Source organism: Musca vetustissima, unplaced genomic scaffold (assembly GCF_032173495.1).
Source record: "Musca vetustissima isolate MV318-11 ecotype Yass unplaced genomic scaffold, APGP_CSIRO_Mvet_v1 utg4278, whole genome shotgun sequence".
NCBI lineage: Eukaryota > Metazoa > Arthropoda > Insecta > Diptera > Muscidae > Musca > Musca vetustissima.
The window spans coordinates 269,427-341,515 of NW_026882057.1; the positions used below are offsets into that span (position 1 = coordinate 269,427).

General features: G+C 34.4%; 1 protein-coding gene across 1 annotated transcript; it reads right to left on the minus strand.

Annotated features, from left to right (window-relative positions):
- Window positions 1-21,799: 21,799 nt before the first annotated feature.
- LOC133328211 (uncharacterized) lies at window positions 21,800-24,242 on the minus strand. The gene is given in 5 exon segments (XM_061536761.1): window positions 21,800-21,939; window positions 22,031-22,273; window positions 22,275-22,495; window positions 22,573-22,844; window positions 24,059-24,242. Coding segments are annotated over 5 exon segments (1,038 nt in total). The 3' UTR covers window positions 21,800-21,821.
- Between the last annotated feature and the right edge of the window lie 47,847 nt (window positions 24,243-72,089).

The window sequence follows — 72,089 nt, forward strand, 5'->3', positions numbered from 1 at the left end:
CATTTTTAAAAGAGGAGGAATTTCTGTTGACCGCCAGGCTTTTCGGAAACAGGGTTGGTAGTCGAAAATACGCCTTCAAGCTAATATGAGCAGTTGATTGAACATTTATCTAAACGTCAGCATCTACTCACAGAACTGATGGTAGTTCTAAAAGATTTATCTTTTAAATGCCTTCTAATAAATGACACACCTTGAACATAATTTTCATCATCAAAAAATAGTTCCACTGAGCTTATCATCACATATAATTAGTTTTTCTGAAATATTTTATTAATTTTTTTGTTTGTTTACAATATTTCTAGTTGTAGAAATGTCAAAACAGTATTATCGACAGCAACTGAGAAAAGTTGTTATTCATAATGTTAAGTTTTATTTCAATTGCGTTGCCAGTTGAACTCGCCACTGGAGTTTGGTTGCTTTCCATAATCGACCCATAAAACAAAATAGAACCTTTAGATTATCTGAATTTCAATTACACTGATAGCAGTGATAATTACCAGGCTATGACTATGGTGCCGAATGTGCCCCATCAAATGCTGAAGCTACCCCGGGTAGGGTCATATTCGGCGAATTTAACTTTTTTACAAAAGTGTACAAATTGTTTACTGACACTAATTTTTTATATGTTTTTGGTACAAATTCTTATAAATAAATATTAGAGAATAATAGAGTTTTTATATCTGTTGAATAAGTACTGAGATATAGAGCTCTAAAAAAGTGCCGAATGGTCCCCAGTTTCCCCTACATACCATAGACATAGCATCATTGGAGGGCAATCTGCGCCTTGTCAAAAATGATAAATAAAATCAGCGAAACAAACCTTTTGATTTTAGTGCACCATTTACATAAATCTAAATCTGAACCTATTTCAAAGAAACGCACCTAATTATAGTCTCAGTTTAATACGTTATGAAATATAGGGGTTTTGGCGCATCATGTGAGCTATAGCTAAATCTCAGCCGATTTTCACTAGTGTTCGTTCTTGTGCCAAATAATGCGATATGCCAAGTTCCATCCAAATAAGATATGTTTTGAAGCAAACCGATGTACATACAGTACCAAATACCTAAAGTTTTCCGATTGTGCGGCATAGCGTACCAAATTAAGTTTTGTCCATATCGGCTCATTCTATTTCATGTCCACGGTCCATCAAATATGCTAGCTCTGTCCAATCGATATTTTGGTTATATGTGAACAACAACATACAGCCAATATGTTTCGTTTCCACGACTGAGGGGTCTGCAATTCGAAAGATCCGAGCCATAACCGGCCAACGTCTGTCACCTCAGTCCAATGTGTACAATTCCTTTAGAGATGTTTAAATTGATATGCACATATCTCTCTAATACTAGCTGACCCGGCAAACGTTGGCATGCCTTAATAATTACAGAAGGTATCTCATTTGAGATTTTTGTGATGGCAACTTCAACAACTTTTTAATTTGGAACTCATCTATCATCTATTTTAAAAAATATAAAAAATAAATTCCATAAAATTGTATGTATGACGATTTGCATATTTTCAATATATTAAAGAAAATATATTTTCCAAAGCGGATCGGATTTAACCATGTTTGTTACATCTTATATTTATAAGTTGTAGAGGCAGGGAACATCAAAATATTTATAAATATACATTATTTGGAAATTTTTGCTACTGAACACTTGATATGCTTATATTTCGGAGGAAGATTTTTTTCATTAAAATTTTGAAAGCTGAATACTGTCAAATGCTTAGCACTATTGCTGATGAACAATTTTCGGCATTTTAGATTTGTTTTTATACCTACTTTTATACATCGTATATTAGTTTTTCCGATATATGGGAGGTCTTGTGTTTATAAGTTCAAAGGTATTGACCAACGATTAGGCATATAACCACCATATAACAGTACGTGGCATAGCAACATTTTTCTATTATTCTATTATAAGGAACATTATTCTATTATAAGGGACTTTTCATGTTCATGGACCGAAGAGAATCAAAAATACCAAATTAGAACCAATTCGGTTGAAAATGTCTCGGGCTAACCTGAAGTTTGGTCCGAAATTGTTATTTTGAAGAAGAGAGATTTTTTTACCAAACGAGATTCCAAAATATAAATGTACAACGAATATTTTTACAAAACGTGTCAAAACTCCTCAAAATGTCGAAATTTCGAAGTAACCGTTAAAATTGGTTATTTTGAAGAAGAGAGATTTTTTTACCAAACGAGATTCCAAAATATAAATGTACAACCAATATTTTTACAAAACGTGTCAAAACTCCTCAAAATGTCGAAATTTCGAAGTAACCGTTAAAATTGGTAGAAAGACCTGGTACCGAACCACCCATACAGGTGTAACCCCCATTATTTCTTTGTAATAAGTTTAGTTTTGCAACAGAAAATTTCAATTCTACTAGAATTATCCAAATTTCTACATACACAAGAGGAAAGTAACACAATTTTAGACGAAATCACAATAAAATTGGTGGAGGATATGTCAAAACACATTAAAAGTGTAAAGAAGAGCATAAATTCTGGATAAAATATTAAAAATCGATTAATATTTTGATTTTTTTGTACGTGCAAACGTGTTCGAATTGAGTTGTTTTCCATTTTTAAAAACATATCGACACATTCCACCTATTCGTCGCCCCATTCCACCGACAGCCCTATCCGTTCAGAGGTGGCGTTTGGCATTCCTGCAAAATTATTGCAGCTATGCAAGATAACTTCTATATCGTACGAGGATTCAGACAAGAAGACAGTTTGTAGTGTGACCTGTTTAACATCCTGCTGGAAAAGGTCATACGAGATGCAAATGTAAACAGAAATGGCACTCTGTACACCGACGCACAGTGGGTTAGAGTACCATGTTTTCTTGGACAAAATCAGGGAAGCTAAGTTAGAATAATTTTTCTTTATTTTTCAGTTAATACCATTGAAATAAGTTTAAAAAAATGTTTTCTAAGTATATTTGAGTATAATTTTATTAAGTAATGCCAAATATCAGTGTAGGTATATAGTGCAAGGAGTACAATATGATAACATAAACATTGAATTTTATACATCTTAAAGTTAATCATCCACATCGTCATCATCCGCAGCCAGGGATGGTCCGTATGACGAATTTTCAGGTTTTCGACTGTCAAAAAGATGTAAACGTCGAAAACGTCATATACCTGTATAAAATGTAGTAAACGTCATTTATTTCAATATTATCACCATATACAGTAATTTTTAAGAACATATATTATTTTTACTGTATATTTGGCTATTCTTTACTAGAACTGATAAAAAATTCTGAACTTTTTTAAGAAAAAAAATTTGATATTCTATATGAATTTGAGTAAAGCATACGTTATTTCCAAATCGATAAATGTAAATAGCTATTTTATAAACAACATAATGGTTTTGAGTGGGTTTCCGACGTTTCTGACGTATGTATTATACGTCGGAAATGTATGTCATTTACGTCACTGTTTCTGACAGGCCATCTCTGTCCGCAGCATCACCAACTTCTGATAATTGCTCAATATGTAAAAGGGCATTTGACACAATTTCGGGTCCTTGAATAAAAAACTTGTGCAAAGTGGTAGGCATATTATACCAAGGATACGTTTCAACAAAAAGTCGTCCTGTATTGTGTGCATATATTTGAAATTTTTCATTATTAATCTCATGGCCACTGGATACAGCTATAACCAACACGTGCATTTTTTATTAAATTAACATATATTTTTGTTATTTCGGCAGATTTTTTTTTGGCGTTTTGGTGCGTTTTTTGGTAAAAGTGTCATCTTGTCATTCATTGTTTGAGCGCTCGAATTCATCATAAGCTTCGACGATCATAAAAAACAACGTTCGAACTTGTATCTATAAAAAATGCTAATAAAGAACCCTTTTACCCGACTACTTGAAACTGCACAACACAATCACTATTTGTCAAAACAATGAATATTATTAAAATAAACAAAAACAAAATATTATTGTAACAAAGAATATTATTAAAAGAAACAAAAATAACAACAATAAAATAATAACATGAAAAACAAGAAAACACAACACTCAACAAGGGCACCAGTCACTAGATCAATGTGACTTTTAGCTAATTCGACTGCTGCAACACTTGTATTAAACAATGCATAGCTTCTAAAAGGCACAAAAGGGCAGCGTAAAATTTTGCAATATAACACAGATTTATGTCCTCTTTAATATAAACCAAAAATTATGACACGAATGTGGACGAATAATAACTATTTATCCATTTAAAATATAAAAATATTAATTTTTTTGGCATTTTCAATATAAATAACTAAATCTTAATCACTTCCAAACACAATTTCATACTCAAATGTTAACGAAGTATTTGCAAAATAACCTAAACTTCATGGTTCCATTGAAAAATGTTTAACTTTTACAATACTTTTTAAAATAAATAAAATTTTCAACGGGAACGTTTTCACTTTTTTCAGCCTTTTTTGGCACAAAAATTTCTATGAAGTTTGACTTTGAAGTTTCACTACAAAAACACCAGTCCACTTTTGACATTTATTTCAACTACAAGTGATGTGTGCAAAATTTTTTATCGATACTTAAAATTTTATTTTTTAATTAATCCAAGGAAAAAGGGTATTCTAACCCACTGTGCGACGCCGACGATATCGACATAAAGGGCCGAGCAATTTTTTGAACGAATTGAGAAGGACTTAAAATTGGCAGTAAATTTTTTAATTGAAGAATACATCCAGAAGTCTATTGTTAAAGAAGTGAAAAGTGTTGTATTCTTATCGGTTTTAGCGGATGAAAATATATATTTATAGTGACAAGGTATATAAAGAAGTCAAGCAATGTTTCCTTTGCTACGTGGAATTTCAAGAATAAACAAAAAAAGAATTTTCGACATTCATAATAAACACAGTAATCAGTCTGGATTTGGATAAAAAATGTTTAAGAGGTCAATGATTTGACGACGCGTCTAACATGTCAGGAAATTACAATGGTGTGCAGACCATTATTAAATCAATATTGATTTCTGCACGCAAAAGTAGAGGTCAAATGTAATGAACTCCGAGTATTTTTATAGAACTACATAATTTGTCCCATGTTTGGACAAACTAATTGTAAATATGACAAGCAGATTTCTGGAAAATGAAAAAAATAGTTAAACCATTATCAAGAATTATAATATTTTTATGTAAAGATTTTTAAATTTTTTTTTTGGATCTGTGGATCACTATATAGATTTGTAATTATTTAAGAATATAATTTTCTAAATATTTTTACGAAATTAAAAAGCTGGTTTAAGTATGTAATATTTTTTTTTATTCTGGCCTTGGTCGGTAAACACTTTTTCTAGTGTAGTGTATAAAATTCAAATTGTATCAGTTTCCGTCAACATTTGTTCGAAAAAATCATTTCTTTGTCATCTTTCTTCTGTTTTGTATAAAGGAAAAAATATATATTTATAGTGACAAGGTATCCAAACATAAACATATAGTCTAAGATCACTCAGTCTGAATTTTAGCATCCTTAAATAAACATAGAGTCCTTTATAAACAGTGAGTTCCTCCTTTTCTAGCAAAGACAAATTAACAATAGATATTATCATTGGGGTGTGTATTAGATTTAAACATCTTCACAAAAAATTAGAGGATCTTTAACTACCATTTTCGAATTCAAAGAATGATTAACAAAGATATTACGGTGTGTAGAGTTTTTACAAAATTGGATACTCCGTTCGTATTGTAAGACCATTTGTAATTGAGGTAGCAGAAAAAGTGATATTCGCCATCTTCGAGCTTGATTTAGGCCTTGAAAAATTAAATCGAGAGCTATCGGGCAATCTTTCAGCCAGACAAAAATTTTTGCCTATATTCTGCACGTATAAAAATTGGGTTTATATGTAAAAAGGTTTTCTATGAGTTTTCTGATAATGGATATTATATTAAAATTGAATTGGAACAGTTTTCTTCACCAAAAATCTTATATATTCTGGTTTGAACAAATTGGCTCAATTACGTAAACGTAGGTTTAGGCAGCCTACGTCAAGTTGTTCTGCAGTTTTTGAATTTATACCCAAAATTTAGGTAAATACCCAAAATCGGCGATCGTTATGTGGGAGCTGTCAGAAAACGTGGACGTATGCCGTCAAATTTTTGAATGGATATTTTGAATACATTGAGAACTTTACCACTTTATGGTAGAATGTGGATAATAGATAAAATGACCTTAAATAGGGAGGTACGGTTTTATGGGGCTATATCTAAACATGAATCCCGAGACCATATTTTCACACCAGTAGTTATTTTTATATTTAAAACATGTGACTAAATTTTCGGCAGCCTGCGACGTTTTGTTCAGCAGTTAAATATTTTATACCCAATATTTGGGTAAATACTTAAAATCGACCTACACCGGAAAATTTGCATTGATATTTTGTTCACATTGAGAAATCTTTTTGCCAAATTAAGTCAATTTTATAGTAAAATGGGGATAATAGAAAAAAAATAATCGGGAGGTACTCAATTTTCCACACCAGTTGTTGTTTTGATATAAAAAATATGTGAGCCAAAGTTTTTCTTAAATGTTGCTATATATATTGTAATTTTGAATTTTATCGAAAAAATGTCAGTCGAAATAAAATGGTCAGCATAGGTTGACCAGTATAAGTCTATAGCACACATCATGCCCTTATAAAATGATATTTTCTCACATACTGGAAAATGTACTGGGTTTCCATAGAGTGCAATACACATAAGCGTTTTGAATAAAACGTTAATTAAAAATATTCCAAACGGATCGAGGGTTAATCAAACCCTGTTTCATTTCAGGTGTGTGGTAATTACGTGATCACCACTGTAAATATAAAGAGTTTAGGAATATATTTCTTTTTCTACATAATTATTATATTTAGGTGTAACAACTGAACTAATGATTGTACATTTTGATATTGTTAATGTAACAAAAAAATAAACCTTACGATCTAAAATACGTGGTGGGTTGTTAAACCCTTTAATGAAACGATTTCATTGATATGGGCATATCAGATAGAAATCCGGAATAGGTGTGCAGTCCTTAGGCAGAATAGTGCCAAATTAAATGTCAGTTTTAATAATTTGTTTTGAACAACCTATAATTTCTTTATATGGTTGTCGGCTACCTCCGAAAATAAAGGTGTACAATAATTAATAAATGGCAGGAAAATTGATTTAATAACAAATTAATTTTTTCCTTGTTAACACTTGATTTTCTAATTATTAAAGGGTATTTTAATAAATGGACAATATTGCCATTTCCAAAAATTACCTTTGTATTTTTGTACTACATCAATGATTTTTGGTACATATATAGGGAAAAATGTCCTGACTCCCAATCCGTTCGCTATTAAATTTTTTGTTGGTGTGCTCAAAAGTTATGCAGGACGTAAAAAAGTCAAAAGCGTTGATATATGGCTTCCTTCGTTAAATATGAAATAGTTGAAATATGAAAAATATAATACCAATATATGAGATTGCATCATTTTTTATTATATTAAAGAAATCTTTCCAATTAAAAATTAATATACGAGGGCGGTTTGGAAACTTCTTGACCTAACAATGAAAGAGAATAGTTGGTTAAAAAAAATATTTAAATTTTTCAATGTAATCTCCTGAAACTTTAATGCACTTAGTCCAACGTTTTTCTAGCAATTCTATCCCTTTATTAAAATAGTTTTCCTCAAGGTCTTCAAAATTTCATCTTCATTTGAGGTGAAACGCTTGCCAGCAAGGATTTTTTTAGATTTGGGAACAAGTTAAAGTCACAGGGAGATAAATCAAGAGAATAAGGTGGGTGGTCAAGCAACTCGTACTTTAATTCGTTTTTTTATTGTAAGCCAGGACGTTTATCTCGAATTTGTACATTTAATTGATCCAAAAGGTTGCAATAATACTCTGAATTTATTGTGTTACCCTTTAGCAATAAAATACATTTGCAGAAAGCTTTTTCATCTGTAGTTCTTCATGCTAAATTAAATGGGCCATGACATTAGCATTTTCACGCATTTTTATTCGCCGATCATTTAATACCAATTGTAGCCAAAGTGCATGACTTTGGCTACAATTTCTGTAGTTGTTGCTGTTTTTGGACGTGGTTCATCTTCAATGCATGTACGACCACTTTTAAATTCTGCAAACCCAATTTTTTGCTGTTGCATAACAAGGAGCACTTTTACCTAACACATTCACCATATCATTATGAATTTCTTGTCCAGATAAACCTTTTTTATGTAAATATTTAATGACCAAATGTCTCTTGTGACAATTCGAAGTTCTTACGTTACCAGCGATATAACGAAGTCAGGCGCCAACGAAACGAACTTCTCATTGGGATCGAATCGCTGGTAACGTAAGAACTTCGAATTGTCACAAGAGACATTTGGGTATGCAAGTTTTTTGTAAAGAAGCAATAAATAGCTTCTGGGGAGAATATCCCAACAAAAAACTAAGGGAACTGAAAATGGACATATATAACAATTATTACTTCTTGTATATAAGTCTTAAAATAAAACTATAATATACACTTTAAATTGCATCTAAATCGCGTGATCCTCAAAATCATTTGATGTGCATTCGGTTCCCAGGAAATACTGAAAGTTGTCTTCTAATCCATGTATATTTTGCGAAATTTCATTTGTACACGTTGCATTGATGTGCCCAAAAACTCGTAAAACGCGAATAATTTCCAAAAAGTCCATATGCCTTTGTGCACCCTAACAAAATACATCGATCTAAAACTATTTCAATGCGGTCCATGAAGATAGTGGATGACGTAATTCACACTATTTTTGGTAAGCCGATGGAGATATGTACCCAATCTGAAGTTTTTTAAAGTTGCGTTTTCGCAAAAGTTCAAAATCCGTCTCAGGTCATTTATTGATATGATCCACGGAAAATTCAATTAAATCTGCGATATGTTCAAAAACATTTTTTGCTAAATTTCGTCTTTTTGGCAGGCCTGTTCCCGCAATTCTGGTAGAACGTAAAGTTTGCAAAGTTACAAACCTTAACAAGCACTGGTATTGATTTACCAACCCATTGAAATTCTTGAAAATTTAAAATCGAGAATGGGGCAACGCCTCCCCCTCAAGTTCGAAGATGAAGAATTTCGGGCCACTCCTTCTGGTACCTCCCCCACAAAATGGTTAAAATTGTGCTAAATATTATCATACGAACGGACTATCCGATTCGAACCAAACTTTGTACAACCTTTTATCTTTACTAAGCCTAGATCAAGTCCAAAGTTGGCACCCATAGGTCCACTCCATCTGACTTAATTCGAATCTACACTAATTCAAGAATGTCCCTACAAAATTTCAAGTGAAATCTCAAGCACTCTTGAAGATATACCCGATTTATTGTGTAAGCATCAAGTGACGGCAAGAGCGATTCTCAAACTTTAAACGCATTTTTCTCGAAGGAGTGTTTTTACGAATGGCGGGCACGATAACTCAAAAACTAATAATCCAATCGGTTCCAAATTTTTACATGTTTCTCTGGGTATAGCTGGTGTATAAGGTCCACTCCTTCTGACTTAATTCGAATCTACACTAATTCAAGAATGTCCCTACAAAATTTCAAGTGAAATCTCAAGCACTCTTGAAGATATACCCGATTTATTGTGTAAGCATCAAGTGACGGCAAGAGCGATTCTCAAACTTTAGACGCATTTTTCTCGAAGGAGTGTTTTTACGAATGGCGGGCACGATAACTCAAAAACTAATAATCCAATCGGTTTCAAATTTTGACACGTTTCTCTGGGTATAGCTAGTGTATAACTATCGTATGAACTAGGATAAAGTCAATCGGTGAAAATTTTCTATTTTAGTTTTTAATTTAGTTTGTGTTTTTTCTTTAATCACCAAAAACAACAATAATCAATGTTTTCAAATTATTTGTCTTCTCTTTTAAATCTTCAAGTATATACATATGTGTAAAGTTACAAACCTTAACATTCATTGAAACCTGAAACCCAATGAAAACTTAAAATCGAGAATGGGGGGGGGATCCTTCAAAGAACCAATAAGAATAAGGTAGGTCATAGCAACTTGTAAGTTACCATTTTTTCTTATGTAAATGCGCTATAACCTTTTTGTTTTTAATGGGTTGAATTCAGTTTGAGTTTTTTGCAAAACTATCTGTAATGAATAATGTCGGGTAGGCAGAAAATACTTTCTTGAGTTTTAGGTAACTTGATCGTTTAATGTGTCTTGCCGAATCACAATCGACCTCAGAATACTTAATATATTTGAATAAGAAGTCCGTTTATGATTGAAAATTCGACCCAATATAACGATACATTTTATAGTTTAACTAAACATTATTAATATCGGTTCATGAGAAGGCATATTCAATTAAAAGACATGCAGCATTTTCGGTATGTTCAAATACCAAGCCCAATTTTCAATTTGAGTGTATGTGGTTTTGAAAGCGTGTAGTCATGTGTACGAAAAGTACTACATGGCACTATATTTAGTACAAATTTAATTCGGAGGTACAAATCGAGCTGGAATCATGAAATTTGAAGTTAACATTACTATCGGAGTTTAGGATTGCGATATGTACGTAGTTTTGGAAAATTTTTACTTATATGTACGAAAAGTACTAAATCGTACCATAATTGGTACAATTTGGATTTGGGTGAACCGATAGAGCGGTAACTATTTTATGAGAATTTATTTGACATATATTTCCTTTGCATATATGAATTGAAACCCACTGGGTTAACGAAATCCGCTTAAATGTAAACGTACTATTAGGGTCAGGATTCAGTTGAACACATTTATACTTATGGGTACTAAATTTGGTACAATTTGAATTTTAGGTGAACCAATAGAGCTAGAATCATGAAATTTGGAGTCAGAATCTCTGTTGATGTATAAGATTGGAATATGTAGGAAGTTTTAGAATTTATACTAATGTGTACTAAATTTGATAAAATTTAAATTGTGAATGAAGCGATAGAGTTGAAACCATGAAATTTTGATTTAGGATCACTGTGGAGGTATAGGAAAGTCGTACTACTGTGTACTAAATTTGGTACAATTTGAATTGTGGGTGAACCGATAGAGTTTGAATCCTGAAACTTAGGAGGAAGTTTTGGAAATTCGTACTACTGTGTACTAAATTTGGTACAATTTGAATTGAGGGTCAACCAATAAAGTTGAAATCCTGAAACTTAGATTTAGGATCACCGTGGGGACGTGTGGATTGTTTTTTCTGACATATGCAGTTTTCTGTGAAAACAAAATAATATGGTAATACATGTTTAAATATTTCCTACATTCGATAACGAAGTTGCGGGCATATGCTAGTCTTCTATATATAAAAGAGTTGCGTTATAAGTGACTGACTGATCATCAACGCCCAGACAAAACGGCTAAGGCTAGAAACTTGAAATTTGGCATGTAGGTGTAGGTAAAAAGTACTAAATAATAAAATACAATGGAACTGGTAAAAATAGAAATCTGAAATTTGGTATGTAGCTTACTCTATTAGAAATAGAATGCTATGCCCAATTCCTTTGAAATTAGTACTAAAATGTAATAAATACTGTAGAATGATGGAAACGCGGTATGTAGATTTATCTATTAAAAATCCATTGTAGTACTAATTTTTGAAATTAGTACTAAAATGGTACAAAATATTAAATTATAATGGAAAAGTTAGAGATTGAAATCTGAAAGTTAGTATGTAGCTATTACAAATAGAGCGATATGCTTAAATATTTTTCGAAAATTTTACTAAATATTGTACCACCCTGAATGGTAAAAAATAAAAATGTAAATTTAGAGTCAAAAAAATGTATAATTCTGAACTTCGGTATGTAGCTTTGTATATTGTAAACAAATGGAATACGCCAAAAAGTTAGTAAATTGTACTAACGGTACTAACAAGTACTAAATATTGTGTTTGGTAGCACGGATAAAGATATTTAATATTTATCTGGAACCATAAACATATACAATCGTGGTCACGTAATTAAAACATTTATTGTCCCTCGATTCTTTTGAAGTATTTTTGAATTTTTTAATTTAGAACACTTCGATATACTGCACTTTAGAAATTTAGTGTGAAAATAGAAAATTATTGCATGCAATTTTTCCATAAATAACGGTTTTTATGAAAATACATCGGCTTTGAAGTGGCCACATAATGAGAAAACATTGTGTAATTTTTTGCTTTACTGTATTTTTTTGAAAATGTTTTTAAAAAAAGCTCTTTATTTTAGTTAAATTATGTTTATTAAGTACCGATAAAATCATTTACAGATAAAATTTTTTGAAAAAATCTTTGAAAATCTGTCAAAATTTCCAAAAAATTGTACAGTACACCTAACATTCAGAAAATCACCTTTATTATAGAAAAGAAAGGTCAGAATGCACCAGAAATTGCTAGAATTAGTAGAACACAATAAATAATTCTCAAAATAAATAAATATTTGAAATAAAAACTCAAAAAATGGGAATTAACCTAAAGGAACGGTTCAATTTCGATAGCCTTTATTGAAGAAGGCCAGAATATTTTTCCAGTATGTGAGAAAATATCGATCGATATTGGCATTTATTATATCAAATCGAAAAAATATATCAGTCACAACAGAACAAACAGAGATCGACGCCTATGTTGACGAGTAAAAGATTCTGAGGATTTCTACAATTTTAATGGAAATATTTGCTATAAAGTCAGGTCTCTTAATAATAAATAGTGCGCTGTGCAAAATATTATATAAGAAATTCGTACTATAAGGGTTTACAAGTACTAAAACGAACTACATATTTTACCATTAGTATTAAATTACCGAAAGGAACAAAAAAGTTTGAAAACCCTATTATGGTGCTATTTGCATTGGTCCATCGGGAGGATCGGGAAAATAATACACTTTCAAAAAAATATAAATAAAAGTAAGTTGTACTTTATTAAGTAGAATAGAAGCATTAACTTTTCTGTTAGAATGGAATGGCATTTTCTTTAAAAGGATTAAGCTATAGGACCTATCATTATTCGAAACGTTTTAAATTTATACTAAATCCAAACGTGTATTGTGTAGCTAAATTAATGTTTTAATAATGTTTATAAAAATATCCGCTAACGACGTAGCGGGTCTATGCTAGTATTGCATATAACGATTTTATAGTTACTTTTTCAGGGACCTCTGCTATGCAAAAGTGGACCAACAGCTAAATTGCAACACTTATTACTTAAGCCTTAAGTCAAAAAACGGATTTTCAAGAGATATACCAAATTTTGGTCGCTGTTAATATGACTTCGCGACATAGTGCGTCGTCAACGGCGTGTTAAATTTTGAGTCAACATCACATTACCCGACGTCGACACCAAATTGGTATTCCTTAACGATAATTTGAATTAACCCTACGGTCAATAACCGGGTACATTTGTACCTTTTTTTTTTTTTTGAATAAGAATGCTGTAAAATGTTCAATAATGGAGATATTTGGATCAAATTTTGAGGAATCATTCTTGAAGTATTTTTACACATAATTGGAAAAAAAATTATAAATATTTTTTTTATATATAATTTTTATTTTGTTTTTGCAATTTTTACAAATTTTTAAAGGAAAGGAAAACCAAGGTATTTTCTGGCTTCCACGAGTCGCCCTGATGTCCCCACGTTTTCTAGGGCCACAAAAATTTGCAGAGGGGTTGGGGAACACCTAAATAAGATCCCAATAAAAAATATTGGAAAAGCTTAACCCATTCAAAATATATAACGAATTTACACTGATTGTTTTAGATAGATTATCATTTAAACATGGATTAAAATATATATTCTTTTAATGTATATATAATTTATATATTCTTTTAATGTATATATAATTTAAGTTAATCTAAAATTACTATTTGAATAACTATTAATTAAAATGTCATTTGAAATCTTAATCTATATTGAGCTACAGCAAATTTGGACATATTTATACATATACATTATCTATACATTTCCCACAGACAAGCTAATTATTAGCTTCGTGGGATTTCAAATGAAATGTAAACTTTATAAATGATCTCAAATAAATAATAATAAAAAAAGAAAAAGTTATGATTAAAATTACAAACATTAAATTAATTTATCAGTTCCAATATTTTTTAACCGGATATGTTTGTCAGATACTTAATTTGGCGTACTCTGTGCTATCTCCTGAGGTAGGCAAATTAATGGCATTCATAGTCGTCGTGAATAAGTGTGAATAAGTGCTCTTGAACACTTTGGAACTGAAATTCATGTTATTTTGGGGTATATTGACTTTCGAGAAAGACCATCAGAAAGATAGACTTAAAAAGTACTCTTTTATTAAAAAAGTACTCTTTTGGTACCTTTTCACATTTTTCATTTTCCATCCCTGCCGTAGGGTTAAGTAGAAGACACATTTCTAATATTTGTGTCAGCTGATTTATTTTGTTTACACTTTCCGTTGAAAAAATACAACGAAGAAAATAATCTTAAATATTTTAATTATCGGATGAATAAAATTTGTAAAATCAAATACTGTCAACTCCCGGTATAACCAGATTTTTGAACTTATTTACATTGTATACACGAATTTTCGCTTATTAGAATTTTTATTCTTAAAATGCCTCTGTTATGCCTATGTTTGTATAAACTATTTTCTCAAAATGCATTTTGTCAAGTCTTTACGATTTCTGTGGCTTTGTTCACGGTTTCTATGGCTTTGCATCAATCTTTTGCTAGAGTATTAGTAATTATTACAACAAAACTCACATACTTTTAGGCTTGAAATAATATGATTAGGTAATGTTTAGTAAAATATAAACACATTTGGTCTGTTCCAGAACCTCCAAGGATGTAAAAATTGTAGTTCCATTCTTGCAGGATCTGGAACATACATTTAGTAGATAATTGCAGTTCTGGAACATACCAAGTATATTAGTAAAAGTGTAAAATAACACTGTGCTACAAAATAACAAAAAACAAAATTTTCAGGGGTTCTAATGTACCAATTCTGTTTAGCTGGAATCTCTGGACCACGAAAATACCTTTGGTTTTTCTGGATCACTTCGAAAATTAATTTTATAACGGTAAATATAGAGAAAAACGTGGTTTCATGGATTTTCAATTTGAAACTCGAATAACTTATTTACTTTATAACGGATTTATATTATTCTTTTTTTCGAAGAGTACAATTTTTCCTTTCAAACAAAATATATATTTTGTTAAATCGGTTGAGGATTGGCTGAGTTACAGCGGTTGAAATGTGAAAAAATACGCATAAAATGACAAAATTTATTTTTCTTCGGACTGTACAATGAAATTATGATTTCAAGCCATATATGTTTTATTATATTACGGGGGAAAAACGGTTAAAAAATGTATGACTTATACAGAATAATATAAATCCGTTATAAAGTAAATAAGTTATTCAAGTTTCAAATTCAAAATCCATGAAACCACGTTTTTCTTTATATTTAACGTTATAAAATTAATTTTCGAAGTAACCCAGAAAAACCAAAGGTATTTCGTGGTCCAGGGACTCCAACTAAACAGAATCGGTACATTAGAACCCTTGAAAATTTTTCGTGTCGCACAGTGTAATTGTTGGCAGTTTAGATCTTTATTCTGATATGTTTCGTCAATCATCAGAATCTAACAATTTGCATTAAAAATGTTTATATTTACTTTTGCGAATAAGATGTAAGTTCCAAGCCATTTAATTTTTTGACTTTTACCATCTAAAACTTGAGCATTGAGAACAACGACACAATTTTTAGAATACACTTACCGTTTGGCAATATGCAATTTTTGGTAATTGGAAAATTGTTACGATCAATTCCATTGCATAGACAGTAGTGGTCACCTAATAAGCACACACATCAAGGGAAAAGTGTTTTGATAAACCCTCGATTCGTTTATAATTTTTTTACTATATTTTTTATTCAAAACGGAAGTTTATGAAGCGAATTCTTAGCAAACTATAGTTTCTTGTTAGAAAATTAAGTCTGATAAGCCATTTTTAGAAGTAAAAAAAAACAAGTGAAAATTCGTTAAGTTCGGCAGGGCCGAACTTTGGAAAATATAGAGAACATACCAAAAAAGTGAACATACCAGCAAATACAAATTTCAGCAATTTTTAATGAAAACCCCAAAGCGTGGACTGATACTAATAACGCTTCATATTATATACAATCCTCAAATTTCTGTAATTTAGATTACAAAGTTAGATTACATACTGTAGGAATTAGCGAATATTTGGGGTTAGGTTCGAATTTTTTATCATGATTTCCTTGAAAAGCGGAATGATTACAACCGATGGCTAAATCGTCTTAGAATTCCATAATTTTCAGGGTAAAACTGACTATTTCGAGTAACGTCTATTCCCTATACGAAGATTAATAATTTTTTATAGAAAGATTTGTTACCATATGCGACGACAAAATATATGATACCCTACACAACTACTACGAAAAGCCTGGGCAATATTTCGTGATATTTGCACCCTTTTTACCGATTATAGATCAAGAACTCCTCATTCTATGTCTTGCATATTTTCCAAAATGTTTTTTCTTGAAGTGAATTTTTACGCCATACAATAAAAAATTGGTCACTTTAGGTTTTTGTTGATTTGACACTCGGAAAATTGACCGATCATCATTTAAACAACCGCTCTAAGTATTTGGTCAGATCCCCTTCACCTTGAAAAATATGTGATGTTTATCAAAACAGGCATGCTTATTCTTAGGCCCGATCCCCTTCACCATGTAAAATTTCACGATGTTCGATGTGAAGATCGGTCCATATCTGTGGCCTGTATCGTGTTTACAAATTATAATGGACTGACGGACGGACGGACACACATGTCTAGATCGACTCAGCCAGTCGAGATATGACGATCGGTATACTTAAAGGTGGGTCTAGGACCAATGTAGGGTATAAACACCCCCAAAATACCGTAAATTAGGGAGTATCGTTATATGAGGCTAACAGAAAAAGTGGACCGTTATTAATAATTTGTAGTTGAGACATTTGGTACCCAAATGAACCCAATGAATCAAATTTCAGCAAATTCGTTTGAAAAGCGCGCTCAAGAACCCAAAATATCGAAAATTTGGCGGTACCCTTATATGGGGGCTACCAGATAAAGTGGACCGTTATTTATAATTTTTAGTGGAGAAATTTGGTACCCAATAAGAACTCATTGTAACAGCAAATTCGGTTTAAAACGCGCTTAAACCCCCCCAAAAAAATGGCAGCTAACCGAAAAAATGGACCTATATCTATAATTTTTAGTGGAGACATTTGGTACCCAAAGAGAACTCAATGTATCAAATTTCAGCAAATTCGTTTGAAAAGCGCGCTCAAGAACCCCAAAAAATAGAAAATTTGGAGGTACCCTTAAAAAAGGGCAACTTATAAAATTAATTTATAATTTATGGCGTACATTAAATAATTGTAGCATGATAATAAATAGAGATCAACAAATATTTATAAAAATAAACAAAAAATCGAATTAAAAACTCCAAAGTGGATTCATTTAAAGGACATCTTTAGCTTTGAAAGGCTTCAAGGAACCAGTATACTTTTTGCAAAATATTTCCTCATATTTTGCAAAAATATATCAAAAATATTTTGATTTTTCAATTAAAATAAAAGTACAGTTATCTTACTTTTGTTTTGTAATGATGCGTAAAGGCGCCAAATCCAATTCATCACTTGTCGCTGGCTTAACATAATATAAAAGATCTAAGTCCACTTTTTATTTTGGCGGTACTTAGGGGTATCACAAATTCCTACTTTTTATGGTAAGCCCACCAAGAAACTCATGTATATTATAAGAGCGATCAACGCGATATTTCCGCCCTCTAGTGTGATAATAGTAATACTAAACTATATAATAACACATAGACACCTTTAAATACACTGTGCTACACGAAAAATTTTCAGGGGTTCTAATGTACCAATTCCGTTTAGTTGGAGTCCCTGGACCACGAATATACCTTTGGTTTTTCTGGGTCACTTCGAAAATTAGTTTTATAACGGTAAATGTAGAAAAAACGTGGTCTCATATTTTTCATTTGAAACGGGAATAAGTTATTTACTTTCTAACGAATTTTTTTTTTCTTTCGAAGAGTAGAATTTTTTTCTTTCAAACAAGATATTCATTTTGTAAATCGGTTGAGAATTGGCTGAGTTACAGTGGTTGAAATGTGAAAAAATACGCATAAAATGACAAAATTTATTTTTCTTCGGACTGTACGAAGAAATTATGATATCAATCCGTATAAGTTTTATTATATTACGGGGAAGACAATTAAATAAGCTTTCAAAGATTAGAAAAATCAAAAAAAAAAAAAAGAAAATTGGTTAAAAAATGGAGGACTTATACACATTTTTGTATTGATTTTATGCATATTCTCTAAAGAAACAATTTTTCTCATTTTCGAAAGCTTATTTAATTGTCTTCCCCGTAATATAATAAAACTTATACGGCTTGATATCATAATTTCTTCGTACAGTCCAAAGAAAAATAAATTTTGTAATTTTATGCGTATTTTCCACATTTCAACCACTGTAACTCAGCCAATCCTCAACCTATTTACCAAATATATATCTTGTTTGAAAGAAAACGAAAAAAAGAATAATATAAATCCGTTATAAAGAAAAGAAGTTATACGCGTTTCAAAGTGAAAATCTATGAAACCACGTTTTTCTCTACATTTACCGTTATAAAACTAATTTTCGAAGTGACCCAGAAAAACCAAAGGTATATTCGTGGTCCAGGGACTCCAACTAAACGGAATTGGTACATTAGAACCCCTGAAAAAATTGTTTGTTTTGTTTTGAATCACAGTGATATTTACGTATAACTCCCACATCTAAGTACATACAACAATATAATCTGTCATGGTTTTCATTTACATTGAAAAGATTTCTGTGCAAATCAATATAAATTGATTAGATTTTAATTATTGATTTTATTTGTTTTTTATCTATTTTATTAAAAATAATTATAAAATTAGTTTTAGTATTTTATAAAGAAAAAATAATTTTAATTATAGTTAATAGTATATTTCACGTCGTAATTGTAGCCTATAAGTGGCCAGAAAAACAAACAAAAATAACGTTTTTTGTCCATTTCATTCCCTAAATATTAACCGATCATTACCAAAAATAGGGGTCTTATTTTGCCAGACGGACACACATGTCTAGATCGACTCAGTTAGTCGAGATATGATCGGTATGCTAAAAGGCTGGTCTAGGACCAATATTTCGAGGCGTTACAAACTCTTGGGCCACACAAAGTTATAGCGACATAGTTGTGTAGGATGTAATTATGATAAAATTATTTATAAATATTATTTAAAATTATTTTATTATGTATTGAACAAAATTTAAATTGCATAATAAATTGATATGATTACACAATCAAAAGGGTACAAAGATTGTTCTTAACTAATTCTTTCTCTTTTGGCGGTTTGTCCAGGAATGACTTGCAAAGTCATTATGAGAATCACCAAACCATGGCGCAATAAATATGTAGTCCATATAGAGTAGCTGACGTCTCGATTATCTGTCAAAGTGCGTTATTTCTACTTGAATTCGATGTGCAATGTTGACAACCATGTGAAATATTATATGGAAAAAATTGACAAAAACAAAAGTTGTTGTTTTGATACATCACGTTATTATTACATCAAGAACCAAACGATAACTTATCCATTACCTATGAACACATCTAAAAACGATAACAAAATAGAACGTTTTCACTCTTAAAATAATATGATGTCAATAAAAATTGATGTTAATAAAAATCATAAAATAGAAATTGTCCGTTACAAAATAATACAAATCCAAATAACGAACGTTAATAAATTTAAAGCTCAAAATTAACGAATATGTGCTGTAAGTTTACAATAGCCCGCCGCCCGTGAATCGATCGGGAGATTCACCAGCAACTTCTAGGATTGCTAAATTTTATGCCGGGCGACGTATCTTTCCTACCGATGTCTACACTACCGCCGAACAAACTTGGGAGCATTTTCTGCTTCGATGAGAATACTATTCAAGAGCACGTTTGGACTACTGAATCCACACAATCTCTAATGTTAATTCCATAGCGTTTACGTCACTTTAACCATGTTCACAAATCCAGTGGATTATATTAGGTCTTTCCACTACGTCTACACAATGAAACTGTATATGGGCCTGTATGCATGAATCCTCCGACAAATTGCATGACACGTTCTTCGGAATGTTGACTCATTCTGTTGAGGAGACCTGGGAGCGGTGCTGGGGTTTTTATAAACCTGAAAATTTTTCACTTCTTCCCAGTTGTCTTAAACAAGGCATCCAAAACTTGGATCAAATAGCTGCGGAGATCGATTCTTGATCTTGGTGAATAAAATATTCCTTATACTGTTTGACAATCAATTTTGTAATCAAGTTTTTTTGGCATTATTATTTACTTTCTAGTAGAAGACCCAATGTAGGTTACATTATTATTATGCCGAAACATGGAAATAATTTATATACATGGAATAACTATACAAGGTAGTGTCATGCAGGCATATGTTTCCAATTTTTTCATAAATTTGTTTTTGACAACATTCAGCTTTCACAATTTTAACGAAAATATCTTCCTTCGAAATGTACGCAAATCTTGTGTAAAGTGGCAAACATTTTTTGAATCTTTTATATTTATTAATATTTTTAAGTCCCTGCCTATAAATATAAATTCCAACAATCTTAGTTAAATTTTTAGAAGAATGTGGAGCTTTAGAAAAATATATATATTTTTTTTTAATTTGTTGAAAATTTGCCAATTGCCAATCGTAAAATTTTTTTGAATTTATTTTTTCATTTTATTTGAAATTGATATATGAATTCCATATTAAGAAGGGTTGCCATTATTAATTTTTCAAATGAGATTACCTTGCATAGTTATGCCATGATTTATATATTGTACTCTTTTTGAAATAAAACGACAAAATTTTAAGGTTCGTATTCCTTCAGGAAAATCTTATTCTTGTGCCCGTTTTCACCAATATATTTCGGACTTCTTAATATCCTCGGGTATTAACAACGAGGTTAAGTTTATCGAAAATCTTATTCTTGTGCCCGTTTTCACCAATATATTTCGGACTTCTTAATATCCTCGGGTATTAACAACGAGGTTAAGTTTATCGAAGTTTTGCCTTCAGAAAAATACTGATTTTAAAATTATTAATTAATAAGAATTAAGATGTTATTTTATTGGGATTTATGTCGTGGCTGGCTGCTATGGCTTCCTTCAACCGCACTCCCAAAACAGCAGACTGGAATTCGAGCCTAGGCACCACCTAAAAATGTAATTTCCACCTGTTCTCTACATGTGATTCGCCAATAATAAACAGCAGCTAACACTACTCCCTTTCCAGGAGGATTAACCTATTCACTACCATTGAACACTAGAGTGTAAGCATCTTAATCAAGGCCATCATTAATAAAAATACATAATATTATACTCTTTTCATTTTATTCCCATTTTCAGCGTACTGACTTTGCCATATCGAAGAAAACATATTCAGACTTTTATATATTAGTATTTTTGTTTTATTGTCGGTTTATTTTTCATTTTGTTAATTGATTAATAGCAAACGTTTCAATTTAAAAGCAATAAAATAAAGAAATATCAAAAATTCAATTAATTTGCTTCCGTTGGCTATAACAATGTTATATGTGTTATACGTAGAAAGCAATCGACATTAAACGGATACGGAATCCATATATGGTTGGTTAGTGCCAGTTAGACTTGGCACAGTAAAACTGTTAATGTTACGGTTGTGGCTTACGACCTTGGGGGCTTAATTACTTTTCGCGTCGGTGGAGGTAATTTACAAAAACCAGCCGCATCGAAAACTGGGAGAAGCTCACGAACACGTCCGGGAACACTACCATCCATCATTCTATATTATTTGTGAATAAAAAATCAAATCATTGTGAATGGAAATATATGAATTATATACGTATAGTGACATCATTCGCATTAATACATACCTTCTACGGTTTTCTATTTTGGCGCCCTTTAATGAGATATTAGTCTCAGTCGGGAAGAACGTGGCATCATAGAAGTTGAGACCGTTTTGCACAAGAATATTGTACTCATCCATAGATGCTAGTGTAATGCGTATAACAGCTGGAGGGAATTCTTTCCGTTCTGGACGTTCAGTTTTCTCAGACGTATCTCCCTTAGATGTGGATGACCCACCTGATGAATGACATGAATAAAGAAACTTGTTCTAAATAATTGATGCATTTAAAAAATGGTTATTTGTTGTAACCTTCGGTATTTTTTTCAGATGCTAATGAAGAACTTGATTGGTGATACAAATGCAAGCGAACAACCTCAACGACAGAATCGAATTTGTACAACGAATGTCTTATATCTTCCACTGGCAAATCCTCGGGAACATCCAGAACGTACAGGGTGAAGGTCTTTCGAGGACGACATGGTATAGCTATCTGACGAAAATTACAACAAAAAATTATTTAAAGATACACCAAAAACAATAATATATTTGTTCATGCTTATTAAATACTAGCTATTTTTGATTTAAAATATTTGAATACCAAAAATTCATATACTTGATTTTTTTTTAATTTAGCCTTACTTTGCGATAAAATCGTGCACCGGTGACTTTGTGAAAGCCCTTCTTGTAAACTGCTTGATAATCATCTGGGTGAGAGAATTTGAAGAGAATGCCGCTGGCTGTTTTTGTCAGACTAAAACAGCCTTTAAAGGTAATCTTCTCGCATATTTGAGCAGCACGTTCCATCGATAGTTCATATGAGGGTGTCAAAAGAAAAGCACCTTAAAATATTTAGTGGGAATAGTTAAGTTTTGTGCTAATTTAAGATTTTCTTTACTAGACAATTATAAAATGAAAATCTTTTTCCTACGTTTTTAATTAATGTGCATATGAACGAAAGTCAATGCTAAAAGTAAAGTCCAATGAAGTCCGCTTTATCTAATATGCATACATAGTTATTATTAAGACAAAAAAAATAATTTTTCCCAAAATATACATATGAATATACAGTAAAGTACGGTTATAGTGGATTAGTAGGCTTAACAGAAAAAAATATAAGAATATATATTTTTTCTGCTGCTCCTCTTTTGCACGGTTGATCAACGTGCATTATAGCTGACATTTTTTTGTAAAGGTTGCCGGTGTTAGCGTAAAAAATATTGGGTTTCTTCTAATCATGGCATAATTATACAAGGTTGTCTCATGCAGACATATGTTTCCAACTTGTCATTCAAATTTTAAATGAAAATATCTTCCTTCGAAAAGTACGCAAAAATTGCTAAATATTTTAAACTTATAAATAAAGGATGTAACAACCATGATGTGCGTTGCGCCTCGGAGTAAAAATATTTTAAATGTTGGCTTGCGTTGACAGGAATTAAGCGGAGGTTTTACATTAAAATCTTGTAACTTCCTTCGATCAGTTGTTTACAGTCATTAAACCGTTATTTTCAAATTTCTTATGTTGAGTTTGTTCCTTTTTGCATTCTTCTGATATGTTGGCATACATGACTGTTATAAAATATGATTGTAATATCCGCTTTTTTGACAGATAAAGTTTAGTTTCAGCAGAGAAATATTTTTATTGTTTTCTCGTGTGCTCTTCGATTTGTATTATTCAACATCAATGATCAAATAACCTCGATTAAGTTTTGTGTAAAAAATAACATTAAAAGGAAGGTTACTTTATTCTGGGGGCGAATAAGAAATACTGCCTTAACTGCACGGAAGAATTGAAAAAAAACCTGGGGTAAGTATATGGTATCTTACGGGGATAGTTTTAAACGGGCTTGGAAAAATTAGCGGGGAAAAAGACCCTGTTGAGAATTATTGGTAAATACTTTTTAACAAATTTAATATTAAATGTAAAAACTATAGATTCTTATATATTTTTTTCATTATATTTTTGTACGAGTATACAGTTGTATTATTATAGAAAATTAACCGTTTTACAAATTAATAACTATTTATTTGCGTTCGCGATACAACACTTTACCTTTGGTCAAAAAATTTTCCGAGGTTGATATTTCAGAGTCGGAGTCAGGGCTTCTTTTAGCAGCCCATTTTGGTTCAGAGGATAACTTGTTCGCCTGGGCTTTAGTTACCAAATTCGAAGAACGATTTCGATTGGTATCACTTTTTTCACATTCCAAATCGGACACATTTCCAATGTATGACATTTTAAAATTGGTGGTTAGTGTGTATTTCAATACGCGAACAATCTATAACTAAGCTCTACATCAAGCGGAAACGACTTTTTATACGAAGAAATATGATACGAATGTCAGCAATCATTCGTTCTATAAAAGATGTGCCCACTTTCGCATTTGTCTACAGAACAACACACCTTCAGAATATTGTATTAATTGGCGTAGCATGACGTAACAGTGGCATATAAATGTTTTCTTTTATTGAACTTGGTGGTCTTATTACCCGTTTGAGTGTTTGATTAAGTTTAAAACGGCAGCGTAATGTGAGTAGATTGAATATTTCTTCAATTTAAGTTGAAGATGGGTTTAATCTCCATCAACAAATTCATCAAACCTTGACAATTAACGACACCCACTATTTAGATAAACAATTGCATATATGATATCAAAGTCATTTACTGTAACTCAGTAGAAAACAAGCATTTATTTTTTACTGGCTTAAAACACTGTACTCACGGTTCTAGCAATATTGATTAAAAAACAGCGAGTTTTCAGGAATCACACTTGCTGAAAACATCATTCATTGTATTGCCTTAGACAATTTCTTAATATTATTTTAATAAAAAAATAATAAGTACGTCCGAACATAGTTAAAATCATTTATTATTTTTTTAATAAAATAAAATAATATTAAGAAATAGTCTTAAACTTTCGAAGAATTTTTTAATACTTTCGACCTTGGTTTAAAGCCGTATTTTCCAACCATATTCGCAATAATTGACATTTGAATGTCCGTATACAATTTTCAAATTAGTTTCTTTTTCCTTTGTATAGTCTTTGATACTATTATCGCCCTATTAATCGTTTGTTTTCAGAATTACATAGCATGATTACTATGTATGATACTTTAAAGATATCAATTTTAAGGATTTTTTATATAAAAACAATCAACTGGGATTCCGCCTGACTATTTTGCAAAAACAAAATAAAAATTTTATCCTAAATAAACCGCCAACGCTACAGAAAATATGTATGTATATCTCAACCGCGAATTATAAAATGAAAATCTTTTTTCAACGTTTTTAATTAATGTGCATATGAACGAAAGTCAATGCTAAAAGTAAAGTCCAATGAAGTCCGCTTTATCTAATATGCATACATAGTTATTATTAAGACAAAAAATAATTATGTACAAATAATTTTATAAATCACCATAGAACTTTGATTCAAAGCGTTATAACATCGGAAATATATAAAGATTCTAGCCTTTACAATATGTTTCCCATATGGGACCCTAAATATTCCCAGCCGAAAAAGAAAGATACATATGATCCTAAAAACAAATCTAAATTATATCGCTGTAGTTTTTAATCAAAACATAATATTCCCAGCCGACAATAAGAGAATGCCTCATTTTCCAATCAAACTCAAAAAAATACTGAATTTCAATTCTTAAGTGTTCGAACAAATGTTTTAAAAATTATAATCATTTATAATAGTTTTGTTTTTTAGTTATTTCCCTTTGCGTTGAAGAACCTCTGCAAGCGTTTTGGCATTGATTGAACTAATATGGATGTTTCTTCTTCGGTAATTTTAATCCATTCTTCCATAAAACATTTTAAGCATTTCCACGTTTGCGAAACATACACTCCAATAAACCACACAAAGTGTTCTATAAGGTTCGGTGATTGGGGGAGAATGCAATTGATGGCGAGTGTTATATACTAGCCACAACTTTACATTTCACACCATGTACTTTGGAGTATTCAAAACTTGCTATCGTCTGCTACCGTCTGAAAACTTGCTATTGTTTATGTTGCCAGATATGGTCGGCTTTCTACGAATATTTTATGTTTTGAATATTTTGAGCACGGTATCTTTATGAATGTGTTCACTAATTTTGGATGCCGTAATTCTGGGATTTTCTTTTACAGAAGCAAAAATAGTTCGCTTCTACCCGAAAGTAATGTATACGAATGTGTAATTTTTCGCTGAAAATAATGTGTGAAAACACAGCGCGAGGAAAACATATCGAAAATAATGAAGACAAATATCGAACTTTGACAAATTTGAATTTAATTCGCATATGCAAGTTTCGCATCAGGGCGGAATAAGTACAAGTTATCAACGTACGACCTTTGTAAAGCCACATAGCCTAATATGCCTGATGAGCCGCTTAACCAACGGCGAAACGCGTCGCATAATGGTGGGTACGTAGATTCTTCTCCTGGCTTTCCTTTTCTTTGCAAAACTTAGATCATCAAGCTCGACTCGAAAGAGTATAAATAATCACTTAAAATTACTTTCGAATGATCAAAGGCAAAATTCAAATAACGAAAATAAAGTAAACTATCCGACAAATCGATTAAATTTATAACCAAAGTGGTGTGTTTGTTGTTTTATAAGCACTTCAAAAATGAATATTAAAGTGTTCGAATACTTACCGCCGGTCCGTATGTTGGAATCACGTCATGTTAGATTAAGTTTTTCATTACAGAAAATGTGAATTTCCATATTTCGATTTGGCTATAGTAGGTACTTTGATGTTTCAGAGGATGTAACCTAGTAGCAGAAAATTCTAAATCAAATTTAATATATGGATTGTATTAAATATTCGGCTATTAATAGGTTAATGTGCATTTTCTTATGTTTCCACCAGTTACAACCACTTGTTCCATTGCGTTAAGCGTCTTCAGTTCTAATTGCACCAGATATAAATATGGAATACCAATCCATGTTATCAATGTAACAAGAAAGGGCCTCTTCATCAATTACCATAATATACATGATTATAATCATATGCAGAAAAAAATCAAAATATACTGGAATAATAGCAAAATGGACATGGAATAAAATTGTACATTTTACAATTTTTTTTTTAATTTTTTGAGGTGTCAACTTTTGAAGAATGAGTAAACTTTGGAGAATGTCGATAACTAAGTAAATGAGTAAACTTTGGAAAATGTCGATAACTGTGATCCCCTCGATTTCATTGCACATTTCATGTTGTGTTTAGATGAGGAAATGTGCTTCAGATGAGGAAATGGAGATATTGTAGCTATGTTCGCCACCAACTCTGCTGGAAAGGAATACCTCAGAAGGAAGAAGGGTGAGTTGTTCCACGGAATGGTGAAGAGAGGTGAAGTTATTAACAGAATCCTCACAAACTTGGACGAGTCTGATGTTTGAAACTGAAAAATATCGGAAAAATTCTCCTTTTCGTATCATTGCATAACTTTCTTCTGGATTCCTACTCTTAGAGCAAATCAGAAGACTCGAAATGCGAACTGGGACAAGTTCAAAGACAAAACTTAGTACTGATTGAGACGTTTATAGAAGAAGGAAACCATACGGATGTGTAATTATCATAACTCCGATTTGTCGATTTTACTCGCGAGTGGCAGTACGTGACGAGTGCGAGTTTTATAACTTTTGCTTTATGTGGGAGCCAGTGTTACCGCTGGGAATTAAAAAAATGTTGCAAAAAAGTCATTCACATGAAAAAAGTCGTTCCTGATTTAGATTAGGCGAGTTTACTTGCGGAAATTCTTATTGTTCTCTTTTGAACTTGCTTCATGTTTCTATACAAGGCAATTCGGTTTCAAAAAATATATTTTTTTTACATTTTGTGACAATGTTCTGGATTGGTATTAAATTACTGACACTACAAAAAAATTGCCAGATAATAGCGTGTACGAGCAATTTTTTTTATTGCCCCTCTCTTCTGCAAACATAGACTTGCCGCAAGTAAACTCGCCTAATCTAAATTGGGACTCGTACAGGAAAGTAAATTTGCCAATAAAACTGTGACCATATTTTCTGTCAAAAGTAGTAGTTGTGGTGAAAATATTTTTAAAAAATTAAAAATTTCCATTTATTTATAAATTTTTGAAAGCGCAAGTAATTGATTTTCACCACATTTGTGTATTTTAGGATCATTTTAAACAAATTGAAAATTATATCGATGCATTTGTCAAATCTAAATTGTAGATGTCAGCTGGCTTTACTGGATGACCTATTATATAGACCTTGGCTTTTATAAATAAAAATTGTTTTTAATTTTGATTTTTAATATTTATTGTTTCCAATATTGCGATTAGATTCTCCAATCATCCTCAGGGAACTACAATTACATATACATATATTAAAATATTTTAAACAATAATAATTCGTAAATAAGCTTACAAGAAAGCTTAAATCTAAGGTCTTACAGATTTGTATTTCTTTACTGTGTTTATAGTATATATAGAGCGAAATCTTTTTACAAATTTGTCAATTCCAAAGGAAAAGTAAACATTATTCCCCAACTTTAAAGTATGGAAACACTGAATCATGCGAACATATTCAACTGAAACTTATTCTAACAACATATACCCCTTTGAACTGACCTCTAACCTAACCTATCAATAACATTGTTTGACAGTACAATAGTTTTAAATGGATTGAAACATTTAAAATGATTTTGGATTTGGATAATTAGAATTATAAAGAAATAACATTTAACAGTAAAAATAATTAACAGTTCATTTTTTAAATAAGAGTATTTTTGTATGTACAGAAAATGGATTTAAGAAAAATGGGCGGGCCACGCCCCCTCAATGTTGTGTATTTTGGATGTTGGATACGTTTTTCCACAGAATTGGTTGATATTTGGTATTTTGAGTTCACATTGTATATAAAATCTCCCTACCAAAAATTATCAATATTAGTCTAGTTTCCATGATATTCCCCATATAAGCGTATACCCCATTATTCGAATTTTTGGGTATTATGGAAGTTTTACATCCGAATAGGCTGTAAGTCTTGATTTAGATTAGGCGAGTTTACTTGCGCAAGTCTTTGTTTGTTGGAGAGAGGGGCAAGGGGAATAGAAATGAAAAAAAATTGCTCGTACCGACAATTTTCTGGCAATTCGTTTTGTGTATTTTGTATTTGTTGACATTTTATATAGATTTTTGGAAACCGAATTGCCTTGTATAAACGCATGAAGCAAGTTCAAAAGAGAACGACAAAAATTGCGGCAAGTAAACTCGTCTAATCTAAATCAAGACTAATTTTTTATTTTTTATACCCTTCACCACACAGTGGTACAGGGTATTATGTCTTTGTACATATGTTTGTAACAGGCAAAAATAATCGAGATAGACCCATGGTTCCTTTTGAGAATATGCATAGAATCACTTTCTGAGTCGATTTATGCATGTCCGTCCGCCTGTCCATGTTAAATTGTAAACATAGTACAGGTCGCATTTATGATCCGAATTGGATGAAATTTGGCACAGCTCATTGTTTGGCCCAAGGACGGACCCTATTGAAATTGGGAAAAATCGGTTCAGATTTAGATATAGCTCCCATATATATTTTCGTCCGATTTAAGGTAAATGGTGTACCAAAGTCCCTATATATCTTTCGACTTGCACGAAATTTGGCACAGCGTAGTCAATAAGGTCTAGAATAATGTCTGCAAAGTTTCGTGAAAATCGTTCAGATTTAGATATAGCTCCCATATATAGCTTCGCCCGATTTAAAGTAAATAGTCCACTAAAGTCCCTGGAAATGTTTTGATTTGATCGAATTTTGGCATAGCGTATGGAATTAAGTCTAGAATGATGTATTCAAAGTTTCGTGCCAATCGGTACAGATTTAGATATAGCTCCCATATATATATATATATTCATCCCTGAACATCATTCGATTTGCACGAAATTTGTCATAGCGTACTAAATTAAGTCTAGAATGACGTGTGCTAAGTTTCGTGAAAATCGGTTCAGATTTAGATGTAGCTCCCATATATATTTTCGTCCGATTTTATGTAATTGGTGCACCAAAGTCCCTATATATCTTTCGATTGGCACGAATTTTTGTATAGGGTATAGAATTAATTCTAGAATGATGTTGCAAGGCCGATTGACACAACGTACTGAAGTAATATAAATTAGTCTCTCTACTTTCCTTACTGGTTTTATTTCTAATTGGGTAACAAATCTTCCCATCAAAAACTATCAATGTTGGTAAACTTTTCAAAGTAGTCCCCACGTCAACCAAATTGGCTGAAATTTATATTTTGGAGTAACTGATATGCCAAAAAGGAACGGATCGAAACTATCTAAAGTATTTTCCAAAAATTTTGGGCGGTTAAACCATAAAAATTAGAATCCCCTCCTCAACATCCATTGTACACAATACTAAAGAATAATAAAAAGTTCCGAGCTCTAATACATTAAATTTCGTGTGAAATCTTTCCCTGTTTGTAATTTCCTGAGGGTTTCTGCAAAATATTAACAATTTGCTAGTTAGCAATAGAGTTGTGTCGTTCCGGAACGAACTAGTTCAAAGGAACTATTCCGATCCAGGAACGATCGGAACTAGGTCCAGATCTTTCGTTCACGTAGTTCCTTTTGCTCCAGTCATTCCTTCTTGCTCTCGTTCACCTAGTTTCTTTTGCTCTCATTCACATAGTTCCTTTTGCTCCATCGTTCCTTCGTGCTCTCGTTCACCTAGTTCATTTCGCTCGCTCGTTCCTCTTTGCTCCTACGTTCTTGTTTACTCCCATTATTAATTTCGTTCCACCAACTCATAAATGTCATAAATTTTTGCACCCGTTGTTAATTTCGTTCCACTATATCATATATGACAATCAGTTAATGTTACATTAGCTGTCTGTTTCTTTATTGATGAATGCAATATTCCGTGTAAAATTAAACGTTGTACATCATTTCAAAAAGACAGTTAAAAGAAAAAAAATTAACCAATAACTATTCTTAAAAATGTAGCACAACAGACAACGGTATTTATAAAAAATATGAAAACATAAAACAGAGGCATTCATAACATTCGTTTTATTGTGTGTCATGTTTTTATAGAAGTAGTGTGAAATGGCTTCGAAAAAGACTAGTCAAATCTGGAAGGGAGAGCTAAATGTAAATATTGTAAAGCATCGATTAGTATTACCTCAGGATCCATAGGAAATCTCAACCGACATATGAAAAGGAAGCATCCCCTTACACCAATTACATTAGAAAGACAGCCCCTATCTGAAATTGTGAATGTGGATACTACTGAAAATAACTCATTGGAATTATCCACCGTTGCACCGGCCAGAACAAGTAATGCTGCATCAACAACCATTGTAGCTCATCCAAGTATTTACCAACCAAACATAGCTCAGTTCTTCCATAGACCTCCACCAATCCGCAAAACAGAAAAAATTGACCAGCACGTATTAAAAATGATAGTAAAAGGACATCATGCTTTCAGGATAGTAGATGAACCTGAATTTAAGAAACTCCTGGCTTTGGTATTACAATGTCCAAATTACTGCTTGCCATCAAAGAAAACACTGTCGAATAATATGTTAGACAGCGCATACAGTGATATCCTAGAAACCGTAAAACAACAAGTCCAGGTAGCCTCTGCTGTGTGCCTCACCACAGATGGTTGGACATCAAGAGCTAATTGCTCTTATTTAGCTGTCACAGCACACTACATTTTCAATGACAAAATGATGTCCAACTTATTTTCGTGCTTGGAATTTTCAGATAGACATACAGCCGAAAATATTTCATATGCAATAATCTCTGTAGCTGATAAGTTTGGTTTCCGTCAAAAAATTCTGCTATAGTAACTGACAATGCTGCTAATATTGTCGCAGCAGTTAGACATGCATATTATCGGTGGGTTGGTTGTTTTGCACACACTTCGAATTTAATCGTTAAAAACGCACTAACAAATGTAAATGATATATTGGTCAAAGTGCGCAATATTGTTCCCAACAAACCATTCAGTAATCAAATCTCAATACCACTTGAGAACAAGCTTATAATAATAGTTGTTCTTAAGCTTTTTTTAGTAATATTAAAAAAATGTTGTTAAAATTTGACTTCACAAACAGTTTTCAACTATGCTTGATAAACTATTGTTGTACACAAATGTTTCTCAAGAGTTGTATATTGAGATGACTAACCTTTATACACACTAGTTAAGATAAAATTACATTTGTAAGCTTATTCTACAATTGCAAGAATAAGCTTTTAGTAATATTACACAAGTAATTGTATCATAAGGGTTCCGTTTTGATTTTTCTACAATTATTAATAAACATTTCTCAAGATTATCTCAAGACTTTTTCAAGCTTAATGCTTTTGTGGTAAGCTTAATATAATATTATTCTCAATACTTTTGGTTTGTTGGGTTACCTTTTTCCATAAAATCCCAAATGCTTCGAAAAAGCTGACCGATACACAAAAACAAATGGGAATGACCATTTTGAAGTTGAAACAAGATGTTGACACCCGTTGGAATTCAACGTACGACATGCTTCAGAGAATGCACGAACTAAAAATGCCGTCATTACAACACTATCCATGACACGGCCGGAATTGGTTCTTAATTTCCAAGAGTGCGATACAATCGAAGAAAATTTACCTATCCTAAAGCCATTTTTTGAAATATCTGCAGAAAATTCTATTAACTCTCAAAGGTACTTGTCCTTTCAAATATTTTGCAAAAGTCTATTGCTGATATGTCATCCACGAATAAAAAAATATCAGCAATGTTGCTTTCATTAAAGGACAAAGTTTTATCTCGGTTTGGGGAGTATGAAAAAATTATTTATATTCTGAGAGTGCTATCCTTGACACACGTTTCAAACGAAAAGCATTTAAAAACAATGTTAATTATGAAAATGCAATAAAACATTTAAGGGATAGGATATGTAGCATTAGACATTCAAATCATGATGAAAATACCCCCATATCCGAAGTAGCAGAACCGCGAGATACATCTGAACCGGATTTTTGGAAATTATTTGACGACGACTTCAACAAGACCAGAAAACAATACCGCCTCGGCTATAAGAGAATTGGACAAATACCTCAACGAAGAGTACATTGACCGAAGAATGGATCCCTTAGAATGGTGGAAACAGAGAAAAAGTTTGTATCCTAGGGTATACACTCATATGCAACGACGTTTATCCATAACTGCGACATCTGTTCCATGTGAACGAATTTTTTCTGCCACTGGCCAGATAATTACAGATAGACGGACGCTTTTAAAACCCACTAAAGTCAACAAGATAGTTTTCCTACATAACAATATGTAAGAATTATGAATTATGTTTTTTTTTTAATTTACATTAGTGCTTCACACTTAAAATGATAGTAAAAAAATGTACCTTAGAAATACAAATTTTATTTAAAATTAAAATTAGACTAACTCTATGCTATTAGTTGAAATAAAATGAATGAATGTATATATATACGATTTGTGTATTTTTCACTAAGCCAAATTCCTATCAATAGCACCTATAACCATCCAATTATTGGAACAATAAATCTAATCACCGCCACAGAAACCAACTCCTGAAACTGAATTTAAATTTGAATCGTTTCCCTGTGGTACCTTCATTCAGAAACCCAATGTTGAAGCTCTCTAAATTGAGAAGACCAAAAATTTGTATTTATTATCATAATAACAAAACACTTCTGCATTTAAATATATCAGCTATATTTACATATGTAATGATTTAAATCAATCGTTACACACGTTATTCTAGTGGCAATACAAATTAAGAGTGTATTTCAAGCAAAAAAAAAAAAAAAAGAAAAAGCATGAACGATAGTATGACCGAAGGAACTGTCGTGTACCATTGGACAAGTGAACTAAAAGGAACGACCTAGTTCCTTTTGCAGAGCGGACCGAAAAATATCGATCCGGTCAAGGAACTAGATTGCCCAACTCTAGTTAGCCATCATTTGCAGACAATTTTAGGATAACCTAAAACGAGGAGTTTCTACACACAATTATGTAATCAAACTGCTAGCTACAGTCACTCTTCGAGGTGAAGACCAGTGAGCGTAGCAATGTGGTTGCCTATATACATAGGCAACAGACTTGCAAATAGTAAACAAATTTATATTGGTCTTTATGTTTTATATATTAAAAGAAAAATACTATTGGAAAACAACATGGAAAATATTTCACATTCCTTTAGAATAAAATTTCTGAAAAAAGTAAGTTTACTGAATATTGGTCTGTTCCAGTACTTTTTTAGTAGTAAATCTAGTAAAAGGGAAACATTTCAAAATTGCTTTGAGTACAAAATAATTTGAAAAGTTAGGGAACGCAAATCTAGTAAATATGCCAAAATTAGATGGCAATACTTCAAAATCAACATAAAACGGCATATACATTAGAACCAAGGTATATTTAATAAGGTGTAAGTGACAATCATATGGTTTCAAACTTTTTTCTTTATTGTTTGTAAAGTAAATTGTCAAAAACATTTTCAATATTATTTCAAATCTTTAAATTTAGGCTTTTTTAATAATAAAAATTCAAGAAAACTACATTCATAGAGGGGGACGGAAAGGAAACATAGGCTTAGTTATAACCCCGTTCGCCGATTCGTCCACGTATTTTATGTTATGTGTGGAAATCTGTCCAGAAATCCCAGCTAATCATAAAATCGAGGAGATTATGTTAGCCTATATTGGAATCGGCCCCTTGGTACTTGTCACAATTCTCGGCGGAGGTTAAATACGCCTATGGAAAGATTTTATACGGTCAACACAATTTCCATGATTTAGTCTTTGGCCGGGGATTTATGCCCTTCAATTTTCTTTAAGAAGGCAAGATTTGAAGCCAGTCCATAGAAAAAATAGACTGTAATCCACAATATAAACAACATCACAAGGAGCCATAGCCTAATTGTGGGAAACTTAAAATTAATCGCGACCAGGCCTTAAACTTTATTTTTCACTGACGTAAAACCGCCAATAACACAAGAATATACAACTTCATTAATTATTATTCAAAGAATAATTCTTGACAAAAATAAATTAATAATTGTTTTTGTTTATTTTTGTCAAAAACTTATTGTCAGCATGACAATCTAATTTCTATAACAACAATGTTGTTTTTGTAAAATATTTGTTGTTGTATCTGATGCATACACCTTATTAAATACACCTTGATTAGAACTTTTTACCAAAGGAATTGACAATTGAAACCCACTGGGTTAACGAAATCCGGTTAAATGTAAACGTACTGTAACAGCCAATCAGAAGTAGGCATTCCTGTTTACCATTTTTACTCGGCCAAATTTCTCGAGTAAAAAGTCCCAATTTAGATTGGGCGAGTTTACTTGCGGCAAGTCTTTGTTTGCTGGAGAGAGTGGCAAGGGGAATACAAATGGAAAAAATTGCTCGTACCGGCAATTTTCTGGCAATTCGTTTTTGTGTATTTTGTTGGTAGTGTCAGTAATTTGAAATACCAATCTAGAACATTTTCGAACATAAATACATTTACAAAATGTCAAAAAAAAAAATAGTTTTGAAACCGAATTGCTTGTATAGACGCATGAAGATAGTTCAAAAGAGAACGATAAATTGCCGCAAGTAAACTCGCCTAATCTAAATCAGGACAAAGTTTGTTCACGGAGCGAACATGGTTTTTAAATAATAAAGATAGTGAATGTCTTGCTGTGGGTCTCTTGTGTAAAGGAGAGAGTATTTAGTTAAACAGGGATCTATTTTTGTATACAGTCCACTTAAGATAAGAGCATTTTCTTGTTGAATGTTTGTACACATTAATAAGATAGGAGGTTTTCTATTGCCACATGTGGTATGTTTGGGTGAGATTACGGTGAGTAATCTTCACTACAGACTGATAAGCATGTGTAACGTGCTTGCCACATGTGAGATAAAGAATTGTGTGTGTCCACTCCATGTGTTATGGAGGATGCACTCTCTCTCTCTCTCTCTTTTACACATTAGTCTAAGATAGGTTAAGTCAAATTGTAATACTTAGTTCTTAAGGTTCACATTTTAGTTCAATAAATTAGTGTGTAAATGCACCACAAACAATACAGAAGTGCTTTCACTCCGCGGACAATATCCGCGTAATATAGATCAGATCCCTAGTTTATCATTGGTCCTTCGAGCCGGATCAGTGACCGATAGTAAAGAAAGAAATGCTGAAGAATTTACCTTAACGGTCAAGGAAATTCTGTCAGCTTGGTGAAAATCCACAGAAAGAAAAAAAAAATAAAATGCTGAGTCGTAGCAGAGAAGAAGAAGGAGATGCAGTGGAAGTACGAGGCAGTACACTGCAAGTCTTCAGGATGCCGAGTCAAAAGGAGACTGCGGTGAGGAAAATGGCGGTGACGGCGAGTAGAAAGGTCGGGGAAGCTTCTAATCTGAGCATTGCGGCTGCAGAGAGAAGCGAGGAGGCTATGGAGTCCCTCACCCTAGGCGATGAGCCAAACCTAGACTCGGCACCGACCGAAATTCAAGTAGAGACAAGAGCTCTACTAGAAAATATTGAAGCAATGATGGGGATGATGCATAACATCCATACAATAGAGGATCTGGAGTCCGCAGTTATGTATGTTGGAGACCTGGTGGATATCGCAGAACGGGAAGTGAGGAAAAATCCAGTCGTTACTGCACGATGGTTGCAGGTTTTGCAGAAGAAATCGGAAATAGCGAAAACCATGCAACAAATTCAGCCAATAAATAGAGAAAGGTTGGATCACCCCTACATCATAATGCAAAAAAAGGAGATATTGGAGAAGAAATCCAATATGGCAGGAGGTTTTATGCCAGTCCATGAACAAATGAGCCGCCTTCAAAGAGCATTGGAGGAGAAAAGCCGTGACGTGGCGGAGTTACGGGCAAGGAATAAAGAGCTAGAAGTTGCTCTAAAAATATCGGAAGACGCCAATGGTTGCCTTCAAGAAAGGGCACAGTCAAGATATAAAAAGGCAAGAGATATGTACATTGACTTGTCCTTTCAAGAGATCAAACTTAAAGGTGAATTGGTGGCGGCTGCAGAGAGAGCCAAGGCAGCAGAGAAATCCTGGGAAGAAGAAAAAAGGCATCTTTTGAAAAAACTGAATCTGTTGGAGAAGGCGCGAGAAGCAGCAGAGGCCGAACGTGACCAGTTGGCCATACGAATGGTTGCCAATGACAAAAAGGAGCGGAAAGTAAGTAATATTCCATTTGCTCAAAGTAATATTCTATTTGCGCAGAAATTAGCTCCAGTCGAGTTGGCTATGAAAAAGAGCGATGCGGTGGCTGGTGCGGAGAAACCAGTTATGGAACAATGTCCAGTTGGGAAGTTGAAGCCGGCGAACAAGGAGCAGGTACATAAAGGAAGACTTGCTGTGAACTGTGCGTCGCCAGTGGGTACTTGTTTTGCCGGTAGGAAGATGAAGCCGGCGGAAAATGGCGCTGAACCCACAACAAAATGTAATTGTGGTGATAAGCAGAAACCGCTAGTTACGAATGTTCCGGTCAGGAAGATTATCGATATAAATCGTGGAAATGCGGCCGGGAAGTTGGATCCAGCAGTGACATTCAATACGCAGCCAACGTTAGATGGTGCACCATGTAATAAAGATGACGTTCTGGCGAAGAGGAATGAATTTGGTGCCAAGAAAGATGGTGAAGCAGAAGGGGAAGGTTTTCCCACCAAAACGAAGTCTGCGGTCAGAAGCGGGAACAAGCTGAAAAATGAAGCCGCGGCTATGATGAGGTTGGCAAATGCTACAGCCTTGATAATGGTGCTGCCTGCCAAAGATGCGGACAAGCCACTTGGAAGCCGTATGATCGAGAAGCTGACGAAGACTATGGCCAATGGTTCTGGCTGGAAGATGAAGCCGGCAGACAAAGGTGGAGGTGCCGATATTAGAAGCTGGTTGGAGAGATGGCAGTGGTACCCGGAGGCGATCACCTAGCTGTTTTCTTTTTTGGTTTCTTTATAATTACATTTTTGATATTTTATAATTTTTATATTTTGAAATATTTCATATTTTTATATTCATTTTCTGGCCCGCAAGATGTTCACGGAGCGAACATGGTTTTTAAATAATAAAGATAGTGAATGTCTTGCTGTGGGTCTCTTGTGTAAAGGAGAGAGTATTTAGTTAAACAGGGATCTATTTTTGTATACAGTCCACTTAAGATAAGAGCATTTTCTTGTTGAATGTTTGTACACTAGAATAAGATAGGAGTTTTCTATTGCCACATGTGGTATGTTTGGGTGAGATTACGGGGAGTAATCTTCACTACAGACTGATAAGCATGTGTAGCGTGCTTGCCACATGTGAGATAAAGATTTGTGTGTGTCCACTCCATGTGTTATGGCAGATGCACTCTCTCTCTCTCTTTTACACATTAGTCTAAGATAGGTTAAGTCATATTGTAATAATTAGTTCTTAAGAAACACTTTTTATATTAATAAATTAGTGTGTAAATGCACCACAAACAATACAGAAGTGCTTTCACTCCGCGGACAGTATCCGCGTAAGATCCTTAGTTTTTCATTGGTCCTTCGAGCCGGATCAGTGACCGATTGTGGAGGAAATTGATGCTGAAGAATTTACCTTAACGGTCAAGGAAATTCTGTCAGCTTGTTGAAAAATACACAAACAAAAAAAAATAAAATTTAGATGCATGGAAGTACGAGGCAACACTGCAGAATGCCGAGTCAAAAGGAGACTGCGGTGAGGAAAATGGCGGTGACGGCGAGTAGAAAGGTGAAGCTTCTAATCTAAGCATTGCGGCTGCAGAGAGAAGCGAAGATAGTCCCTCACCCTAGGCGATGAGCCAAACCCTCGGCACCGACCTGGAATTCAAGTAGAGACAAGAGCTCTACTAGAAAATATTGAAGCAGTGATGGGGATGATGCATAACATCCATACAATAGAGGATCTGGAATCCGCAGTTAGGTATGTTGGAGACCTGGTGGATACCGCAGAACGGAAAATAAGAAAAAATGCAGTCGTTACTGCAAGATGGTTACAGGTTTTACAGAAGAAATCGGAAATAGCGAAAACCATGCAACAAATTCAGCCAATAAATAGAGAAAGGGTGGATCCTACCTCATAATGCAAAAAAAGGAGATATTGGAGAAGAAATCCAATATGGCAGGAGGTTTTATGCCAGTCCAAGAACAAATGGGCAGCCTTCAAAGAGCATTGGAGGAGAAAAGCCGTGACGTGGCGGAGTTACGGGCAAGGAATAAAGAGCTAGAAGTTGCTCTAAAAATATCGGAAGACGCCAATGGTTGCCTTCAAGAAAGGGCACAGGCAAGATATAAAAAGGCAAGAGATATGTACATTGACTTGTCCTTTCAAGAGATCAAACTTAAAGGTGAATTGGTGGCGGCTGCAGAGAGAGCCCAGGCTGCAGAAAAATCCTGGGAAGAAGAGAAAAGGAATCTTTTGAAAAAACTGGACTTTCGGAGAAGGCGCGAGAAGCAGCAGAGGCCGAACGTGACCAGTTGGCCATACGAATGGTTGCCAATACCAATAAGCAGCGGCAAGAAATAGCTCCAGACGAGTTGGCCATGGAAAAGAACGATGGAGTGGCTGATGCGGAGAAATTATGGAACAGGGTTCGGATGTGACGATGAATCCTATGAAAAAGCAAAGCAAAGAGGTGGTATATACTAAGAAGAAGAAGCCGCAAGTGGATAATTTTTTTGCCGATATGAAGGTAAAGCCGACGGACAATGACCCGACAGCAACAAATGATTGGGGCTGTGAGCCGTTGGTTATTAATGTTCCGACGAGGAAAATTATAGCTAGAAATGCAGATATGAAGATGATGCAGGCGGACAATTGCAAGGAACCGACAACACAAGATGATTGGAACGGTAAGTGGAAGCCGAAAATTATGAATCTTCCGGCCAGGAAGATTGTCGATATAAATCGTGGAAAGGCGGCCGGGAAGTTGGATCCAGCAGTCACATTCTATACGCAGCCAACGTTATATGGTGCACCACGTAATAAAGACGTTCTGCCGAAGAGGGACGAATTTGGTGCCAAGAAAAATGCTGAAGAAGAAGGGGAAGGTTGTCCCACCAAAATGAAGTCTGCGGTCAGAAGCGGGAACAAGCTGAAGAATGAAGCCGCGGCTATGATAAGGTTGGCAAATGGCGCAGCCTGGAGAATGATGCTGCCGGCCAAAGATGTGGACAAGCCATTTGGAAGCCGTATGACCGAGAAGCTGAGGATGACTATGGCCAATGGTTCTGGATGGAAGATGAAGCCGGCAGACAAAGGTGCCGATATTAGAAGCTGGTTGGAGAGATGGCAGTGGTACCCGGAGGCGATCACCTAGCTGTTTTCTTTTTTGGTTTCTTTATAATTACATTTTTAATTTTTTATAATTTTTATATTTTGAAATATTTCATATTTTTATATTCATTTTCTGGCCCGCAAGATGTTCACGGAGCGAACATGATTTTTAAATAATAAAGATAGTGAATGTCTTGCTGTGGGTCTCTTGTATAAAGGAGAGAGTATTTAGTTAAACAGGGATCTATTTTTGTATACAGTCCACTTAAGATAAGAGCATTTTCGTGTTGAATGTTTGTACACTAGAATAAGATAGGAGTTTTCTATTGCCACATGTGGTATGTTTGGGTGAGATTACGGGGAGTAATCTTCACTACAGACTGATAAGCATGGGTAGCGTGCTTGCCACATGTGAGATAACGAATTGTGTGTGTCCACTCCATGTGTTATGGCAGATGCACTCTCTCTCTCTCTCTCTCTCTCTTTTACACATTAGTCTAAGATAGGTTAAGTCATATTGTAATACTTAGTTCTTAAGGATCACATTTTAGTTCAATAAATTAGTGTGTAAATGCACCACAAACAATACAGAAGTGCTTTCACTCCGCGGACAGTATCCGTAAGATCCCTGGTTAACATCCGCTTTACTGAAACGGAAAAAAACTAGATGTTTGTTTTAGTTATCCGATGTTTTCACTTAAGCTGAGCTCGGTTAACTGAAACTAATTTCACTTATCAGAACTTCTCATAAAAATTTTCCAAATCGTTTAAAAATTTTGACCGAACGAACTTAACGTTCTTCGACGTCAAATTTATATATACTTTACACATACGTTCCATACGTCGGAAAAAAATCATGAATTGCAGAAAAATATCTGTTATGGTGGGCTTTGAAGATGTGTATTCCTCAAGGCAAAATATTCTGTCATTTTCCTTCATTCCCACGATTTTCAATAATACGGAGTGATTTGAAAGGAAATTTCAATATTTCAGTTATGCGAAGTTTCATTTATGCGGTGTAAATTGTAAGTGATTAACCTAAAATGTAATGGTGCAGGAAATCAATTTCACTTATCCGATATTTTACAGTTAAGCGACTTACAGTAAAGTGGAGTCGACTGTATAGCCATGTCCGTTAACTTGTTGAAATATCAGCTCTATATATAAGTTTCCCTCATATATTTGATATTTTAAGCCGGTTTTTCAATTGTATATCCGACCACTTTTTAATATTCCCTCAATTTTCAGTATATTGAGGATTACGAAGTGGTTGTAATATGCCATTCTGGGGCATTGGTGGATAAACAAAGTCTTTCCAGAACATTAGACTTATATTTCTACAGGTTCACTAGCCTTATATTCCAACACAAGTGTCAGCAGTTTGGTATTTCGTTTTCTCCTATCTGCAATTTACCATCTAAATACCCGATATTTCTACTGTAATACTCCTCACAGGTCAAGTTCGAATATTATCTATATCGGTTCACGTTCTGGTAGCCCCCATATAACGGTACCCCCAATTTTCAGTATTTTGGGGTTTTTGAGTGTATTTTTCGTCTGAATTGGCTGTAATTTAGTACTTTGAGCTCTTATTGAGTAGAAAATCTCTCGACAAAAAAATAATATATACGACAATTTTGGGGGGTTGGCCGCCCTAAAGGATACCCCCAATTTTCGATATTTTTGAGTTCTGCACACGTTTTTTAACCGAATTCGTTGTAATTTGGTATTTTGTATTCAAATATGGAAAAAAATTACCTTCCAATTTTTTTTAATATTAGAGGTAGTCACCATACAGCCCCACGTTTTATACCCTTCACCACAGTGTGGTACAGAGTATTATGTCTTTGTGCATATGTTTGTAGCATACAAAATGAAACGCGATAGACCAATAGGTCCTTTTGTGAAATTGCATAAAATCACTTTCTGACTCGATTTATGCATGTCCGTCTGTTAATGTTGAATTGTATGTCCGTCGCATTTATAATACGATTTGAATGAAATTTGGTACAGCTCATTTATTTGGCCTAAGGACAACCCCTATGGAAACTGGTGAAAATTTTGATATAGCTCCCATATACATTTGCGTCCGATTTAATGTAAATGGTGTACCAAAGTCCTTATAGCAAAGTCGATTAGCATGAAAATTGGCATAGCGTAGTAAATTAAGACTAGAATCATGTGTGCGAAATTTCCCTATATAGTATAGAATATATATGGTATAGTATATAATAACCTAGCATGTGGAAAGTTTTGTTTAAATGGGTTCAGAACTCCCATATATATTTTCTTCCAATTTGATTTTAAGTAAATGATACAACAAGAACTCATATCGTATGTGGCCGATATGCACAAAACATACTGAAATTAGTATAACCTAACCTGTGACATATTTCGATGAAATCGGTTAGGATTTCGATATAGCTTTTATATATATTTCGTCCGATTATCAGATATTTATCCAAATAATCTACGGGTGTCCTATTGATACTTGCTTTAATTTGATTTACATAATTTTGTCCCATTGTAAGACGCAACTCTATATCTGACCAAATGAAAAATTTAGTCTAGGTTGCAGAATGACGTGTTTATGGATCCAATTTTATGATAATGGTCCTTCAAAAATGGGACGTATGTTAGGATTCATCTGTTAAATATACCATAAGTGGTGAAGGGTATCATATAGTCGACCCCGTCCGACTTTACTACTTCCCTTACTGGTTTACTCATACTTTTCCTCAGAAGCAAAAAAACATCATGTCCCTTAAACTTAATTTTACATTTTTCCACGAACAATTAATAATAAATATTCATTTGTGGAAAAATTAAAATTCAAATTAACTTCAGTACTGTAGATATATTAACCTCAGATATATTGGATTCGGGAAGCACGTTTTCTGACAGAGCAATCACTGAAAATCGTATTTCGACATAACCTCAGTAAACAAGCCCAGTAATCAATCTATATATGTAACAAAATAAGAATTTATCGAAACCAATTAAAGCAAAACAATATCTTTGGCAACCTGATCCTAATATTCATCAAAACATGTCATTGTACACCCACCATTAAAGACAACATCTATTAACAAACGATTTGTAGTAATTGTTGGACCAATGAAATTCCACGCAGTCATTTACAATAACTATAACCATTGAAAACATCATCCCGAGGGGAGTTAACTTAATGCATGATTGGGAAGAAGAGCGCTTCGGTATTTTGAAGTACTTAACTAGAAGACTGTGACAAATTTTGCAACATTTCGAAGAGCACACATACACATCAACATTTTCCTGGAGTAGGAGTCAATGGATGTTTCAGTCAAATGGTGTATGTGAATGTTTGTTATCACCAGTATAACCACCTTCATTAGGTATCTTAAAGGCATGTGGTCGGTTGCACGTTGCGATACCCATACACCAACCTATCCTCCCACCCATCCAAAAACATGTTGTGTAAAGAGACGACATTAGAAACGTCCATTATGGCTTAAACATACATTCCCGCTAAAAGGTAAATGTTGTGAAATTTGATGAGCATACCAAGTGTGGAAGAAGCCAAACAGACGATTTAAGTGGAATACTTGGGAGTAAAGATGGTAGGGATGATGATGATGATGTTGATGACGGTGACGCTACATGGGTTTTCATAATGACAACCAAAACGTTTTGGCGACAATGTGCCTTAGATGAGCGGCAATTTGTTGGTTGGTTGGATGGATGGAAGGAGATGATGACAGCAGTGGCGATTCTTTTGATGATATTTATGCGAATTGTGATGGGTAGTGGTGATGGTATTGGGATTACTTTAAATACCGCCTTTGGAGTTGTTTACTTTAATGTCGATGACTGAACATAGTTTTAGTCGTTTATTGCAATTCCTTGTTATGTAGCAAATTCTACATACATACGAACAGGAATATAAACAGTTGCAACATGCTACATAGGGTGGATAGTTTGGAAATAAATATTAAAAGACGTTTGCGAATTTTTATACCCTTCACCACACTGTGGTACAGGGTATTATGTCTTTGTGCATATGTTTGTAACAGGCAAAAGGAATCGAGATAGACCCATAGTTACTTTTGAGAATATGCATAGAATCACTTTCTGAGTCGATTTACGCATGTCCGTCTGTCCGTCCGTCCATGTATTTTTGTGAAGAAAGTACAGGTCGCATTTATGATCCGATTTAGATGAAATTTGACACAGTTCACCTATTTGGCCCAGGGACGAACCCTATTGAAATTGAGAAAAATCTGTTCAGATTTAGATATAGCTCCCATATATATTTTCGTCCGATTTAAGGTAAACGGTGCACCAAAGTCCCTATATATCGTTCGATTTGCACGAAATTTGGCACAGCGTAATGAATCAAGCCTAGAATGATGTCTGCCAAGTTTCCTGAAAATCGGTCCAGATTAAGATATAGATCCCATATATATTTTCGTCCAATTTTATGTAAATGGTGCACCAAAGTCCCTATATATCTTTCGATTTGCAAGAAATTTGGCAAAACGTACTGAATTGAGCTTAGAGTGATGTCTGCCAAGTTTCGTGAAAATCGGTCCAGATTTAGATATAGCTCCCATATATAGTTTCGTCCGATTTTATGTAAGTGATGCACCAAAGTCCCTATATATATTTCGATTTGCACGAAATTTGGCATAACGTACTTAATAGAGCCTAGAGTGCTTTATGCCAAGTTTCCTGGAATGATGTGTGCTGAGTTTCGTGAAAATCGGTTCAGATTAAGATATATATATATATATATATATCCGTCAGATTTAATGTAAATAATGTACCAAAGTTCTAATATTGCATAGATCGATTGATTTCAAGTAATTGACACACCATGGAACCAATATATGATTGAAAGAACAAAACGTACTGAAATTAGTATAACCCAACCTGTGAAAAGTTTCGTTGAAATCGGTTCAAATTTGGATATAGATTCCACATATATTTTCATCTAAGGTAATTGGTGCTTTTAAGACCCTATATATCTTTGCACGAAATTTGGCATAGCGTGCTGAATTGCGTCTATAATAATATGTGCCAAATTTCATGAAAATCGGTTCAGATGTATATAAAGCTCCCATATATATATATATATATATATAGTCGCCCGATTTTAGGTAAATGGTGCACCAAAGTCTTTGAAAATCATTCCATTTGCACGAAATTTGTCATAGCGTACTGAATTAAGTTTAGAATGACGTGAGCTAAATTTCGTGAAAATCGGTTCAGATTTAAATGTAGCTCCCATATATATTTTCGTCCGGTTTTATGTAATTGGTGCATCGATATGATACATCTTAAGATACATCTGTTGAATATACCCAAAGTGGTGAAGGGTATCATATAGTCGGCCCAGTCCGACTTTACCACTTTCCTTACTGGTTTGTAATGTCTCTGGTGTTTTAGAGGATTCACTTTAACTTTTTAATATATTTTTAATATAGGCATACTTTTAGCATTACTCACACATAACTACACAGCCAATATTAAAGAAAATTGTGGGAATTGGAATTTTAAGTTTTTTGGTATAGCTATCATATAACCCCTTAATTTTTTTGAGGGTTTTGGATGCATTTTCAGTCGAATTTCCAATTATGGAAAGGTTTTAAAACCAAGTAGGGTGTAATTCGAAATTGTGCTTCTTTTTTATAAATATTTGTCCACGAATAAATATTTACCATGTGTTGTTGTCAAACTTCAAACTTCGGGGAACACAGCTAATATATTGCACTCTAATTTTGTATATCGAGATTAAAGTTTTGACATAGGCCTCATATAAAGGTCCTGCCCAATTTTCAGTATTTTGAGGATAATTTGACATTTCGGGAAGGCTGTAGTTGTTCATGGTAAAGAAATAACTTTTCCAAGAAAATATTCAATATTTGTTAAATTTTGTGAGTGTTAAAGTTCTTAGCCTAGTTTTCCAACCTAAGAATTTAAATAAACAACCTAAAAACAATTTACAATGCCCTTGTTTTCATACAAAGATCCCAACTTAAAAAGATTTGGTGTACATGGAATAGAAGTTTTGATAGTTCAAATTATCAATATTGGTCTGTGGTTAAGATAGCGTCAATATATAACCCGAAATTTCATCCACATTTTACAACATCATTGCCGTATACTTATATGTGCCAATGGGGAATCGCATTGCATTTAGGAATCTATTAGAGGCTTGGTGGGAGAAACTTAACCCCTTCAACGTCTTGAATAGTTTCTACCGTTAAGAATGTCAATTATAGCAATCTCCATTTGTATTGTATCTTAGGCCCTTTAAACTGTTCAATATTTCAAAGTTCTATATCTGATTTTTTAGAAAAGTGTATCGTTACTTCAACAAATAGACGGGCGTGGTAAAAACCATATCCTGATTCGACGCATAAAACGCATACACATATCACTCTGAAATCTATGTCAATGTGTCATGTCAATTGGGGAGACTTGGATTCTTTGGTGTACCATTTGATTTGAAACCGAGCAGAATTATGTATATGTGTGAATTTGTAACCATGGCATATGTCATTTGGTCTGCTGCACAGTCCGCTGTCCCCAATTTTATCTCGTCGGTGAACCATTTATATAAAATCTAACGAAACTAAATATGGCTGATATTTCTAAATCTATACCAATTTGCTTACACTCATTGTAAGATCACCTCTTCCAAATTAATTGCCAATCGATCAAAACATAGGTTCATCGGTACACCATTCACATAAAATCGATCGAGCTATATCTAAATATGAACCGATTTCAACAAATCTTGGCATACATAAGTATGGGCCTAATTCAGTGCGCTGTGCAAAATTTTGTCTTAATCGGACAAATATTGGGAGTTTGGTGCATCATTCACATAAAGTCGGACTAAACTATATATGGGAGCTATATCTACATTTTATCCGATATCCAATTTCAATAGAGTTCGCCCTTGGGCCAAATAAGTGACCTGTGCCGAATTATATCCAATTCGAATCATAAATGCGACTTGGATTTTGTTTACAAGTTAACATGGACAGACGGACGGACATGCATAAATCGACTCAGAAATGCATGCATGCATATTCTCAAAAGTAACCATGGGTCTATCTCGGTTCCTTTTGCATGTTACAAACATATGCCCAAAGACATAATACCCTGTACCACAGTGTGGTGAAGGGTATAATTATGGGTTATGGGAAGGTTACAATAATGCTCAAAGTCCCGACATTTACTATGACGCATATATAACAGTTCATTTAAAAATTTAATTAAACATATTTAGAACAATGTCGATTTCAAATACTTGGGGGCTAGTACGATTTCCCCATATACATATTGGTCCATTCAAACATAACACCAAATATACTCCTTATATTATATTTTTTCCAACCATCTTCCCCACTCTTGCACACCCTTTTCAATAAGAAATTTATCACCATCATCAGGATATTGGCATGGCAAAACGTGATGCATTGCTTACATAATATTTCCCCCTCCATTGACTATATAGTCTTAGCATCTTGTGTGACAGTCGATGTCATTTGTTGTGTTCCCGTTTTGACATAAGCCAGACAAGGACATACGCCAGCCACCACCACCATCGTCATCATTACCACACTACTGAATCGTATTTTACAACTTCCAGAAAAATAATCTTCTCTACCACCCACCTCTAGAAACACCACCCACTTTCGAACTGCAATACAACCGTAGACAAATGGTGTTGTTGTTTTATGTTGTTATGTCGATTTTATCCAAACTCCCCAATGTGATGTGATAATGTATTCGTATTATCCAGAGATTTTTATGATTTTCACAACGAAAAGTAGAAAAAAACAAAAACAAGTACCTTAAGGACTCATAACTGCTGCATATCAAGGTATTGCAAATGTTAGATGCAGGGTGGGATGTGCGCAAAAGGGGAGGAATTACATGAGGAATATATGGTGTCATACGCCTGCATATGTTACCTTAAAGGGGGTGCATGCACACACTTCCGTACACACACTTCAATGTTAATGGGAAGGCAACTGTTTCATTTACCTTGTGGGCGTTTAAGGATAATGCTTATGGGGATTGGTGTAACGATTTACAGATTTAACATTACCACGTTTATCGTTTTATTTCATTTATTACCGTTTCGTCAGTGTTGTTCGATTCTTAAAGGATATCCGTTGCTTGTCTCATTACTTATTTTGTTGTCACTTTTTTTGGCAGGGATGTGATATTCGGTCATTTATTTCAAATTCTCTAAACTCGTGAGTTGTGTGCATGTGTCTTCCCACCCACCCACTTGCCATCCATCCATCTAACCATCCATAATCCCCATTTGAAACACACATCGTTATATCTTGTTACTTTTTTGCGTTATTTCCTTCCTTCATTAGTTAATGTCATCGTTCTTACTCGCCTTTCCTCTGAATTTATTTAAGTTTAAGATTATGCCTTAAATTTATGATCCTTTTTCATTTCATTTCGTTTCCTTTGTCACTGTTGTGACTAGTTAAGGGTTTGAGCTGTAGCATCATATGTTTGTCGTCGTAGTCATCATTTTTTCTCGTTGCTCTTTTTTAATGAATTACTCAGGTTATTTTTATCTGGTTTGCGGAGATTTATTATGTCTTCAAAGAAATGAAAAGGACACACATGAATTATTGAGAAAAAAACTGAAGGAAGTATGGATTTCAAAGAATAATTTATCAAATAATTATTTAAGGGATTTTTATTTAAAGCTTGCAATTTAATTTGTAAATTGTAATTTTGTTTGGAATTATCTATTAAATGTGACAAGAACACGTGTTTTGGTTAAGGGGAAATACACTGGAAAAAAATATGATAAGGGGAAAGAATACCTCTTTTTACGTTCTATGAAATAGTAAAGGTCTGATTTTGAATAGCATGGTATTGAAAACTAGAGCTTAACTGTTCATTTTAAATATTTTCAAGACTTTGGGAGACTGATCAAAGAAAGGTTAAGGCAACAGAACTATGACAGCCTAAACACTGATATCATATATAAGAATGTCAACAAAACTAGCGGAAACAATAGTGAAACCCTTCGAAGAAAGTATTCCTATTGGAAAGCAAAAATACCTTGTCAAAATAATAATAATAATTAAACCAGTAAGGAAAGTTCAAATGTCAGACGGGACCGGCTCTATTCCCTACAAATGGTACTATGAAGTCGAGCAAAATTATACATGGGTGCTATATGTATATTTGGACATATTAGCCACCGTGATATGTTGCAGCTCAGTGTACTGCATGAAATATAGGCGAAAATATAGAGCGGTTATGCCTACATTGTAAGGATATGATATGGAAATTGTCACAACATATGATCACATGCATTTAAAAGTTAATAAGATAAATGCTGTACGATAAAATAGTGACGAAAAGTTCCACAAAAAAAACATAGAACCAAAAATCCGTGCCAAGAAGGTAAAATAACTATTTATTAGTGGGGAAAATGACATTGTCCACCAAGGTGCAAGGCAGTACTCTTCAGCACACTGTGGTACAGTAGTATGGCTTTGTGTATATGTTTGTAAAAGGCAAAAGGAATCGAGATAGACATATTATTCCTTTTGAGAATATGCATAGAATCAGTTTCTAAGTCGATTTATCCATGTCCGTCCATATATTTTTGTGAAAAAAGTACAGTTCGCATTTATGATCTGATTTGGAGGAAATTTGGTACAAGTCACTTATTTGATCCAAATTGGAGAAAATCGGTTAAGATTTAGATATAGCTCACATATATATTTTCCTCCGATTGTATGTAAATGGAGCACCATACTAACAATATTTGTCTGATTGAAACAAAATTTTACACAGAGTATTGAATTAGGTCCTGATTGATGTATGCCAAGTTTTGTTGGAATCGGTTCAGATTTAGATATATCTCCCATATATACTATCGTCCGATTTTATGTACATGGAGCTTCATACTGCCAATATTTGTCCGATTGAGACAAGGGTTTCCACAGAATATTGAATTAGGTCCTGATTAATGTATGCGAAGTTTTGTTGGAATCGGTTAAGATTTAGATATAGCTCCAATATATTATCAATATTTGTCTGATTGAGACAACATTTTACATAGCGTATTGAAATTACTACAAGTCGACGTCCGCCACGTTTTGTTGAAATAAGTTCAGATTTAGATATAGCTCCCATATATTATTTCGTCCGATATTATGTAAATGGTGCACCGAGGAGGCTATATTTGTTCTTTATTCACAAAATTTAGCTACGGGTGTGGAATGTAGTCTAGAATGGTTTTCATTACGTAGATCCATTTTATATAAATGGTGTACCCTAGATTCTATTTGCACGGTATTTCGTTGTTGAAATCGGTTCAGATATATATTTTTGTCCGATTTTATGCAAATGGAGGAGCCTATGTATGTTCGCTTTACATAAAATATTGCGTAGCGTTTTAGATTAAAGTCGTTTCAGATTTAGATATAGCTTCCATAGTCACCTTTGAACAAATTGAAAAGGAGTCTGCCAAAGTGGGTCTGACAGTAAATGGCGAGAAGACCAAGCTGATGGTATCAACGCGCAAGACGTCCAGTAGACTCTGACCAACTGTGGAACTTGAGAACTACAGCTTCGAGGTAGTTAAAGACTTTATATACATTGGTACCGTCATAAATAAAACGAATGACTCAGTTTTGAAATTCGGAGAAGGATTGTGATGGTCAACAGATGCTACTATGGTCTAAGTAAGCAGTTTAGAAACAAGGGCACCTCCCGCCAGACCAAACTTACACTTTACAAGACGCTGATACTACCCGTGCTATTATATGGATCAGAAGCATGAGTACTTGCGCAAGCAGATGAGACAGCTCTTGGGGTGTTTGAGAGAAAAATTCTCCGAAAGATCTACGGGCCGATCTGCGTCGACGGTGAATATCGGCGTCGAATGAACCACGAGTTTTACAATTTATACGCGGACATCGATATAGTCAGTCGTATTGAGCTGCAGCGACTACGGTGGCTAGGCCATGTTGTGCGGATGAATGAAAATGCCCCAGCTCAAAAGGCATATAAAAATGAGCCTACTGATGGTTCCCGGGAAGGGAAGGCCACGAATTAGATTGAAAGACCAAGTAGAAAACAATGTCTTTGTCTTCCAAATTGGTGGACTTGCTCACAAGACCGACGCGCTTGGAAATCTTTTTTAAGCTCGGCTTATGGAACAACCGTTCTGTAACATGCCAGGTAAGTAAGTAAATTCTATAGTGCACAACCTACCAAATGGAACCTTCAATAACGTGCATTGGATTTTGTGTCGAGAAAGCGCACTTTGTTGCTGCATACCAAATGGTGGATTCAACGATTGCTCAAATACGTACATTTATATATAGCTCCCATAGATATTTTGTCGATTTCATTTCAGGATGCTCTTTGTATGGATTGTTTTAATTTAGTTATCTATGTACTTCACGCAGTTAATTTCGTCCGATTCCATTTTAATGGTCCTCCAAGGATGATATATATATTCCATCTACAAGATATCTTGTATGTACCCAATGTGGTAAAGGGTATCATATTGTCGGCCCCGTCCGATTTTTGAACATTCCTTACTTTTACATTAAAGTAGACACAGAATCCACCTAAATAAACTTTGGAGGTCAATATCATAAAATGTTTACAACCACAAATCAATAAATCTAAAACTATTCAATTTTTCTTATGTTTATATCCTTCACCACACTGTTGTACAGGGTATTACGTCTTTGTGCATATGTTTGTAACAGGCAAAAGGAAACGAGATAGACACATGGTTCCTTTTGAGAATATGCATAGAATCACTTTCTGAGTCGATTTATGCATGTCCGTCTGTAGATGTTAAATTGTAAACAAAGTACAGGTCGCATTTATGATCCGATTTGCATGAAACAGCTTAATGAATAGGGTCTAGAATGATGTGTGTTAAGTTTCCTGAAAATCGGTTCAGATTTAGATATAGCTCCCATATATATCTTCGTCCGATTTAAGGTAAATGGTGTACCAAAGTCCCTATATATCTTTCGACTTGCACGAAATTTGGCATAGTGAAATGGATTAGGTCAAGAATGATGTGTGTTAAGTTTCCAGAAAATCGATTCAGATTTAGATATAGCTCCCATATATATCTTCGTCCGATTTAAGGTAAATGGTGTACCAAAGTCCCTATATATCTTTCGATTTGCACGAAATTTGATGTTAAATTTCCTGATGTGTGTTAAATTTCCTGAAAATCGGTTCAGATTTAGATATAGCTCCCATATATATCTTCGTCCAAAGTCCCTATATATCTTTTGATTTGCCCGACATTTGGCATAGTGAAATGGATTAGGTCTAGAATGATGTGTGTGAAGTTTCCTGAAAATCGGTTCAGATTTAGATATAGCTCCCATATATATTTTCGTCCGATTTAAGGTAAATGGTGTGCCAAAGTCCATATATATATATATATCGATTTGCACGAAATTTGACTTAGTTCCATATATATCTTCGTCCGATTTAAGGTAAATGGTGTACCAAAGTCCTTATATATCTTTTTATATGACCGAAATTTGGCATAACGAAATGAAGTTGGTCTAAAATGATGTGTGTTAAGCTTCATGAAATTGGTTAAGATTTAGATATAGCTCCCATATATATTTCCGATTTAATATAAATGGTGCACCAAAGTCCCTATATATCTCTCGATTTGCACGAAATTTGGCATAGCGTACTTAATTAAATTTAGAATAGTGCACGTTAAATCGGTTCAGATTTAGATATACCTCCTATATAAATTTTCGTCCGATTTAATGTAAAGGGTGTACCAAAGTCCCTATACATATTTCGATTTGCACAAAATTTGATATAGTGTACTGAAATGAGTCTGGAGTGATGTGTGTAAAGTTTCCTGAAAATCGGTTCAGATTTATATATAGCTTCTATATATTTTTTCTTCCGATTTTATGTAAATTGTTCACTAAAGATCCATTGTTTGTCTGATTACCACACAATTTTGTACAATAAACTGTAGTTAATATAAGTTAGCCTCTGTCATTCTCATTGAAATCGGTTCAAATTTATATAGCTTCTATATATATATTTTCATCCGATTTTACACAAAATTGACACAAATTGTGCACAGCGAACTAAAGTTTTGAAATGTGGAAAGTTTTGAAATCGGTTCAGATTTGGATAGAGCTTCTTTATATATTTTCGCCCGATTTTAGGTCATTTTGTCCCATTGTAAGCAACCCTATATCTGAACAAATGAAAAATTTAGTATAGGTTGCAGAATTCAACGTCTGTTAGCATTCATCTGTTGAATATAGCCAAAGTGGCAAAGGGTATCACATAGTCGGCCCCGCCCGACTTTACTACATCCTTACTGGTTTTACATTAAAGTAGACACAGAATCCACGTAAATAAATTGTGGAGGTCAATATCATAAAAAGTTTGGAACGATAAATTAATAAATCTAAAACTATTCAAATTTTCTTGTGGTTTTTAAAAATTCCGGAATTATATAGGGTTGAACTTCGGCTTCAGCTATGTTAAAAATTGGCAACATTGCCCATATATTCTTGTTAAAAAAACTTCTATGTTTATTTAGCCATGATCGTCTTTTTATCCGTCCAATGAAACGCCATAGAACCAGCAATAATGATGATCGGACTTTGAAGTTTTCCAGGTACATTGGTACTTCTCCCAGTGTTTTTATACCCTTCGCCACACTGTGGTAAAGGGTATTATGTCTTTATACATATGTTTGCAACAAGCAAAAGGAAACGAGATAGACACTTGGTTCCTTTTGAGAATATGCATAGAATCACTTTCTAAGTCGATTTATGCATGTCCGTCTGTCCGTCTGTCCCAAAGACTCTTTCAATTTGTAACAATTTTGACATAGCGTACTGAATTAAGTGTAGAATGACGTGTGCTATGTTTCGTGAAAATTGGTTTAGATTTGGATATAGCTCCCACATATAGTTTCGCCCGATTTGAGGTAAATGGTGCACTAAAGTCCTTGCAAATCTTTTGATTTGCACCAATTTTGGCATAGCGTACTGAATTAAGTGTAGAATGACGTGTGCTCAATTAAGTCTAGAACGATGTGTGCAAAATTTCGTGATTTACATACACCTTCGTCCGATTTTAAGTAAATGGTGCACTAGAAATCCATAGCTGGCCGATTGATACAATGTACGGAAGTTAATATAAATTAATCGCTTACAAGTTTCCTTGAAATCAGTTCAGATATAGATATAACATAGCTTCTATTTATAATTTTGACTTATTCATGTTAATTGTACACCAAATAATCAATGGGTATCTGAGATAAAATTTTAAACAGTGCATAGGTTTCAGAATGACACGGGTGTGGACTGATGTTGGTCGATTTAGATATACATAAAGATCACATATTTAAGTTCGTTCAATTTTTTGTGTCAATGTTCCTTCCAAAAAGGCGGCGTCTTTTAGGATATACCCAAAGTGGTGAAGGGTATCATATAGTCGGCCCAGTCCGACTTTACTACTTTCCTTGCTGATTGGTATTGTAAATGGGGTTTATCAGTCGACCCTTACAACAATCTCCATATATTCTTTATTTTGATAATTTTTGGAACGTTTTTCCACCAAATCGTCCAACCAACAGCAACAGTTTTCTTTGTTTTTCTTTATATAGTGTTCCAAGTGCAAATAACATCCACACCCATTTAAACACAATTTTTCCATTAAAAGTCTATCACCTAAACTAGACATGCAAATAAGTTTCATCTGATCTTATTACTTCTGTTTTATCTATGCAAAACTTTAAAATATTTTAAAGACATTCAATTTAATTTTATTGTAAACTTTTTTTACACCAAAAAGAAAATGAAATAAATAAAATAAAATACAAAAATTAAACTGTCTCGCCTACTTCATGTTAATGATATCTCACGGGGATAATTTGACTGTGATTGTGATAAAGTCAAACAATAACACGAAATTTATATCACAGACAAATAAACATACATAAATAGAAACTAGCGGAAAAGTCACCAGCCAAGGTCACGGAGCGGGCGGTATTTTATTTTCATCAAATTTTAGACAAAATGCATTAAAAAGTTTCAATGGGGAGCAATAAATGTTTGTTTTAAAGGTAATAAACTTAAATGAGACATGTTATGCTGTGGGGATATATTTTAATTAAGATTTAATGCAGGCAATGAACTTTCAACAGAATTTCATATAATGCATGTCTGGTTACAATTAATTGTGAACATATTTATTTAAATGTGAACATTTACAAAATCATATACAAACTAACTTTATTATTTCCCTTTATTATTGTGAGATAGGTTAAGTTTAAATATTTCCCTAAATTTTCACAAATTTTCAATTTAATTATTCAATACAAAAGTCCCTGAAACAGACAAATGTCTATTGCTTTGGTAAAAGTTAATCTAAACAAAAATTTCTATATATATTTGGTCCCAGTTGCTGACACATTGCTCTTCCATGGCCTAAGTGACATTAGCCGCTGGTGTCCTTTTAACAACGAAAGGAAAAAAGAACAAAAACTCAAATAAATAAATAAAGTCTAACTTGATTATGCAAAAAACCATCAGATGGAACAAAGCGGCTGTCCAAAAAAGAATTGGGTATAAAAAAGATAAAACATTTGGCTGGTAAATGACTGATTGAGTGAATAAATACTATGGAGCAGAATCGCAATACAAAATAATGGAAACTATACAAAGAAATCATACATGCGAAACAAATTTCATAGAGTGCTATCATAGCTCTACTATTTACTTTGGGGATACGAATATAATAATTTCGCACTGCACTTCCTTGCCACCTCGCGTTGTTTGTGTGATCCAAATTTTGCAACGTGTATCATATATAATGGCTTAGGCCAATCTTAAGTATTGTGAAGGTCTGAGCATTTTTTAGCTAAGGAAGCTTTAATTTGTGTTTTGAGATTTTCCAGATAAATAAACGTGTTTCCATGTTACTGTTACTGATATTTGGTACCCATTTAGAATAGAAACTTGCCCAATAAAAATATTCTGAATACGTAAAACATGGAAAACCCATTTAGCGGAGCAGTATAGTCGGACGGGACCGACCATATGATATCCAACACAACTACTTCCGAACTAGAATTTTCTGCAGATCCATATTCGGAGTCTTGGCGATATGGACATTCTTCCAAATATTTTTTCCGGAGTAAACATTTTTGCCATACGATTTAAATTTGGTTAATTTACACACAAAAGTCTTGGTTCAGTTGACATTTAGATGTTGACCGACCATTTTTGTGACTCAAATTGTAAAATTTGTGACTAGAGCGACTAGGAAACCATATAATAATAATCCTTTAGGTCCATACCATTCCCTAAATATCATCTGATCGTCACCGAAATTTATATTTGTCGTCCTTGACCATAACGCGAACTTAGAATTTCATAGAGATCCGCGTGGCATCAAAATACGTAAACATATGCAATTATCTTAGTATAACTCCACATCCGAGTACATACAACAATACAATTGGTATAAATTTAAAGGTTAACAACTCTTTTTGGACTATCAACTTGTGAAGGTGGAAGTCGCCACCTCGTTTCCACCCACACAATCTGGTCGATGGATGAGGTGGAATAATTTTTTTATACATTTTAATTATATTGATGGTTATATGAATAGTTTTTATTGCAATATACGTTGAATTTATTTAACCCTTATTTGTACCCACATTAATATACCAGCCTCGTAGATTTTGTTCCCGCCTGTTCTAGTTGCCCTCGTTCTTGTTTACTTAAAAATATCATCAAAACAACGTACCGTTACGACGAGCCAATAATGCGCAGGTAATAGGTACAACAACACGCACATGCAAGGGTGTTGGATACGTAAACAAGTAGCAACAACATGCCTAGGAGAATGAACGTAGGTAATAAAAAAAAAGAACAGGCAGTGGTATGCAAAGTTTGGTAAACAAGCAGCAACAACATGCGTATGGGAAGTCGAGGCAATGCAAATTGGAACAACAAGGAATAACAGGACTTTTGCTGTCGACAGTGGCCCTACGTGGGGACGTCGACTATAAAAGGAAGTTGTAACGATGAGAAGGGGATGAGTGAGTTACAAGTGAACAACGAAAACACAAGTGCCAAGGAACTATTCAAGGAGAACCGGTGAGTATAGTGCGCGAACAGAGTGATATTTATAAGCGTGTTTCGTAGGCCGCTTATAACTCGGGAAATTCGTGGACATTTATAAGCGTGTTTCGTACGCCGCTTATCGTGCTCTGACTTAACGCTCGTGGACAAGCGTGTTTCGTACGCCGCTTATCGCCCTTCGACCAAGCGTTCGTGAATAAGCGTGTTTCGTACGCCGCTTATTGTGCTTCGACAAAACGCTCGTGAATAAGCGTGCTTCGTACGCCGCTTATTGTGCTTCGACAAAACGCCCGTGAATAAGCGTGTTTCGTACGCCGCTTATTGTGCTTCGATTAAACGCTCGCGAATAAGCGTGTTTCGTACGCCGCTTATTGTGCTTCGACAAAACGCTCGTGAATAAGCGTGTTTCGTACGCCGCTTATCGCTCTTCGACCAAGCGTCTGTGAATCAGCGTGTTTCGTACGCCGCTTACTGTACTAAGACGCAGCGGGGGACTTTTCGCAGCTTGAGGACGATCAACAGCCGACGCCGAGCGTGTTGCCTACGCCGCTCCCGACCAACACCCGACGCTAAGCGTGTTGCCAAAGCGAGAAGCAGGACGGACAGCGAGTTTCCCTTCGCCGCTGCGGAGATTGCCAACAGTGGACACTAAGCGTGTTGCCAACGCCGCTTACGAGCCTGGACTGTGAGAGTCAGCCAAAGATCCCCAGCGGATTTTCCACTAAAACCCCTCTGTATCACTAGTCTTCCCGTATTGCCTACAGATACAAATAAACAGAACTAGCCACAAACCTAAAACACATCTTTTCTTTACTCCGGTCCAGCAATCTATAAATTTCTGTGACGGACCCTTGCCCACCGCGAGCTTACCTCAGCCAACGGAGGCAAAAGTGTCCTTACAAACTTCTCGGATCTATGTCCTCCAGGAGTAAACAGATATAATAGATTACACATTATACCATTTTTCACACAAAAACTTGGGTGAATTTGACCCGCTAAATATTGACTGATCTTCATCAACAGTCATCCTAATCTCTGTGTAAAATTTCGTTTTGACAAAGATCGGTCAGTATTTAGCGAATCACATTGACCAAGACTTTTGTGTGGAAAATTATAAAATTTGTATTCTATGGCGTATACATTTGCCCATGAAGGACATAGACCCGAAAAGTTGTTAATATATCCAAGAGGTGTGGTTGACCTTTAAGGGGACCACCCCATTCTCGGTGTCAAAATTTTTTTTGATTTAATTCGAATCTACTCTAATTCTAGAATGTTCCTACAAAATTTCAAGTGAAAATCTCAAGAACTCTTGAAGATATAGCCGATTTATTGTGCAGCATCAAGTGACGGCTAAAGGGCTTCTCAAACTTTAAACGCGTTTTTCTCAAAACGAATGGCGGGCACGATAACTCAAAAACTAATAATCCAATCGGTTTCAAATTTTGACACGTTTCTCTGGGAGTGTGTAGCTCTCGTATGAACTAGGATAAAGCCAATCGGTGAAGATCTTCCTTATTTTTTAACTTAATTTGTGCTAAAAAATAGGTGATTTTTCATAAAAAATTTTTTAAAGTTCCGCCATTTTGTTAATTGTTGTGCGAAGTCAATAATCCTAGTTCATACGAGAGCCAGACATGTCCTCTTTCTAACACAGTTGGAATTTTCGGATTCCGATGTTCCAGTGAGGAGTTATCATGCCCGCCATCGAAAATATGGACTTTTCTTTGAACCCCAAAAACAACAACAAAACAGCAACAACAACAAATTTTGGTAAATTATTTTTCTTCCTTTTTAAATCTTCAAATATATATGTGCCATGTTACAAACCTTAACAAGCATTGGTATTCATTTACCAGCCCATTTAAAATCTTAAAAATAAAAAATCGAGAATGGGGGGGGTTCCCTTAAATTGATACTAATTATATTGTCGTATGTACTCGGATTTATATTTACAAGTGCTTACCTACTCAAATATTATTTAGTAACCCATTATCACACTAGAGGGGGGAAATATTGCGCTGATCGCTTTCAAATTTTCCATGAGGTACCAGGTAAGGTCAAGGACAACGTCTATAAATTCGGTGATTATAATTAAGGGATGAAGTGGGCCGAATACTATTTTTTGTGTTTTTTCGAGTCGATGCCAATAATTGGTCGAAAATCACAACACAACCCACGGTGAAGGGAATCTGTACTGAATATGAATAGTAATATGTCAGATGGTGGTAACCTCTAATTGGGCTAGAGGGAGCAAATATATTGGCCAAGTTCGAAATAAACATTCACTGAAAGATAGAGTTCCGTGTGTAGAGAATCGTATGGTCGGCCCCGTCCGACTATATTGCTCTACTCATTGTTTTTTTTTTTTAAATCGATCATAGATATGCTCTTTACTCCACCATTTAAAAAAAATCGAATTTTTACAAATTTCAAAAGTGCTCGTCATTGAGTTAAATACCAAATTACATCCAAATCCAACCATAAATGCGACCTGTAATTTGTTCAATAGGATGCTAGATTTGTTTTACAACCGAGCTGGTTGCAAATTTGGCACCCCTTTTTAAGGAACTTGATTTACCTCGAATTTACCACTGCGTTTCATAACTATAGACGCACCGTTAATTCAACTGAGCTGACGCGTTGTCCTGCTGAAAAACGAGTCCTTAATTGTTGCTGCTTTCCGACAACTAGGAAATGTCAAATCAAGCATTTCGTCATAAAGTGCTCCCAAGACGATTAAGGAACCGCCACCGAAATATCGTTTTAAGCGTAATCTTTTCGGTGGTACTAGAAGGAGTGGTCCGATATTCTGTATCTTATTATATGCCAAGGTTGGATTAATTCGGCCACTCCCTTCCTTTTTTAGTTTTCTTGAGAAATAAACTTATTGAGTTTGGTACAGTTATTGCTTTATGTTATCCAAACTTACACTACAATTCCTCGAGATCGGAGTTTTATAGTAGACCTATATTTATGTTTTATTAACAATATATTGGTCTTCTATAAAAAATACCTTGCAATTCAATAGGAAGGCGTATTGTTCTGTTTTAAAAAGATGCCTTCTTCTATTAAAAGATATAATTACATTGATGATATTTAAATCAGATTTCTATAGCGCATTCAATGTTTATCTTATTGAAATTATTATCTGTACTCTCACATATTTTTTTACTCAATATTTGCTATAAAAATATATGTACCAAATTAAAACAAAATATTTGCCCATCAATCTTTCAAATGATATATATCCTCTTTCACATTCACCCTTATGTTCGTTGTTCTAGATTACAGTACACCCCTCATCCACAAGCACCGGGAACATACACTTACATTTGACCCCTCATACCAAAACGGAACTATCCACTCGTTAACCTTCATACAAACAACAAAATATGATGTATACCTTGTTGTTTTGTGCAATATTCTATTCTTTTCAATGTATACTTGAGATGTATGTATATAAGTTATAGCATGCATATATCTATTTACGTCCTTGCTTTTTGATTGAAGTTTCACTCGCACGTTCCATTTTGAAAACGAAAAGAAACTTCTTTCGTTGTAAAACTTCATCAGTGGCCAGACATGCAGACGATTTGGAAGGACGAATAAAGTTAGGTGCAATATATATCAGAAAGTAGACTTCGTTTGCATGTATGAGCATAAAACAAAAATTTTATATTTATTTTTTTAATAATAAAAAAGTTTTATGGCCACGAATCATAGGGAGGTCATTGTCGGCTTTCAGTCGAAATACTAAAATAAATTGGACTACGGTTAAGAACCGATAATACAGATTGTGTGCGATTGTCACATAATTATACTGCCCGTTCACAGTTATCTCTCGTCATCGAAATATCATCAACATAAGATAATATAGATATCTGCAGAAAAAAGAAAAACATGAAGATATGCCCCCATAGAGACATGTCGATCGGGTTTAGATTAAAGATCTAAATCACATCGATTGAAATTGGGATTTTAGTTGTTATACCCTTTACCACACTGTATAGGGTATTATGTCTTTGTGCATATGTTGGTAACAGCAAAAGGAATCGAGATAGACCCATGGTGCATTTTCAGAATATGTATAGAATCATTTTCTGAGTCGATTTATGCATGTCCGTCCGTCTGCCATGTATTTTTGTGAGCCAAGTACAGGTCGCATTTATGATTCGATTTGGATGAAATTTGGCACTGGTCACTTATTTGGCCCAAGGACGAATCCTATTGAAATTGGCTCCATTATATTTTACGCAATATATTTTTGGGTCCAATATATTTGGCAATATGCAATATTTGTCCGATTGAGACGAAATTTTGCATTTAGTACTGAAGTAGGTCCTGATTGATGTATGTAAAGTTTTGTGGGAATCTTCGTTTGGGTAGGATTTCAGTGTTTAGTTTAAAAAGCATTGTGTAACATTGAAATAATAAGAATGTCTGTTAAACTTAATAAGCTTAAAATATGTCCCAATGTTTGAAGCATTAGACACTATTGTATAATCTCTTATAGAATTATATCTCAAACAGAACCTAGGGAGAGGATACATCTCCTGACCAGGGGTTTATGTACATATTAGGAATCCAGAAGGAATCCGCCGTAGGTAAAGTTTTTGCGTTATTGAGTGATTACAATTTTATTTGTTAATTGTTTTCTAATTTTTTCGGTCATAATATTTTAGATAGTCTCGCCAGCATAAATGTTCAAAAGTCGGACGGGCCGACTACATGATACCCTTCACCACTATCGATACATACAGAGATGCTCGTACGTACAATATCTTTTCGATAGAACATACATAACTTCTAAATTAAATATGTTATCTTACAAATTGGAGGAGATGCGCACAAGACCGACGCGCTTGGAAATCTTTTTTAAGCTCGGCTTATGGAACAACCTGTAACAAGCCAGCTATGTAAGTAAAGCACATAGATACAGACACCAATTTATATCAACCCATAAACATGTCATTCTGAAATCCATGCTTGGGGTTAATCGAGTACCATTTATATGAAATCGGACAAAACTATGTATGAGAGTCATATGTAAATCTGTACCGGTTCGAAGCTGTACTGAAGCAAAGTGCGCAGTTCAATATTGAATCGATCAATCTTGGGTATTAAAGGCACAATTAAGAAAATTACATATATATATATATATAGGAGCTATATCTAAATCTTAACCGACTTCAACGAAACTTAGCACACGGCATTCTAGACTCAATTCAATACTCAATAGACAATTGTGTCTAATTCGAAAGTAATATTGGGGCTTTCGTGCAACATTTATATAAAATCATGCGAAAATATATATGGGAGTTATATTTAAATCTGGACCTATTTTAACGAAACTGAACACATATCATTCCAAATCTAATTCAATACGCTATGCAAAGTTTGATATCCGTCGAACATGTAGTGAGTGTTTAGAGCACAATGTGCATAAAATCAGACAAAAATATATATGGCAGCTATATCTGAATCTAAACCGCGTTAAACAAAACGTCACATACGTCAATCTGTGCTTAATTCAGTATTCTGTGAAACATTGGAGATTTGGTGCACCATTTACAAAACATCGGTCGAAAATATATGGGGGCTATTTCTAAATCTGAACCAATTTTCAATAGGTTCGTCCTTGGGCCAAATAAGTGGTCTGTGCCAAATATAATGTAATTTGGATTATAAATGCCGCCTGTGCTTTGATCACAAAAAACATAAACAGACGGACATGTATAAATCGTAAGTTTTCAACGCCATTTTTACTCTATTCTTCCTCAGAACATCTTATGTATATGTACTCTAATAAATTTCGTACAAATTGTAAATTATGGAGAGCTGTTATCTTCGTCGGCATCATCTTGATAAAAACTTTAGAAATATTTACTAACTTAAAATATCTGGATCCCTTTATTTTAGATCTGATGTTTGTGCCGGTTGTCCGCTTAACATTTAAGAGGACTAACATGTCAGTCTTTTTCGCACAAGCATTACAAATTTCTGTTACAAAGTTGGGACATTAATGACCTTACTAAAAAATAAGAAATTTCCAGAAAATCCCCAAAAATCACAAAAACAGAACTGGAGTGCTGTCCTCCATATATCGCGAACTTCCTATTCTTCTTTCATATACATATGTCAGCGACAGAAGACTGAACTATCAATACCTCAGCTATGAATATAGATGACATAATACTTAAAATATCCATATATTGACCACACAATAGGTATCTTACGAAGTTAAGAGTTTCGCTTTTCACTTCAAGCTGGAACACTTTTAACAAAATCGAATTCATGGTCTAGGGATGGAAAATTCCTAATGGGCAGTTTGTGTTATGTTGGATTTCAGGCATCTCTAAAGTTCATATTGCAGGTTAGGAGCTTAGGTAGATTCCAATGTGTATCGCTGCAAAAGCTGAGTTTTAATGAAAATCGATAAAAATATTGTATATGTTAAAGTTTAAGGGTTAGAAAAAATATAATTTTATTTCTATTCGTATGGTAACAACGTCATGATTGGCATACATACCCTCGAAATAGTATTATGCTACTTACTTTACTTAGCTGGCTTGTTACAGAACGGTTGTTCCATAAGCCGAGCTTAAAAAAGATTTCCAAGCGCGTCGGTCTTGTGCGCAAGTCCATCAATTTGGAAGACCACGTTCCAAGATGTGTTTTCTACTTAGTCTTTCCATCTAATTCGTGGCGTTCCCCTTCTACGGGCTCGTTTTTATGTGCCTTTTGAGCTGGGGCATTTTCATTCAACCGCACAACATGGCCTAGCCACCGTAGTCGCTGCAGCTCAATACGACTGACTATATCGATGCCCGCGTAAAGATTGTAAAGCTCGTGGTTCATTCGACGCCGATATTCACCGTCGACGCAGATCGGCCCGTAGATCTTTCGGATAATTTTTCTCTCAAACACCCCATGAGCTGCCTCATCTGCTTGCGCAAGTACCCATGCTTCTGATCCATATAATAGCACGGGTAGTATCAGCGTCTTGTAAAGTGTGAGTTTGGTCTGGCGGGAGGTGGTCTTGTTTCTAAACTGCTTACTTAGACCATAGTAGCATCTGTTGGCCATCACAATTCTCCGAATTTCAAAACTGATGTCATTCGTTTTATTTATGGCGGTACCAAGATATATAAAGTCTTTAACTACCTCGAAGCTGTAGTTCTCAAGTTCCACAGTTGGTCCGAGTCTACTGGACGTCTTGCGCGTTGATACTATCAGCTTGGTCTTCTCGCCGTTTACTGCCAGACCCACTTTGGCAGACTTCTTTTCAATTTGTTCAAAGGTGGCTGTTACCGCTCGCAATGTTCGACCCATTATATCGATGTCATCGGCGTAGGCGATTAACATGTGCTGTTTGGTGTACAGAGTGCCATTTCTGTTCGCCTTTGCGTTTCGTATGGCCTTTTCCAGTAGGATGTTAAACAGGAGATGTTACTTGGTCAGGAGAGATCCAGGTGGCCTTGTGTATATCGAGATGCTTGAATCTGGTGCTGCTAACTACCATGTTTTTTTCTGTCTTTGGTCTGTTTATCTTTATCCTCGGTCGGAGCATGGGCGCTAATTAGATGTAGAAGAACTTCGCTTTTATACGGATTATAACAATTTGCTCATCTACTGGAGTGAATCTGGGATCCACAATTGAGGTGAAAGAGGGACCAAGATAAGCCTGGACTTCGCTATGTTAAAGCCAATTAGAGCCGTTGCTTGGTATCTATCATCCCCTACGCCACCCCTATGCTATAAATATACCTTTTATGTAGGGTACTAAAAATCATTTAAGGCTCTATGAAGCTACACATAAAACACTATTTTGTATTTTCCTTATGTCTTTTTGCAAAAAATATTACATTTCCGTTGTAAAAAACATACGCTTCAGATTTAAATTCAAAAGCATTTACAATAAATAAGCAAGCCCTACTCACTTGCTATGGCTAGAAATCAGAAAGAAACTGTACAAAAATGCTATACTGATAAATATTTCCAGCCAAATTCAGGTCACGTTTGTCTGTCTGCCTGCCTGCCTGCTTGCTTGACTAAAGAAAGTAGAGGCGCATTTATCCTGCCCTGAAAGCAATCTATGTGCGGCAATACACCCTAGGCTACCGCTATCCTTAAGATGAGTATCACACACAAAACATTCGTCTTAGCGAACATCTGGCTGTTTGTCTGAATTGGTATTATTCTTATCATAGCTAGCTTTCCACTTTCGGTTCGGTTTATTTAAAACTCCCAACACATATCGTTTAGTGTTTGTCTTGCTTATCTTCTCCTCAAAACGAAAGTCGAGAAAAAAATACAACATGAAGCATAGAATTTTTGGGAAATCGTGTGTAAATGGAGCCAACCAAGGATGATGTAAGAAATGTGAATATATGTTTTCAATTTTTTGATAGTGTGGGTGGGGTTATGTAATGTCTGTTTGTCTGTCTGTCCGTCCGTCCATCTGTCAGCCATGTATATTCACTTGACTGAACCATGCATTTCGTAGTTTAATAAAACTACTCACAAAAGTTCTACTTGACTGGTTTGCTCGTGCTTGTCTTGTTGATTTAGTGTATATTTCCGTTTCCGTATTGCAAAATATTTGAATTATCCTTTATTTGGGTATGTCCATCAGCAGAAATACACATTCATTCGAAAAACATACATTCAACGCCACTCCATAGACAATGAATGAGTGAAGTTATATATCTAAAATGAAAAACAGAGTTTGGAGATGTTATATGATATATGTTATATATATGAGGGATATATTTTTATATGTTTTCGTTTTCATTTATAGAATTATTTAAATTTAACATTACTGTGTATTAAAATATTAGTATGCATGCATGCAGTTTATTTCGTTGGTCAGCTAAGTACGTCGCTTTGTTACAGGAGACATTTGGGTATGAAAGGTATTTTGAAGCTATAAATAGCTTCTGGGGAGAATATCCCAACAAAAAGCTAAGAGAACTGATGAGGATCAGTGGCAAGATCCGAAACTAAAGTCTTCCCTGTCTTAACCCTCAGCGAGCAATGTCATACATTCCCCACTAATAAACTGTGCTTTTTTATAAAAACAACAAACTGGGATTCTGCCTGACTATTTTGCAAAAACATGGTATCCCGAATAACCCGCCAACACTACTGAATATAATATATATATATATACATGATATCTAAATTTCAGTAAATTTTCACAATATGCAATACATGCCTTTCTAACCTCAAATTCAAACCCAATGAAGGATCTCGTCTCGATTGAGCAAATTTGAATTGGTGGCGAAAAGAAAATTTCACTCTTTCTAGATATTAAAATTTTTATACAGACATGTAAAAATACACCGATAAGTAGTAAAACGCACTGGGCCGACTATATGATACCCTTCACTTCGGGTATAGTCTACATATGTCTCCTAACAGTCTCTGCCTTTTCGAAAGAACATTGACATGAAATTGAATGAACTTGAATATGTGATCTTTATGCATTTCTGGATCCATGTTTAGAGTCGTTTGAGTACAATGACACATGCTATTCGATAGGACGCACTCTTTAAAATTTAATCAGGCACCCGTTTGAAATAAATGGAAGGTGTGTCTCCATCTGCACCATTTCCAATAAAACGCAATAACTTCATTCTAGTCTCAATTTGTGCCACATTTCGTGTCAATCGGCGCAAAATTTACCTAAACTCAAACGAAAATTTATATGGGAGCTATATCTAAATCTGAACCGATTTTCATGAAACTTAGCAGTTCAGTTAAAATAGCACACATCATTTTAGACGCAATTCAATACGCTGTGCTAAATTTCGTTCAAATCAAAAATATATAGGGACTTTGGTACACCATTTACTTTAAATCGGACGAAAATATATGTGGGAGCTATATTTAAATCTGAACCGATTTTCACGAAACTTATTCTAAACTCAATTCAGTACGCTGTGCCAAATTTCGTTTCCTTTTGCGTATTGCAAACCAGTGAGCGAAGCTGTATAGTCCATATGATACCCTACACAACTTCCATGAACATCTAACATTCTGTGGTACCACATTCTGAGCTTGGGCAATATTTCGCGATGTTTGCACCCTCATGACCCACCAGAGGTCCACAAATATTACTAATATTCAGTACAGTCCTTCTAATTACTTGTCCAGATTCCCTTCAACGTGGGTTGTTTTGTGATGTTCGGCTTTCAATTGTGGCCTGTTGATCGACTCGAAAAAAAAATTACGTTTTCGGTCCACTTCATCCCATCATCACTGAAAATTATCATCACCGAAAATTATAGGCGTTGTCCTTGACCATACCTGGATACTAATGAAAGCGATGAGCGCTATATTTCTATATTTCCGCCCTCTAGTGTGGCAATAGGTTACTAAATAATATCTGAGTACGTAAGCACCTGTAAACATTTAAGTGTAACTCCCACATCCGAGTACATACGACAATAAAATTGGTATCAGTTTAAAGGTCAACAACTCCTCTTGGATATACTATCATCTTCTCGGGTCTATGTCCTTCAAGGGTAAATCTATACGCTATAGGATATTTTGTCATTTTTCATACAAAAGTCAGGGTCCATTTGACCCGCTAAATATTGACCGATCTTTATCAAAACAGGCATGGTTATAATTTCCGGTGTTTGGGTCATAATTACGGCCTCTGGAGCGATCAGAAAAACCGACAAAAATAAAGTTTTTGGTCCATTTCATCCCCTAAATATTAACCGATCTCTTTCAAAAACAATAGGGGTTTTCATTGGCCACAACCTATCCTACATGCAAAATTTCGTGAAGATTGGTCCATAACTGTGGCCTGTATCGTGTTTACAAATTATAATGGACAGACGGACGGACGGACTTAAAAGTGGGTCTAGGACCAATATTTCGCGGCGTTACAAACATACCATATCCTTCACCACACTGTGGTACAGGGTATTGTGTCTTTGTGCATACGTCTGTAGATGTTAAACTGTAAACAAAGTACAGGTTGCATTTATGATCCAATTTGGATGAAACTTGGCACAGCTCACTATTGAAATTGAAGAAAATGTATAGAAGTTACTATAATTTAACATTTTATACGTTGAAGTATTTCTAACAACCTCTTTTTTATATTTGTTCGCTCATGACCAGTGTATTTACCGAAATTTTGTGGTTTTTCTGTATTTACAGTTGATGTTGTTGTTCTGCATGTTCATGGGAATTTTCGTGCCTTTGAGATGGAAATCTCTTCCTACCATATCCCGTGTTTTAAGTTTCGAGGAAATCAGGTTAGATTTAGTTTTATGTTCGCTCAATTTCATGTCAAAGTTCCTTCGAAAAGGCGACATCTGTTAGGATACACATGTAGAATATATCCAAAGCAGTGAAGGGTATCATATAGACGGCCCAGTCCGATTTTACTACTTTCCCTACTGGTGTTTTGTTGTTTTTAGTGATAAGTAAAGGCGCTAAGCCCAATTTATCACATGTTTGTTGACTGTTTTTTGTCTCTATTCAAAAAATGTCATTCTCAAAATTTATTTTCAATAGACATTGGTTGCGAATTTAGTCACAAATTTCCTGAAATGAAAAATGTAGACTCATTAAGGTACACCTTAGAAAATATCGTGTCAATGCGAACTACATCTAAATCCTCGAGATACTGGAATATGGGGGCTACCCTAGAAGGAGGACTAAAATTTATATTTTTTTGCAGGGTGTCTAAATGTGGGCCGATATTGAAATTAGTTTTTGTAAGATTTTAGACTCTGTAGACATTCAAACTTTCATGATACATTCACCAAAAATTACAGTCTGTGGGTTACAAAACGTGTCTATAATCCTCAAAATATAATAAGTTGGATTTTATGGATACCGTTATATGCCGCAAAAAGTAGATATTTTAAATTTGCTATCCAATAAGAGTACAAAATAGTAAGTTCCTACAACTTGTCCTGCCAGCTGACGAAATAAAACCTATGTAAATTTTCAGCATCCTATCTCAATCCTTCAAATGATAGCGTGACTGCAATAGACGTCCGTCACATGGTTAATTAGAATTAATTAGAATTTTACCCTGCTCAAAAATATATATACAGTCAATGCGAAATCGGGATTATCATTATGCGGAGGCTACACCTAAAAAAGACCCGATATTGATAATTATACCCTAGCCGCGTCTATTATATGTCCAAAGTGGTGAAGGATTTCATATAGTCAGCCCGTTCAACTTTTTATAGTTTTATATTTTGAATTCTTATTGAATTCCCCACACTGGGGTACAGGGTAACGGACAAAAGGAAACGAGATAGACACATGGTTCCTTTTGATAATATACATAGAATCACATTCTGAGTCGGTTTATGCATGTCCGTCCATCCGTCCGTCTGTCTGTCCATGTTAAATTGTAAACAAAGTAGAGGTCACCTTTATGATCCGAATTGATCGAAATTTGGTACAGCTCATTTATTTGGCCCGAGGACGAACCATATTAAAAGTGTATATGGTTTACTAAAGTCCCTGTATATCTTTCGTTTTCGATTCGAAATTTTATCATAGCGTACTAAATTAAGTCTGGAATGATGTGTGTTAAGTTTCGTGCAAATCGGTTCAGATTTAGATTTAGCTCCCATATATATGTTCGTCAAATTTTAAGTAAATGGTGCACCGAAGACCCAATGTTAGGCAGATTGCCACACAATTTTGCACTGCGTACTGAATAAGGTCAACACTAATGCATGCAAAGTTTCGTTGAAATCTCATCAGCTTTAGATATAGCTTCCATATATACTTCAGTAGTGTTTGGTTGGGATACAATTTGTATTTTGTTTTTGCAAAATAGTCAGGCTTAATTCCAGTTTGTTGTTTTTATAAAAAAAAAACAACTATTTATTAGTGGGGAATGTATGGCATTGTCCGCCGAAGGGTAAGGCAGGGAAGACTATAGTTTCGGATCTCGCCACTGATCCTCATCAGTTCCCTTAGTTTTTTGTTGGGATATTCTCCCCAGAAGCTATTAATAGCTTCTTTACAAAATCCTTTCAAACCCAAATGTCTCTTGTGACAATTCGAAGTTCTTACGTTACCAGCGATACGACCCCAATGAGAAGTTCGTTTCGTTGGCGCCTGACTTCGTGGTCAACAAGGCATTTACAGACAACTACAATACATTTCCCACTGCTATGTGTCGTCACTTTGTGACGGTTAGGTTATACTAATTTCAGTACGTTTTGTTCCCATAAGCCTATTGGTTCTTTGGTGCGTCAATTACTTAAAATCAATCTATAATTAAAGGGAGCTATATCAAAATTTCAACCGATTTTCATGAAACTTGGCACACATCGTTCTGTACTAAATTAACATTACATGAAATCGGGCCGATTTTCTCTAAATTTGGGCCGATTTTCTCGAAACTTGGCAGACATCATTCTAGGCTGAATTCAGTACGCTGTGCCAAATTTCGTACAAATCGAAATATATATAGGGACTTTGGTGCATCATTCACATTAAATCGGACGAAAATATATATGGGAGCTATATCTAAATCTGGACCGATTTTCACGAAACATGACAGACATCACTCTAGGCTCAATTCAGTACGTTATGCCAAATTTCGGGCAAATCGAAAGATATATAGGGACTTTGGTGCACCACATACATGAAATCGGACGAAACTATATATGGAAGCTATATCTAAATCTGGACCGATTTTCACTGGGCTCAATCCAGTACGTTATGCCAAATTTCGGGCAAATCGAAAGATATGTAGGGACTTTGGTGCTTTGGACTTTGATACATCATACTATACCTAATTCAGTACGCTGTGCCAAATTTCGTACAAATCGAAAGATATATAGGGATTTTGGTGGACCATTCACATTAAATCGGACGAAAATATATATGGGAGCTATATCTAAAAATGAACCGATTTTCACGAAACTTGGCGGACATCATTCTAGGCTCCATTCAGTACGTTATACTAAATTTCGAGCAAATCGACAGATTTTTAGGGTCTGTGGTGCACCATTTACCTTAAATCGGAAGAAAATATATATGGGAGCTATATCTAAATCTGAACCGATTTGTCCCAATTTCAATAGGGCCAAACAAATGAGCTGTGCCAAATTTTATCCAAATCGGATTAAAAATGCGACTTCTACTTTGTTTACAATTTAACACCAACAGACGGACAGACGGTCGGACGGACATGCATAAATCGACTCAGAAAGTGATTCTATACATATTCTCAAAAGGAACTATGGGTCTATCTCGTTTACTTTTGCCTGTTACAAACATATGCACAAAGACATAATACCCTGTACCACAGTGTGTTGAAGGGTATAAAAATTGTCAACATAGGTCCATATGTTGGTATGGTCTTAATATAACAATAAATCTATATTTTCAATATTTTGAGGTTTTGAGGCAAGTTTTCTATCCAAATTTTCTGCAGCTTTTTAGTTTTGCTTCTCGACAGGAACAAAATCTCTATATCCATATTTTGAATGATTTTAATTCTAGGGAATCTGACGTAAACAGGTGTAGTTCACAATATTCCTAATTATCATTGGTATTATATTGTACTGTAATCTTACATGTTTGTGGATAGATACTCTTGATGTAACATTCGAATTG